The sequence below is a fragment of the Lissotriton vulgaris genome, chromosome 9 (genome assembly GCF_964263255.1).
Source record: "Lissotriton vulgaris chromosome 9, aLisVul1.2, whole genome shotgun sequence".
Taxonomy (NCBI): Eukaryota; Metazoa; Chordata; class Amphibia; order Caudata; family Salamandridae; genus Lissotriton; species Lissotriton vulgaris.
The window spans coordinates 672388983-672461071 of NC_141697.1; the positions used below are offsets into that span (position 1 = coordinate 672388983).

The following is a 72089-nucleotide window of genomic DNA, read 5'->3' on the forward strand; positions in this document are numbered from 1 at the left end:
GTGGGAGGGTGCCCTAGCATGAGCTGAGACCCTCTGCAGCTTTCGGAACGATCTCCTTAAAGCTGTTCTATGATAGAGCCATACCATATACTCTTGTGCATTATAATCCTCGCGGTTAATGCTAACTTTGGTTTGGCTTTATCAAAACATGTCGTGTACGGTGTCAAACACTTTGGAATACTACCCCCCACCAGTCCTGGTGGTGGGGGTAACATTCCACCCTTCTAGAAGGAGAAGACATGTAGTTAAACAGAGCCTCAGCATCACAAAATGGATGCTGCTGCCACAGACATGAGTCTGCCCTCCTGCTGCTGGACGAAACTCTGGCAGTGGAGGCCTGGACAATAGGTTTCCTGCCCAGGGAGGTGCTGCATTCAGTGAATGCTTTCCAGACACTGCCTGGGGCACACTAGGTGCTGCATGCATTTCCCAGTTCAAACCGGTTGTTGGGGCACTCAGCCCCAGCTCTGGCGCAAAACTGGACAAAGGGGAAAGGGATGTAACCACCCCCACCCCAGGTCCACCCATAGGAGGGACCCTAAAGTTAGTCCAACCCCTAAACTTAGTATAAGTATAGGATCCCAGTCCCTAGGACTTTAGATTACCCTGGACGAAACTCTGAAACATATCCTGGACCTTCAACATTCCATTTCGACTGGAAGATGGAAGACATCTCGCTTGTGGTCAAGGAGTGACCATCCTGTTCAAACAGGCACCAAAAGCATCTTTGCTTGTATGCATTTTTGAGGCTCCTGCCGGATCCCGAAGAATCTGTGACACAGGACTCAAACTTCCCGACATCTCTGACCCCGACCTTCGCTCACCACAAAGCTGAGACCTGTGGCGGACACGAGAGACGTGGGACCTGAACTCCAGGACATCCTTCATTTTGTTACCTGCATCAACTTTCCGAGGTATCCTGAAGTTGTGCATTAGAGGGCTTGAAGACCCAGACCTGAGCACCTTTTGCACCGAAGCTCAGAGCTCCACACTCCACGAGTGGCCCGTGGGCTTGCTTTGTGCATTTCCACTCAACTCGTCTTTGTGGTTCCTAGTCCGTTGGCTAGTAAGCCCCCAAGAAGACAATCCTTTATTACAACTTGCTTTTCTGGTTGCTCCAGGCTTGCTCTAACTTCCCTGCAAAAGAGAAGTTCCACAGACCTTGCTGGTCTGCACCGAAGTCCATCTCGACATCCTGCTTGGTTTGCATTTGCCAAAGCTTGTTGGGTCCAATCTGGATACCGACACAGCAGTCAACTAGATCTTTTGTGGAACAGCTCAAATCCAGCTCCTGGTTGTCATCGACGCTTCCTAGTCCTCGTGGCTGAAGAGACAAACTTCACCTTTTCACCTGAAATCAGCCGACATCTGGTGGTATCTTTCTATCGCCACCCTGGTCACTGGCAAGTGGCCCAGACTCTGTCCCCTCTGCTTTCAGGTTGTTCAGATCTTCGATCCACCCTTGGATCCACCCGGACACTTTTCCTCTGGTCGCCTGCAGCACTTCTTTGCAGATCTCCATTAAAATCGACGACGAAATCCTAACCTTTGGTTGTTTAGAGTAGCCCCAGCGATTCCACAGGCCCCAGGCCTGCTTTCAAATTCTCATGTGGTTCTTATACCACTATTTTAGTATATGGTTTGTGAGGCCCCTAGGGCTAAAACGTATACTGTGCAACTTATCGCATGCTACTTAAGTAACTTGTATTGTACTTTTACCTCTGACCTCATAAAGAGTGCAGAGGGGTTGTGTTTAGAATAAATACATATATATTTGATATATACCTTGTGTGGTGTGCTTTCATTTGGTACTCAAGGGATTATAATTGGTAAAACAACTAGCTTAATTTGTTCTCTGACGTCTTAGCCTGAAGACTGCTCGACATTGCTACCCCTAGGATAGCTTTCTATAAGGTTGACTTTGCAACCACCATCAATAAGGGTCGATTAGACGGGTGCAAGGTGCCCACTAGAACTAGTGGACATCATATGCCAGGCTAACTTCTCACCACACTCTCAGATGACATACTGGTGGCGACCCTGTCCGACCATTCCCCAGTGGGGATCACCTTAGCCTTCCCGCAGGCGATTCAGGGCTGCCCCCCTACACCGGCCGGACACAGTCACAAAACTACAGCGAGTGCTAAGCAATTACTTGCTACACAACGATAACTCAGATACAGTCCTCTCTACTAGGTTGGAGGCCCTCAATGCGATACTTATGGGTGAAGTAATAGCTATATCTACGGCTGACAATTTAGAGCGTAAACAGAAGAGCGAGGAACTTACCCTTAAAGTGCGAGAACTGGAGCAGATGCATCAACGCACAGGGGCTCCACAGGCTTGGAGACAATTAACCACGGCCAGGATGCAGTTGGCTGCTCTGGATCGTGACAGGGCAGAATACGCTGCAATGCGCTTGCAACATTCCTTCTATGTGGGTGGGGATAAGTGTGGGCGGCTACTTGCGCACAAGCTAAGGGAATTTTGTTAGAGAGAAGGGGTCGGGGAGATCAGAGATTGCTCAGGAATACTCTACGCGGCCGACATGGCCGTAGCCGAGACATTCCGTGAGTTTTTCCAGGCAGCTATATGATGAACAGCCCTTAGAGGCAGCGAAAATCTATATGTACCTAGCTCAAGCTCGCCTTCCCAGCTTAAGCCCGATCAGGCGGCCCACATAGAGAGAGAGATCAGGGTGGAAGACGTCATATCTGCCATAGCCCACTTGAAATTGGGCAAATCGCTTAGCCCCGATGGTTACACTGCAACCTTTTATAAGCAATTCTGCGCAGTGCTGGCCCACCTACTCACCTGACTTTTTAACTCCTTTGCCGAGTCCGGAGCGATCCCTGCACCTATGCTGGAGGCGGCAGTGGCCATTATCCCAAAGCCTGGGAAAGATAAAACATCCTGTGGATCCTACCGGCCTATTTGGCTTCTAAATATTGACCTGAAGTTATACTGTGTGATTCATGATAAGCTGTGGCATATTTTAGAGGGGCTAGGGATGGATGTTTTAATAGTTTCTTCTTTAAAACAGCTTTATTAAAAAACACAGGCAAGGGTATGCTATGGGCTGGATGGAGAATGTACCAAGCCATTTAGAGTGATGAAAGGTGTAAGACAAGGATGTATCCTTGCACCTTTCCTTTTCAGATATATAAATGGTTTAGAAACACATCTGATCCAGGAGTGTAAGGATCTGTCAACAGTAGCGAATCGTCCAGTCCCTGCTTTGTTGTACGCGGACAACGCGGTTTTAATGGCCTGTACGCCGTTAGCTCTTCAAAGGGTAGTCAATTCGTTTGCTAATTTTATGTCAAAGTTAGGACTCATCATAAATTGTTCAAAAACATTTAATATGAACTGTGGGGCTGGAAGCAATAAGAAAATGAACACTCTTTTTATAGAATAAAGGCGATCGAGCACACAAAAACTTTTTCCTATTTATGAATTTTATTTGAGCAGACGGGATCATGGGTTCAGGCAGTGAAAGCAAGAAAGCTTCTTTTTATTAAATCTTTGATGGCTCTTTCTAATTTCAGTAGGAAACTGGGAAAACGTCCCCCAGTTGAACTGCTTCAGATCTATAGAGCCAAGTGTGTAGCTATTGTCACTTATGGAGCAGGAATTTGGAGGTATGCCAATGTAGGTTCATTACTAGTGAGAGAAACGTATTTTTGGTTTCTTTTGGCAGTGCCAGATAGCACCTCATCATATGTATGCCACTTGGAATTAGGCATGCCCTATTTAGAGGACATCATTTAGATATAGCCAATCGTACTTTGACATAGAGTATGGTCTGCTGATTAAACTGTTTTTAATCGCCACATCTTGAAGGGCGCCCTGGGGTCAGATGGGGTCAAATATATAAGACGGTTAGGGTATGTAAAAAAATTTTGATTACATTTGGACATGCAGAATATTTTAAGAACCCAGATTCTATGCGAGAAGTCCCCAGGAAAGAACTTAAAGCTCGTTGTTTGCTTTTTTTGGGTGAATGCAGAACCACCATAGAAAGGTGTAAATCATCGGGTCAAACCTGTTATATTAATATGGCAACTCCAACATTGCAACCATATATTTTGCTAGCTACAGGAGACTATGATAGATTCTTGCTATCATGTTTAGACTGAATATTTTATTTAGATCGCTAAGCTTTCCGGAACAGAATGATTGGTCAAAAATGTTATGTAACTGCCCCTGTGATGATATCTCGACACAGTCAACTATACATATATTGTGTTTTTGTAAATTTTATATCATGCCTAGAAGGTAATGGATTATCCAGGTGCTGAGAAAATTGGGCTCAAGACAATGCCGACCGCGTTTTTAGCGTTACAAACTTTAGACGATGAATTTAAAGTAGCTTCTGTGACAGCTTTAAAAAAAAATATTTTTAAATATCGTAAAGCCAATATAGTGTAAATCCGAGAGTCGTATTTGTATATCAGATTAAGATTATGTACTTGCTAGACTGTGTATTGTACTTTTATGGTTAACTTTTATGTTTACAGAATAAAGTTTTCTGACTGACTGACCTGAAGTTATCTCCCGGGATCCCGGCCGCCCGACTGGGCCCTTACATGCAGGTGCTGGTAGATCCTGACCAGGCAGGATTCATACCGCAGCGACAAATGAGCGATAACACCAAACGAGTCGCACATCTGATAGAAAAGGCTTCCAGCATTCTTGGAGACTACTGGCTTTTAACAGTAGATGCGGAGAAAGCCTTCGACTGCGTCCATTGGTCATATCTTGAACAGGCACTGATACGCGCTCGTATCCGGGACAAAATGCAGACGCACATTTTTTATTGTTATCGCTCTTCTACCGCCACTGTCCACATTAATGGCCACACATCTACGCTATTCCCTATCTGTAGAGGCACTAGACAGGGGCGCCCTCTGTCGCCCCTGCTCTTTGCACTCTACATGGAGCCCTTGGCTGATAGGGTCCTGGACCATTCCCTGATTACAGGTATTCGCTTCGGAGGGGATACGCATACAGTAAGCTTCTATGCGGTCGACGTGCAGGCCACTCTCTCAAACCCCACAACCACCTACGGTCCTGAAGAAGACCCTAGTTTGATGCTTTTCATTTTCCACAATAATACAAGTGTTGACGCCCAATCAGAAGCACTAGTCCACTTTGGCCATTACAAATAAGAAGGAATACAACCTTAGGTCATCCTGAGATTAATATTATGTTTTCACGCTATGATCATATGTATCTGTTTGTCATGTAAATAATTCATGTATTTATTGTGTCGTGTTGTGATAGATGTACAATTCACTTCATTTTTCATGTCTCACTTATTCTGTGTATATGTTCTGTTTAAAATTGACATATGATTTTCTAACATATAAAGTTCATATCTGTTCTGAGTAACACAATTTGAACCAATTGTTCTTGAATATGGGTTTAGACTGATTCTTTTGTCATATTTTTTTGTGCAAACATTTAGTGTAATCCAACGGTTGAAAGGGGTTAAAGTTTAATTTTGTAAAGTGTGTTGTGGCTGAACCACTGTTCGTTTAATGATATAGTCCCCAGGTTCTGCGCGTTACTGGGTATCCCCATTGATTAATACTGACAACAGCACTTCAGCAACAACGACGCTGAAGCCTGCCCCGTGATCTGCTAGCACTGTAACGAGCACCGCCCCACTTTACATCGCAACCCTGGTCTCACCAACACCACTGGACACTGTCTTGGAGCCGCTGCCTGCACCGCGACCTGAGGGCAATGCATGCCGCACCACTGTACCTCACACCACAGCCCCTATGCCCGCCAGTGATCCCAACTTCTACTGCCGGATATCGACCTGCAACACATGTGACTTCAAGGGTCCGACGACTCTTGCACCAACCTCCAAGACCGTAGCCTGCTGATGCCGGCTCATCGGAGAAAATCACAAGGTCTCCTATGCCCTGCATTTTGAAATGTACTGTATTGGGGTCTTCCCGGTACCATAGCTGGCCTACAATGCTGCAGCCAGCCAGAACTGTTGTATTTGTTTTTTCACAATGCCATGATAGCCCAGGAAAGTGCTATTGACTTCAAGGAACTGTTTCTAAAGCCTATTTTTGCTGTATGAGTATTTTGATTAACTGTATGTTGGATTCTTATTGTTTTGGTCTTGTTTTACGCTGATAAATATTGGGCTATTTTTCCAAAACTGGTGTGGTGTTCTTTTGTAATTTCACTGTATTACTGTTAGTTATGTGCAAATGTTTGCACACTGCCTCTGAGAAAAGCCTGTCTGCTTGTGCCAAGCTACCAATGGGGTGAGCAGTGGTTATTTCAGAAGTGTAACTCCCTTATCCTCACTAGGAAGAAGGGTCTCTACTTGCACATTTTAACAACTTGCCAACCAGAATCCACCATTTCTAACAGGCGTGAAATATATCACTAACGTATTTTCTTAAATTTCCCAGCAACTACTGAAAGAGTAACACCAAATAACTGAAAGCGTGATCTGCATAACCAAATCTTCCTTTCTGCCAAATTAGGTGTAACTCCGTCCAGTGAATCAAATTGTAGCTTCGACTACCAGTATTATGAGAATTAACAAGCAAAATTTACTTTTTTTACCCCCCTTTTTCTTGTTCACCACTTCTCGGATCGCCCTGAAACTGCCCTAGAATAAATTGCCTTCTTTGAGTCGATACGAGTATGTGTGCAAGTGGCCAATATTGAAGGATCAAGTGCATGGAAGAATAGTGCAATTGCAATGCATTATGGATACTGTGGTCCACAACTCATTATGGGATACATCAGTGACAATGACTAGTTGGTCCTAAACAAGTGGTTTACTAGATTAAAGCATATATTGTTGTAAATATTTAATGATTACCATTGTATTGTCACCAATGTGTCATTAGAAAGCAATTATAAATCAGCTGTGTGAATCCATGTGAAGTCCCTCTTCAGTGTCTATGTACTTCGTGCTTAAAAGGAGAGCAGCTGACTACCATGAATTTACATATGATTAAGACCCTGAAGGGTTCAAAATGCACCATTTTTGATAATGGACTCCCTCCATCAAATAATGTCTACTCGTAACTGGATGGTGGGCTCATTTTCTCTGCAGTGTTTTTTTCTGAAATATTAACGGTGATGCCCATTGACAAGCACTGATGAACTTTGTTCCTTGATGGAGGTGCGTTGTCCCCGGCAGGACAAACAAAATTGATTATGTGCACACAGTCGCAAGATCAATACAAATAATGTATGGATGAAGCTAAGCTGCTCCAAGTAAAGTTGTAAATATCACTGCACCAGCACGGGCACTGTATGTATTCAAACATTTTAAATGGTTTTTGCACATTGCATGCTGAGCACTTTGTAGTAATTGTGAGAAGTTGGCCTGGTGTATGCTGTCCACTAGTTATAGTGGGCCCCTTGCACCAGTACAAACAACCCTCATTGATGATTAGTTAAAGACAACCTTCATTGAAATCTATCCTAGTGGTAGCTATGGAGAGCAGCCTTCAGGCTAAGTCTTGAAGGAATGTAAAGTAGCTTGGTTTACCACATTATAACCTCCTGAATGACCAAATGAAAGGAGAACCACACAAGGTATATTTATAAAATATAGGTATTTATTACTAAACACTCTCTATTAAACTCTTTATGAGATTACAGAACAAGGCACACACTATTACAGCTACAGAACAACAGTAAATAGCACAATACACAGCGGGCTCCAGGGGGAGACCGAACCATATACTAAGAAAGTGGTATAACAACCACGACTTGACTAGACACAGTGCCCAGAGCACGTAGAATCGCTGTGACCCCAAGGAACCACCCAAGGTAGTGACACAGGCGACCCACGGGGGATGTGTGCAGTGTGAGAACACAGCCGCGAGCTCTGTACAACTCTATGGGAAAGTCGCGTTTGGAATTTTAGAGATTAAGGACACTTAAGAGAGGAGTTTGAGCAAACTCTTCCACACTTAGAAGGTTCTAAGGCCAGCACCTATGTGAGCACTGGACTACTTGTGTTACCTGACCCAGGGAAGCCGGGTGCATAGGTGTCAAATTCTGTCGGGAATCTTCGTCGTTTTTAATGGCGTGATGCTGCAAATTGCTGCTGCCATGAAGAGGAAAAGTATCCGGTGTGATCCAAGCCTGGATCGGAGATGAGAAGAACCTGAAAGCAGAGGGTACAGACTCTGGATGACTTCAGGGTGACCAGGGGCTTGGTAGACGAATTTCCACCGATGTTGGGTGCTTCAGGTGAGTTGACGCTATGCTTGACTCTGCAGCCAAGGGGACGAGGAGACATCGACAATGACCAAAGTCTGGAGGTGAGCTGTCCCAAAAAGGATGTTGAGTGCTGGGGGGTCAGTGTCCGGATGGAACACCAACTAGCCTTGGCAACTTCAACCCACGCGGTTAGAGGAAATCAGCTTTGGTGAGGACCAGCAAGGTCCTGGGGACTCTCCAAGCAATGGAGAGTCAGGACACATCTGGAGAAACTAGTAAAGCCCATGGAAAGTTAAAGTTACTTTCACAGGGACCCACAGGCCAACGGACCAGGGATCGTGAAGGGACCTTGAGAGGAATCACAAAAAAACAGCTTACGGAACACTCTTGGAGTGCAGGCTGGAAATCTTCAGTAGAAACACTGCTCGGTTGGGACTACAAGTACACCAAAGCACATCCTCAGGGGTCGCCGGAAAGGATATGCTGCTGCAAAAGAGCATGGTGCACAGGGTTTCGGGTTGCACAGTCCGTACGAGGGATACAGGCCTCAGAACTGCTGAGAGAACAGATCGACCTTGGTGACCTTGTGAACACACCTCCTGTGTTGCAGAAATCTTCAGAGTCCTCAGGAGCTTTGGAGATGCAAACCGGTCAGATGCGTTTAGGTGCCTGCTTAACAGGGGAATAACTCCTTTACTCCAAGGGAGATTCTTCGGTCGTCCAGCGCCGTGCAGATCGTTGAGGTACTTGCTTTCTGTAGCAGAGTTTGGTCCAGGTAAAATCAAAAGTCCTGTAGACAGGGGTTCCTACTTTATACCCAAGGAAGGGGTGGGACAAACTCTGGGGACCCACCTATAGGAGGGTCAGGACAAAGGGGTGGCTACACCCATATCCTTTGTCCAGTTTCGCACCAGAGCAGGGGCTGATAGCCCCTGCAGCCGGTTTGAGCTGGACTATACACAGGGACACGAAATGTGCCCCCAATGCAGACATCAAAGCACTCTTGGAGTGCACCCACCCAGCCCCAATACACTAAAGCCTGCCTGGGAGGTGGTCACACCTCCCAGACCCTGTGACAGGAAACCTATTGGTTACCTTCCCCTGCTAGAGTTTCGTCCAGCAGCAGGAGGGCAGACTCGTTTCTGTGGCAGGCAGCATCCATCTTGTGATGCCAGGGTCGAGAAAGCTGGGACCGGTTGTACTGGTGTTTTCATATTTCTCCATCTAGGATGGTATATTTGTATATTTATCAAGCGCAAACAATCCCTCCGGAAGGAGCATCCTGGCGCTAGCTACAAAATGTGCAAAAGATCGGAGACAGGGAAGAAGCTATATGAAGGACATTACATAATCGTCAGAAAGAGAATAGATCCATGTTTTGAGTTGTTTTCTGAATGGGTTTTCCTGAGTTAGAGATCTGAGGTGGCTAGGAATAGAATTCCATGCTTTCCCAGATAGAAAAGACAAGGACTTGCCTCCTTTGGTCTTGAGTTTGAATTTTAATGGCTTGATCAGGTTCTGACCCGAGGATCTTAAGGACCTTACAGGATTGTAGTGAGGAAACCGTTTGATGAGATAACCTGGGCCAATGCCATTGAATGCACGGTATGCTATTATTAAGATTTTAAACAATATTCTTTTAGGGAGTGGTAACCAATAAAGGGTTTTAAGAGCGGCCGAGGCAGATGATCTCCTGGGTAGTTTGAGAACAAGTCTGGCCGCTGCGTGTTGCACACCGTGGAGTTTTCTGAGGGTATTTTTCTTTTTAACGCCTGCTATCAGACCGTTACAATAGTCAAGACGTGTGAGGATTAAGGCTACTGCCACTGCCTTTCTTGAATCTATGGGAAGGAAGTTGAATAACTTTTTCAGTGACTTAATGATATTAAAGCAGCTTCCTGCAACATTCCTGACATGTTGGTCAAAAGATAAATCGGCGTCGAATAGAACGCCAAGATTCCGCGCTGATGTAACTACTTGTGGTGGCGCAGGGATGTTCTCGGGCCACCATTTAATGGGACAGAATTGGGGATTTTTACCTATGGGCAGAATTTCCGTCTTACTGGTGTTACATTTAAGATGGTTTTGCTCCATCCAGCCGAAGACATCTTTTAAACACTTCTTAAAATTCGACTCAGCATTAGTAGAATTGTTCTCCAAGGGAACAATAAGCTGAGTGTCATCGGCATATGATGTTACTAATATGCCGTATGACTCAATTAAAGAGATGAGAGGGACCATATATATATTGAACAATAAAGGGCTCAATATTGAGCCCTGTGGGACTCCGGAATGTACCTTCTTCTCTTTAGAAAGAAAAGTGCCCAGGGAGATGGTCTGGGACCTGTCTGTCAGGAAGGAAATTATCCAGTCCAATGCAACATCCGTGATTCCTATATCGCTAAGTCTATTTATCAATATAGAATGGGAGATGGTATCGAACGCCGCCGTAAGATCTAGTAGAATTAGGACAGCGTTCTTTCCCTGATCTTGTAATAGCTTTATTGAATCAGTGTGTTCAATCAGGGCAGATTCCGTGGAATGGTGAGAACGAGGAATCATACCTCCCCCGCCAGTTACCGGCGGGGAGGTATGCTTCCAAGGTGTTTGGCACCAAACACAACATGTTTCCTTGCAGCCGTTTTAAAGGTAGCATTTACCACAAGGTTATAATGCACTTAAGAGTATATGGTTGTCTGCATCACAGAACAACCCTAGAGAACAGATTCCGAATACTGCAGAGAGGCTCTGCTCATGCATGGGCACCCTCTCACACAAAACCCAGCACCCAGCCTTCAGGATTGATAAGGCCTGCCATAGGGGTGATTGATAGGTTTATATGTGCAGTGATATAAGGTAGATATAGTGAAACTATATCTAAGTAAGGGGTGCATGCACCACCTTACACAGGCTGCTGTAGCAGACCTGTTGTGTAATTTTGAATGGTCTCCCAGGATTGGCATAATACATGCTGCAGCCCCTGGGAGGCCTCTGGTGTATGCCCTGGGCACATAGTATACCATATACTAGGGACTTAGAAGGGTACCCCAGAATCCAATCTGGAGTGTACCTAAAGTACATGCAATCAATTTAGGGAGAAAGCAGATAGACTGGGGTCCTGATTAGCAGGATCCCAGAAAACCAGCAAAACACCAGGAAAAAAGTGGGGGTAACCATGCAGTCAGATTCCACCTTCCTACAGGAATGCGCTATTGTAACATCAGGAACTCAAGAAATTGAGGAAATGGAAATGATGATTCTATGAGAGGACAACATAAACACTGGTGAGGGACTATTGAATTTTAACTTGTGAACAAGTTCCAGGTGGACCGAATTGCATTGGTAGTGGACATCGGCTAAAAAAAACAGTAGCATGGCTAGTCCGTCATCACCGCCTGTCCTTGCTAGCTCCAGCCACCACGCCTCATGGACCCCCAACCATAACCGACTAGGCAAAATCTGTAAGCACAAAATACTCAAAATTTTAGCAGACATAAAATGATGGTGGCTAAAACTGTCACAGTACTTGTTAGACCAGTTCACCTTGACGCACAGTGCACTTAAGAACTGTTGTAAGCGCAACGTCCAAATGTGAGTTTTAAACACAACGCCGTCTCCTCCTCCTGCTTCAATACCCTCCGCATGCTCCGCAAGATCTACAAATGGATCCCGACAGATACAAGAAAGACAGTCACCCAGGCCCTCGTCAGCAGCAGATTCGACTCGACTACTGAAACGCCCTCTATGCGGGAGCCCCGACCAAGCTAATCAATCGACTACGGCGCATCCAAAACGCCTCGGCACGACTGATGCTCGATGTACCACGATATGGCCACATCACCCCACCTGAGAAACCTGCACAGGCTCCCTGTCAACAAGAGGATATCCTTCAAGCTCCTCATCCACTCACACAAGGTACTCCACAGGACCGGCCCAGCCTACCTCAACAATTGGCTCTCCTTCTACACTCCCAACCGCCAGCTACGCTCCGCCGACCTCTCACTCGCCACCGTCCCGTGCATCCGAAGAACAACCCCCGATGGGAGATCCTTCTCCCACCTCGCGGCCAAGACATGGAACACCCTCCCACTGAGCCTACGACAGACCCAAGACTTGCTGACCTTCAGGAGGATACTAAAGACCTGGCTGTTCGATCAGTATCAACCCCCACCTCCCCCCCTAGCGCCTTGAGACCCTTGCGGGTATGTAGTGAGCTTAACAAATGACTGATTGATTGATGGATTGAGTGATGATCTTGTAAACGCTGCTTTTATTTATTTCATTATGATGGTACTTTACAATCCTGTGTATGCCACGATTTTAATCATGCATAATAAAATGTACTTACTTACTTAGAATTGCGTTGGGTGTTACATTTTGTATGCATGGAAAAATAAACTGAGCAGATTAACTTTTTCCCATTAGTGCGTCTCGTCTTTGTCACCAATCAGTGACAACATTGGGAAATTTATAATCCAGCATGGTCCTGCCGGGAAGAACGCACTGCCATCAAGGAACAAGTGCGCTAGAATCTACCGAGCCAAGGCGCAGAAGTGGAGACATACTAAACAGGACGGAGGCTGCCATCACTTACCTTGTGCTGAGAACGCGAAAGGAACACTGCTGTAAACAGAACGGTGGCGAGAACATGAAACGTAACCGGAAGTTAAGCACTTCCACAAACAAAACCTTGTAGGTAAGCAGCGAGGCACAGCCTATTATTGTGATTTAACCACTGCAGGCATAGAATGTTTTGTCAGATTAATAAATGCATGGAGGAAAACCTGTTGAAGCATGTTGATAAATGGATCCCCTATAAATGTGAAAGTGGTCGAAGTCAGAAAGCAATGGCCCAATTGAAGACAAATATTCGAACATCATCCGATTATTCCAACTGTTTATTTTTGTCCAAAAGTCCATAAAAATACACAAAATCCTCCAGGAAGGCCGAATGTATTGGCAAGAGGCCCAATATTAGAACCGGTTTCTAATACATAGATCACTTCCTGGCACCATTAGTGAAAGATTTGAATTCATATCTCAAAGATACAACAGGCCTATTACAGCCATTGGATGGACCACCTTGGCATCAAACGTACAAACGTATTACAATGGATCTGGTTTCGCTTTATAAAAACATTGAACGTAAGATAGGTCTACACGCATGTGAATATTTTTTGGAACAAAGGCGCATCCATTTTTATCAGCATGAAAGCATGCTCAAGGAAATGAAGGAGTTGTTCTTGTATAATAATATATTCATTTGTAACAGTGAAATATTGAAGCAAACGAAAGGAGGGAGAGCTGAAGGATATAATATTGTGGCTTGCATAGACGACTGCATTAAGAACACTGGGGATGTTGCCTTTCTGTTCTGGGGATAGAGAGGTTTGGATTTATATATTAGGATTCCTGTGGTTGTTTGTATCACATGCTTATAAGACAACTGAAGGGGAAAGGATAGCCACACAGCTGGACAGTTGCACTCTAGGGCACCCAGGAGGAATTCCGATTGCAGAAGTCAGAGGAGGGCGGGATATGTATAAAATCCAGGAATGTCCGAGGCCTTAATAATTAGACCAGATGCAACAAAGGACAGGCCTACCTAAAACACAGGGGGGTTATTATAGCACTCTAAAAGGAGACTGTGAAAAGTAGGCCTGGTATATGCTGTCCACTAATTAAAGTGGATACCTTGCACCAGTCCAAACAACCCACATGGTGATTTAAGAGGTCAAAGATAACATTAGAAAGCTATCCCAGTGGTAGCTGTGGAGAGACCAGACCACCGCACAGAGATACTCTTGGTCATAATTACCCTCAAAGTATCTCCACACTCTTTTTAACATTGTCCAGTTACTTACGAATAAAAATGTATTTTCCTAATAAGTTAAACCAGGACAATTTAAAAAATGTTTTTGCACCTAACACTCACAAACCAGCTCCACTGTACTCCAGGTGTCGTAGCACACCCTGATGGCACTCGGTCATCAGGATGGACCCCAATGATGAAGCATGTCACCACTAGGTTGGCGAGTGAGGGTTTTTTTTTACAAAAGGATGAATTCTTTCCTTTTTCAAACACACATCCCATTAAGAATCCATGATTCTCTATGGTGATACTCCTTTTGTTAATTGAATACCCTACCCAGGGGAACAGAAGTAATCTCCATTCACACTTGGTGAATGCATCCCTTACTCTCCTTTTTGTTACTCCACAAGCTGTGGGGAACAGCCTTCAGGCTTAGTCTTGAAGGAATTTTAAGCAGCTTGTTTTACCAGAATGCAACATTAAAATATTGGTTAAATGAAAGGAGAATGTGGCGGGGTTACAGGAAGGGATCGGAGGCTTGTTCTGGGTATGTAAGGTTTTATTTTAGAGAAAGTCTTTTTATAGCGTGACGTGAGTCTTTCTCTTGAGAACCCAGCAGGATCTGTGTTAGCGTGTTCCCTCAGAAAGGGGGAGAAGTCTCTGTGGCCTTGTTCTTCCTTCTTCACTCCGTTCGTCCTGGTCCTTGGCTCCTCTCACCACAGGCCATGCAGGAAAAGGAAGATATAGAAGAGGCTGTCAGGACACGAGTCTTCTATCTGAATGCCCGAGTGGAACTGGGGGAGTGTAGAGGTCGCTGCTGCAGACGTGTTTTTACACAATGGGTCTATACAGGTGACATGAGGAAAAACTGAAGTGAGGAGAGGGTGGAGAGGGAATGCGGGAAGGACGGGAAGAGGAATGGATATTTACACTATAGACACAGGGCACAAGTCGGTCGCTTGCCGTACTACGGAGAGCAGTTTCCCTTTCTCCCAACCCAGCCTGCAAACCGCTGCCGTACCTGCTTAAGCCACACTCCTCCCTCGGTAATGTGGCACGGCGCTACGCGGGGACTTTGGCCTCCTGGCTCCGCGACTCCTTCTGCTAACTCTCTTCTCCTCTCCCTGCTCCAGTAATCGTCTCCTTGCTCCAACTCTCGACCTCCATACGTCTCCTGGGTGTCGTCACACGCCGCTCTATGGTCTTCTTGGATTTTAGCTAATCCCACGGTCCTGGTATCAGTCGGGGCGTGGCTTCGTCGTCCGTGTACACCCAGTTAAAGGAGCCTTCTACCGTATCATCCTCTTGCGATGAAAACAAAGGATGCCTGTCCGTACTGTATTCGTTCTGGGGTAATTGGAGAGAGGGAGGGAAGGCAGAATCAACAACCCCCCAGTCTCTTGAGGGGTAAACCTCCTCCACCCGCTTGGTCTCCCTTTTACAGAGAACCACACAGTAGTTATAAAAATATGTATTTATTAAACGAAAGGAACAGCTATGAGCTTTTCATTTTTGCCAAAATATGCTGATCTTCTAATGAGTTGGTGGGAGCAGCAAATCGCCTGGAAAGCTGGAGAATGATAAATTAACTAAGAAAATAATAATGTGGCTATGCTGCATAGATTATCTTATTTTGATATGGCATGGTACCAATGAAGAATTTGGTGAATATTTTCAGATACTCAACAACAATCAATCCAAACTTCAACTCACATATGACATCAGTACAACAAGTGTAACCTTTCTAGACACTCTTGGGTATAATTACAAGGAAAGTGATGGAGCGCAGCGATAGCCTTCTTGGCGTAACGCTGTGCTCCGCCACTTTGGAAATGCAGGGCTGCACCGTATTTACAACACGGTGCAGCACGGCGTTTCTTGCTGCACTGGCGTGAATTACAGCTGCCTAGCGCCAAGGCAGGCACCCTTTAACCATAGTGCAAGGATGCCTGCATTGTGGAAATGATTGTTTATGTGCAGTAGGGTGTCCCTTCCTGAACATAAACACTCTTTAATGGCGAGTTGTAACTTCTATGCGTGCTGCTTTGTGCAGCACTCATAGAAGTTGCAACTCGTCACTTTTTAAATGATTGTTTATGTGCAGGAAGGGGCACCTTCCTGCACATAAACAATCATGGATGGTGTTTTGCTGTTTCTGTGTGTACTGCACAATGCAGCACAAATAGAAACAGCAAAAACGAGGAGAAATAAAGCATTTCTTTATAATACAGCAACCACACATTCTCCCCGACATCAGGGGAGCCAAACCCCACCCTGCCCGTGACGATACTAAAAATAAAATGATAACTTCTATTATTATCATTTTCTTTTTAGGTCTCGCCTGTCGATGCGCATGCGCATCGAGCAAGCGAGACTATGGGGGCTTATCCACTCTTTATCCACTGCAAGGAATCGTGGCGATTCCTTGCAGTGCCCGTGACTTTTAAGCTCAATGTGCATGCGCATTGAGCTTAAAAGCGCGTGCACGTCCGTCTTGTTTTACCCGCTCCGCCCCCTCCCCTTCCCGCCGTGTCGCATTTCTCCTCCCCCCTCCCCTCTCTTCCCTCCGTCTTGTTTGTTTATTTTACCCGCTCCGCCCCCTCCCCTGCCCGCCGTGTCGCATTTTTTTTTAAATCCCCACTTCCCCCTGACGTCACAAACAATAACTTTGCAGACTTTTTGCAGGGCCATCCTCACCTGAAACGTTCCTTTCTCCAACTTTTTTGACAGTTACATGACGCATCGCTGTGAGCTATTCCTGCAGAAGCACCCACGCTTCATCCTCTCCCTCAGCCATTCCCCAATTATTCGTTATAAGGATCCTAGGAGCTAGCTCTCGCTCCAGTTAACAGTGTGGCATCAGCAGGAATACAACACCTCGTGTATATCCGCACTTGCCACATTAGAACATCTAAAAGAGATTACAAAAGACTTTCAGGTAGGCACAGCACTGGACTTGCTCCAATAAACATGTTTTACGGAGTGAAAAGCAAACCTGCAGATAGATTTTCTTGCATTACCCCCTGGCGGCTGATCGCGGTTAAGCACAGACTAGACCGATGTTTGTCGGAACATCAAATAACCAGTCCCTGCTGTTGCTGACAGTGTATTTTGGGTTATTAAATCCCGTGAACGTTGAGCACTGCGGGGAATACACTTCACATTATGCAGTACCAGTGTCACATTCCTCAGCGTTTCTTGCTACACAGCTCCTTCTGTTGCACCTACTTTCTGCCCTGGCCCCTCACCCTCTCCTTGAGGTGAGCTCGGCATCACCCTCGCTCATAGCCTCGAATCCATCACCCTGCTTCCAGTATGCACACCCCGAGCACGTCCTCGAAACACATTCCCATTCTGTCCATTCCTATGCATCATTCATTAATCACGCAGACACCTCTCAGATCTGTTTCAAAGCCAAACTGCAACTTTCTTGCACTCTCACTCCTCCTCACTCACCCTCAACCCCTCACTCACCCTCACTCACCCTCAACCCCTCACCCTCAACATCAACCCCTCACCCTCACTCACCCTTACCCTCACTCACCCTCACCCTCACTCACCCTCACCCTCACTCACCCTCACCCTCACTCACCCTCACCCTCACTCACCCTCACCCTCACTCACCCTCACTCACCCTCACCCTCACTCACCCTCACCCTCACTCACCCTCACTCTCACCCTCACTCACCCTCACTCTCACTCACCCTCAACCCCTCACCCTCACTCACCCTCAACCCCTCACTCACCCTCACTCACCCTCACCCACCCTCACCCTCACTCACCCTCACTCACCCTCAACCCCTCACCCTCACACAGTGCAATAGGTCTCGGAGCATTTGAGTTAGAGCTTTTACAAATGTTTATGGCTTTTTTTTTTTTAATTCTTTAGCATTGGCTACAGGAAACAAAAATGCTAAAGATTTACAAAAAAACCCATAAACAATTCTAAAAGCACTAACTCTAATGCTGCGAGACCTATTGCATTTCCAATGCTTGTTTCTTTTGCAATGCCCCGTGAGCAATGAGGCGACATTCCCCTGCTAAGGCGCCAGTGGTGAGTGGCTGTATCGGTGAGTAAGTGGGTGTGTCAGTGGCTGTATTTGTGGGTGAGTGGCGGTGTGACAGGTTCTTTGGGAGGGTCAGCAGGTGTGTAGTGACTGTATTGGTGAGTGCGGGTGTCTCAATGGTTGTATAAAATCCCCCCGATAGCGATCACCTAATACATGTGGGGAAGCAGAGTGTGGGATATAGTGTCAAGGAATGTGCTCTGGTCTGTGTTAGGGACATAAATATTGACTATTGAGATGTGCCTACCCACTAGACAGCCATCTAGGATGGTCCTCCTTCCTGTTTCTGCTTTTCACCTACAACTTGAAAGGGTACCCCCGGTTTTACCCAAATGAGCATCCCCTGACAAAGGCTGAATACGTGGTATATACTATGTGTCCCCTCCAGCATCAATGCAGAGCCACCCTTTCCTGGTTATTAAAGTGGATCTCTGTAGGAAAGTAGGCTCTGATTTTGATGGTTACCCCCACTTTTTGCTAAACGTGATACTGTTTTTGACTAGTCTGACTGGGATCCTACTAATCAGGACCCCAGTCTATCTGCTTTCTCCCCAACCTGTTATGTTATGTACTTTGGTACACTCCAGCAGAGAGTACGAGGGCGGGGAGCTGACCTGAGCTGCAGCCCAGCCGGCCTGCCCGTTAATGTCCTTCCTCCAGGTCCATCTTGCCACAGTCAGCAAGCGTCCCTCCAGTATAGGCTGGGGGCTATCCAGATGATTTCCTCATTGTTTCGGGAGTGGTAGCGGCATTCCAATTGTGCCCCAAGGTGCTCCCCTCACCCCCTGTGCTGCCCTCAGAGTGGATATAAGACCCCCTCTGGCCCCCTGGCAGTGCAGTGCCCAGAAATAGGGAGACTGGCAAGGGTATTTGACAGGTCAGCCCCACAGCCTGTCCAGCAAGACCCTATACCTAGAGGTGGCGTTGGTCTCAGTCAGAGCCTGCTAGATCAGGGTAGGCCAAGTGCCCAGTCATCTCTCTCGAGGCGGCTCACCTCAGCCCAGCATAGCAGCACAAGTGTAGATCAGGCTAAAGGGGATCCCCACTCAGGCTGCCAGGAAAGGCTTTGCAGCTCACGGGGCAGGTACTGTCATGGATCCCCTCTCTCACCGGCACTAGGCTGCTCGTCCATGCGGCCAGCCAATATTCTTCTCCCCACCTGAAGCCGTTGAGGTCACCCAGGAGAACCACACACACTGCGGTGTCTCCACCTCCACAGGCTAGGCTCGTCTCTGCTGGTGGCTGTGGGCGTCGTAAGAGCTCTCACCATGTGGTCCCAGCTCTTGTCTGGTCCTGCTTAGCAAAGGCTGCTATGGAGAGTTTTTTGGCTTCCATAGGTCGGGGCACAAGCGTGTTATTGCTTGTCACTCTCACATGGTATGGGGATGCTAATAATGACAGGATGGCGCTGGATGAGAATGCTCCACTAGGAGATCCACGGTTAGCATCTTACTCCATTGATGCCAGACCCTTCCCCAAGAGGGAATAGGAGACCACCAGGGCCTTTGTTTATCAGAAAGTCTCAATACATTGCAATTGCAGAGCAGCATAACTGAAATTCTTACCTTTGATGCTCTAATAAGCTGAGAGGGGAAGAGCTCAAAGTCCAGTGAAGCTATTTTAGTTTGTGCCTGTAACATGAGACAGCGGAGTATGGCCCAAGAAGGCAGCTCTAAGAGCCTGGGCAGTGATACAGTATTTTCTCTATAGAGTCTTTAATGTAACATTTTTGTTTCTTTGAGTTGATTCATTTTTTTCTATCGTTTGGAAACAAAATTTAAGAAAACTTGCTTTTAATGTAGATTTTCCTAGTACTTATGACGGAAAGTCTTAATTTTATTAAAGACACGGAGGCGAGTATTATGCCTTCTTTTCTTGCTTTATTCCAAATAGCAGCAAGATAAGTGAAGAACAACAATACCCAGAAGGCACAGCAGAAGAACTACTGGCCAATGGGATTGAACAGAACAAACAATGAACCAATGACAGTAAGGCTAGTATATATGAACAGATCTGACCACGAGTAGCCCTCTTTTCTTGTGCGAGAAAGTCAGTGAAAATGTATAAACAGAGGAACAATTGCAAACAAGATGCAAAAAGTCACAATCCAAGCAAATAAATCCTGAAGGAAACCCAGAACGGCAGGATAATGATGGAAGAAAGTCCAGCAGAAGGGAAACAATGATCCAGCTGAAGAAAGACAGTCCACAGCCGCAGACGCAGTCTTAGGAGGAGGCTGGTGGTAAAGCCGGAGTCCCTAAGGGTGGGAAAAAACAGAGATAGTTAGTAATGTAGAGGTGGGATAATATTCGCCTCCGTGTCTTTAATAAAATTCAGACTTTCCGTCATAAGTACTAGGAAAATCTACATTTTATGGCAAGAACAGAGGCTCCTATTATGCTTGTTCAAAGCATATCAACAACCAAAGAAGAAGCAGTAACAACAGGTTTGCAATAAAATGTTTTGAAAACAGAATCGTTAGACCAATCTGCTGATTTTAGAATATCCTCCAAATGAGAGCCTGCCCAAAAGGCTTTAGAGGCCAGAGCACCCCTAGCGGAGTGAGCACCAAAGGCGGAAATGTCAATGCCCGCGAGGGACATAATCCAACGCACCCAACGGGCGAGCGTGGCAGCGGAAACAGGATGATGGGGCTTGCGAAAAGAAATGAGCAATTGCGAATGAGAGGAGGTCCTGAGATCAGCAGTTTTTTGTTCATAACTTTTCAGGCATTGACCAGCGCAGAGCTGAGGTTAGAAAGGGAAATAAGGATAAAACACAGTTTGCAAATTGGTTTTGGTACGCTTGTGAACCTGAAACAAAACACAAGAAGGTGAAAATTGTCTGAAAGACAAATCCAAAGCCCTGACATCAGAAACACGCTTGATTGTTATTAAGCACAATAACATGGTAAGTTTGGCTAAAAGCATTTTGAGAGAGAGAGCATCATTAGCAGGCCATGAAGTAAATAATTTAAATACCAAATTAACATCCCATAAAACGGAATACTTAGCCAACGAGGTTTCGAGAATCGGACTCCTTGGAGAAGACGACACACCAAAGGATGTGTACCTACCGGCTTGTTGTCAATGGGACAGTGGTTCAGAGAAATAGCGGATCTGTAAAGATTGACAGTGCGGTAAGATTTACCCGCGCTAGCTTCAGAAGCGAGAAAGTTAACCACAGAACTTAGAGGGGCTGAAAAGGGATCGACAGACCGTTCCAGACACCAGCTTGACCATGAAGTCCAAGCTGACTTGTAGGCTCTGGAAGTGCCCGGGGCCCAAGCTTGACTGATAAAGAGTGAAGCTTCCTGTGAAACGATGACGTCAGAAGAGGAAGACCGGAAATTTTCCATGCTGAGAGAACCAGGGATTGGTCCAGGATCATGGCGTGGGGAAGGCCCTAAGGGTCTAGGAGGAGATCTTCGCTGAAAGGAAGAAGAATCGGAAAGTCCACTGCCATTTTCAGGAGTGAAGGAAACCAGATTTGAGCTTGCCAGAAAGGAGCCAACAGAACCAAAGAGGTCGACTGACGTCGGACTTGAGCAAGCACCCTGTTGATCATCAGGAACGGAGGGAAAGCATAATTGAGGTGAAGGGACCAGTCCTGGAGAAAGGCATCCGTCGCTAGAGCGAGAGGATCCGGTCGCCAACTGAAGAAAGCGGGAAGTTGAGAATTGAGACGGGAAGCAAAAAGGTCAATAGAGAAAGGGCCCCATTTTCGGGAAAGAGAAAGAAAAACAGAGGGAAGAAGCCTCCAGTCGCTTGAATCTCGAAGATAACGAGAGTGCCAATCCGCAATGGCGTTGAGATTGCCTGGCAGGTACTCCGCCCGCAGGGACAGTTTGTGTTCGAGACAGAATTCCCAAAGACTCTTTTCAAGTTCTGCGAGGGGTTTGGATTTTGTGCCACCAAGATAGTTTGTGTAGCGGAACGCAGAAACATTGTCCATCCGAAGAAGAATGGAACAACTTGCTTTGTTTTTGGCCAGACTGCGAATTGCAAAGGAGCCTGCCAGCATCTCTAAACAGTTGATGTGCAATGACGACTCCTCTGGAGACCATGTACCTCCAGTCGAGATTGAACCACATCGGGCGCCCCAACCCGACAGACTGGCATCTGATTCTAAGACAAGATCTGGGGCCATCGCGAAGATCGTTCTGCCGTTCCACGCATCTAAATGGTCGATCCACCATTGAAGTTTGAGGCATGACTCTAGGTCTAGCTGAATAAGATCGGAATGCGCGAGTCCTTTGCGGAGATGCCTAATCTTTAATTGTTGAAGGGCGCGATAATGAAGGGGACCGGGAAAGATGGCTTGAATAGACGCCGAAAGAAGTCCCACTATTCTTACAAGAGAACGAAGGGACACTTCGTAGAGCTGGAGAACCTGACGAATCTCGGAGCGAATGGCTGAAACCTTGGATTGAGGAAGGTAAAGAGAGGCGGTGGAAGAATCTACCCGAAAACCCAGAAACTCTATACTTTGAGAGGGGACCAGCATGGATTTTTCTGAGTTGATCAGAAAGCCAAGGTCGGGGAGAAGAGACTGAGTAACGCTGAGGTTTGCAAGAAGAGACTGTTTGTCGGTATGCATGAGTAAGATATCGTCTAGATAAATGATTAGACGAATGCCTAGAGACCTTAGATAGGACACGACAGGTTTCATCACCTTGGTGAAACACCAAGGAGCGGAAGAAAGACCGAAAGGAAGTGAGCAAAAACGGTAGGTGACACCTATCCACTGAAATTGAAGATATTTTGTGTGAGATTCGTGAATGGGAATCGAGAGATACGCATCTTGTAAATCCAGTCTGACCATCCAATCGGATGGACGCAGTGTCCCTGAGATGGATGATGGTCTCCATCTTGAAGTGGCGATAAACCACAAATTGGTTGAACCACTTGAGATTGATGACAGGACGAACCTTTTTGTTCTTTTTCCGAACCAAAAAGAGAGAGCTTAAGAAACCGAGGGATCGAAGGGAGCTATAAGGATAGCTTGTTTGAGAAGAAGATTTTGAACATCCTGTGAGACGAGCAGAGCTACGTCTGCGGAAAAAAACAGAGGCGGAGGAAAAGTAGCCTGGAAAGGAGGAGCGTAGAATTCTATGAGATAACCTTGGACAGAATTGAGGACTCAAGAGTCCGCTGTGAGAGTGCGCCACTTGTGAAGAAAAAGAGACAGACCTCCTCCGACTGGAGGAGAGGGGCTTACCTTGGGTATTGACGTGGCTGTTGTTGTTGCGGAAGCCTTTTTGTCCACGGCCACGGAAGCCACGACCTCGTTGGGGATAGAATTGTGGCTTGTACTCCTGATAGCCGGAATTGGATGCACCTCTGGAACCTTGGTTTTGATAACCACGGCCGGAAGAGCGGTTCCTGCCTCTGCCGGCCCTGCCAAAAACCCGAGGGGCGAAAACCTTCTTAACTGAAAATTGGGCTTTGTCCAAAGAAGCAAAGGTAGAAACATAGCGGCTGAGGTCCTTGACAAGGGAATCATCAAAAAGTAGACCATCCGCCTTGACACCAGGATCCTGGGAGGCCAGGCCAGATTCGCCAACTTTGGATCGAGTTTGATTAACAGGCCCTTGCAGCGTTCATGTATAATTGCAGCGTTGGCATTGCCCAAAAGACAAAAGGATCTTTGAATCCAAAGAGAGATATCTTCAGGGTTGAGGTCAGACCCCTCAAGGCGGGCAGTCTCCGTCATGTCCAGCACCCGGGCCAAAGGACCAACAGCATCCAATAATTTGTCCTGGCAAGTGGACCAGGCTCTGTCCACGCCCTTGCGAGGATCTTTGCCAAATTTCGAAAAGAAAGTAAGGAGAGGTTGGTCAATGGAAGAAGTGACAGTTATATGAGAAGGTAAGGAAGGTTTGGGACATTCAGACTTAAGTTTAGCTCTAACAGACTTGTCCAGTGAAAGACGCAACTTGGAGGAGATATAATCACCCACATGTGGGATGGGGAACCATTCTGTAGAATTGGGGTGTCGTATAGTAGTGGGGTCAAACATAGGATTGCCCTCGGAGTCAAGCACAGGTTGGGACGCAAACGTGTCAAGTCTAGCCTTCTTGGGAGGATCATTAATCTGAAACAAGTCTGCCAAATCATCAGTGTCACCCATATCATCATCATCATCATCCGTATCAGGGATGGAGTCAATGACCAGCTTTTTAGGAACCTCTACATTCTTACTCTTGGATTTACTTTTGCCCACAGACTTAAAACCCTCCGTGGTTCGAGGCCTGGGATGGACCGAGCCCTCAGTCGAATGCGAGGACAACTCGCGACTCAGCCGTGACACATTTTTTGAAATAGTAGTGGAAGGAACCAGTTTACGTTTTCTGCTTTCCCCCGCAGAATGGGCCAACGCTTTGGTCATAAGGCTCATGAGAGAGTTCTCCATGTGTTTGGAAACACGATTCATAGAAGCTTCCACAGCTGTCTCCACAGAGGAATTAATAAAATGACTAAGATCATGTTTAAAAGCTTCACTTTCCTCATTGTCTAGTTCAGGGGAGCTGGGAACCTCCATAATAGGGCTAAAAGGCAGTGAGGCAAGGGTTAAAACTGAAAGGGTGGTAAAAAGGGGTGTGAGCGTGTGGAAACAACACTCCCTTGGGGCCGGGGACCGTGAGGAGGAAGAAACGAGAGGTCCGAAGGACAGGAGCCTCGCAGAAGAGGTCCGGCAGGAACGCAGTAAGGCTACACTGCAAAAGGAAGTGAGCAGCGGTAGAAACCAACCACCAAAGCGCGCGAGGGGGAAAAGACAGGTCCGAAAACGGGACCAGCAATTACGGAATAAACGAGCGCGAGCAGCGCTCAAAGGCAGAGAATATAAACGAGTGCAAGCGGCGCTCAAAGCACAACAATAAATGAACAATAAATGAACAAGAATGCCATAAACACATGAAACGAGTGAGAAAGAAGAAATATATTGCTTATCTGACTGCGTAGCAGCAAGGAAAGAGGGCCACTCGTGGTCAGATCTGTTCATATATACTAGCCTTACTGTGATTGGTTCATTGTTTGTTCTGTTCAAAACCATTGGCCAGTAGTTCTTCTGCTGTGCCTTCTGGGTATTGTTGTTCTTTACTTATCTTGCTGCTATTTGGAATAAAGCAAGAAAAGAAGGCATAATAGGAGCCTCCGTTCTTGCCATAAAATTATTTTTCAAGATCAAATCAATATTATTATTGGGAATGTTCTCAAATGCCCAGAAACATCTGACATTTTGTTTTGCACCCCAGGTCATTTTGAGCCACACCAAGCTTGATAAACACATGAACTGAAAGTTAAAATGAGAAGCTCTTGAAAATGCTTTAATTCCAGATCCTCGTATCACAGAGGGAGTGACAGAGCTAGCTGGCCCTGGCCTCTCTATGATGATTTATGGGAGGGAAAACATGCATTTCAAAACGAGGAACGAAAGTTTAATTTTAGGTTTAAAGTATTTTATTGAAGCAGGGTAAGGAAGGAAACAACAAAGTACATGAAAAAGAAAACCACAGGTGCCCTCATAATCAGTGCGTACGGTACATTAGATACATCAAAGCAATTCTTTCGCCACAATGGGCACCATCATGCTTGGAAACACAGCTCGCGCACCTGTGGGTGGAGACAAAAAAAAAGGGGGGGGGGGAAGGGAAGGAAAGGGAAAAAAGGAAAAAGAAAAAAGGGTGGGGAAAACAATCCTGCCCCATTTCCTACCCAGCCAACAACCCCCCAACTCCCACACCCCGTCCCCACCCCCTGTACTGTGCCATCAACCACTCGCTCTCCCCTTGCAGCAACCTATCGTTTGCCCCCGCTACCAGATGCCGGCTTAGACCAATCAAACAGGCGGGTCCGGCGGCGGTGTCAGACGCAACAATCTGAGATACCTAGGGCAGGTGATTTCTTTGAATTCAGAGCACAACAGATTATGGAAAGGCGCCCACAGCTCCTCAAAAGCATCTACGTCCCCTGCCACCACTAAGGACAGCTTCTCCATGCCAAGGACATGCCACAATCTGTGCAGCCAGCCGACAACAGTGGGGAGCGTGGTGGAGCGCCAGTGTATGAGTATGTTTTGTACAGCTGACCCCAAAGCTATCGCTATCTGTCTACCCCTTTTAGATCTGAGAGGGTACATCAATCCATTCGGCAATCCCAATAGGACGTAGGCAGGGAATCGGGGCAGCTCTATCCCAAAACATTTGTCAACCTCATTGAGGACCTCCTCCCAATAAGAAGCCAAAAGGGGACAGTCCCACAAGATATGAGTAAGCGTGCCATTCTGACCACAGTTACGCCAGCACGTCCCCGGTATTGATCTATCCATCTCATGTAGTTTCTCAGGAGTGCGATACCAATAGGTTGAAATTTTGGTGAAGGTCTCCGTGAGCCCCGTGTGATAGGCAGAGTGGCGCGCCCGGTAGGAGATATGGTCCCATTCAGTATGACTCAGCACTCGACCAAGCTCCCGCTCCCAGCGCTCCCTACCCGGGTTGTGGATATGAAATGGGGGGGGCTGCAGCATCTTGTACAAATCGGAGATGAGCTTAGCGTCCGACGTGCAAGTGATTAGCCAGCGCTCGTACACCGTGATCTCCGGGTCTGCCGTCGCGCGCACTTGAGGTTGTAGCGCCCAGTGGCGCGCCTGCATATACCGCATGCGCTCCGTCTCGGGAGGCCATAATCCCGACGTAGGTCCTGGAAGGGGACGACACCCTCTGGGCCATATAGATGATACAAGGTGTAGCAGCGGGCCGCCCGCCAGTGATCGTAGGCGCCAGGCTCCATACCCGGGCCAAAGTCCGGATTGCCAATCAGCGGCGTGAAGGGAGAGGGAAAGGTAGTGAGTTCATGCCTAGTAGCCACTGAGTCCCACACCCGAAGCGGGACCTGCGTCACAAAAGAGGCGTAAAGGTTAGGGGGCCGATGGGCCAGTCTCAGGAAAGGCACCTCCTGTAGCGTTCTGCCTGCTACCGCCTGGTCCTGAAACAGCCAGTGTTTATCCGACTCCCACCGGCTCCACTCCACCAAATAGCGCAATTGGGCGGCCTGGAAATATTTCTGCAAGTCTGGTATCCCTAGTCCTCCAGACTCAGGCGCCAGCGTAGCTATGGTCCGTTTGATCCGAGGCCTACGGCCTTGCCACACAAAACGTGCGATGGCCGATTGAGTCTCCGCGAGCCATCCTTTGGGGGGCTGTAGCGGGAGCGCCCTAAACAGGTATAGCACCTGAGGTAGAAGGGTCATCTTCACTGCGGCCACCCTGCCCAGCAGCGATAACGTGCCCTTATCCCACCGGGCCAATTCCTCTCTGATTTTCGTACTCAAAGCCGTGTAATTGGCCGTGACCATCGCGGGGAGTGAGGGTGCCAAGAGGATCCCCAGATACGGAATCCGGTCCCCCGACCAGCTCAAAGGGAAAAGCCTCTGCAGGTCAGCTCTGGTGGCGCTAGTAAGCGAGATATCGAGGGCAGCAGACTTCCCGAGGTTCACTTTGAAGCCCGCCACCGCGGCAAAGAGGTCCAGTTCCGCGATACATGCAGGCAGGGACCTCCGTGGGTCATCGAGCGTCAAAATGACGTCATCTGCGTAGAGGCTAAGCGCATGGTGAAACTCCCCCATCCTGACCCCTGTGATATCGGGGTTCTGTCGGACCCTTTGAGCAAACGGCTCCATATAAAGAGCGAAGAGCAGAGGGGACAGTGGGCATCCCTGTCGCGTACCACGTTCTATTGGAAAGTGTCGGGAGCTGCCCCCATTCACCCGGACCACCGCGGACGGAAACCGGTAGCAGTTGAAAATCAGGTGCCGGAACCTCTCGCCGACCCCAAACTTGCCCAGGACCTTCTCTAGATAGGGCCAATGCACCCTGTCAAACGCCTTTTCCGCGTCTATGGAGAGGAGCATGCGTTCCCCGGGAATCCTGGAGGCCTTCTCAAGAATATGAGTCACCCTCTTCGTGTTGTCCACTGTCTGCCTGCCTGGCACGAAGCCGGCCTGATCCGAGTCGACCATGCCCGGGAGATGAAGTGCCAGATGTGCTGCCAGTATGCTAGTGAAAACCTTCAGGTCCGTGTTCAGTAGCGAGATAGGGCGGTAGGACCCGCAGGCAGTCCGGTCCTTGCCCGGTTTCGGGATCACGGAGACCGTGGCCTGGAGAAATTCGGGGGGGATGGCACCCGGCTCCGAAAACGTATTGAAGAGGCGTGTCAGCAGAGGCGCAAGTTCCTGACAGAAGGTCTTATAGAAAAGAGGGATGAAGCCATCCGGTCCCGGGGCTTTACCCGTCTTAAGCTGGGAGATCGCCGTAACCACCTCTTCGATCCGAATCTCCCGCTCCAGATACTGGGCCTGATCCGGCGTCAACGTCGGGAGCGACACCGATTCCAGATAGTCCGCCTCCGCCCGGGCGGAGGGGGCCTCGCCAGTGTAGAGATCAGCGTAGAAGTTACGGAAAACGTCCGCAATCTGCTCGTCCTCCGTGACTGACCCTCCGGTAGGAGTAACCAGCTCTTTCACCCGGTGCTGCTGATGTTGCACCCTGAGCTTGTGCGCCAAGAGCCGGCCGCACCTGTCTCCACCGGTGTAATACTTGTGCTTCAAGCGAAGCACCGCGTATTCCGCCCGGTCAGTGTCATGAGCAGACAAGAGTTTCCTGGCGGCCTTCAGTTGCCTCCAGACTCTGGGGTCGCCCGTTCTGTGATGTACCTGTTCCAGCTCCCACACCTGCCGAGTAAGCTCGTCCCTCTTGAGCTGGCGATCCTTGTTCTCCGCAGAGGAGATAGCGATAAATTCGCCCCGGAGCACAGCCTTCAGGGCAGCTCATTGCGTCGCGCGGGAGGTGTCGTCGTTGTCGCTTACCCGCTGGAAGTCCGTTATGGCCGCGCGGATCTGTTGCACCGTCGAACGCCTGTGCAGCAGCGTGTCCCGGAGACGCCAGACCCCTCTCGGGCGAGCCACCGGGGGTTGACTGAAGGTACCCTCCACCGGCGCATGGTCAGAGAGAGAGAGGACCCCCATGTCGGCATTCGAGGCTAGTGCGAACATCGGGCCCGTCACTAGGAGATGATCCAGTCTCGCGTAGGACTTGTGTGCATGAGAGAAATAGGAATACGCGTGGGTCGCGGGGTGGAGGCGGCGCCACATGTCGTGCATATCGAGCTCCTCCAGTCGGGTACGAACCGAGCCCGAAAGCTCTCCCAACTGGTGGCGCCGTTGCACAGATCTGTCCAGAGTCGCATCAAAGACCAAATTCAAATCTCCCCCTAGCACTATGTGCCTGTCAGAGGTGGATGCCACGTCTTCCAACACCCTGTGCAAAAATTGGTCTTGGTGGTCATTGGGGCTGTATATAGAGCCTACAGTCATCACCAAGCCCCCCACCTTGATCCTATATGCCAGAAGCCTCCCCTTCTGTTCCGCTACCTTCTGCAAAACCTCCCCTCTGAACCCCCTAGAGAACAAGAGCGCCACTCCTGCCGTTTTAGAAGCACTGGAGGAAAAGAGCTGCGTGGGGAACTTGGGGGTACGCATTCTGGGACAATCCTTGGCCAGCAGATGGGTCTCCTGCAGTAGGCAGATGTCGGCCTGAGAGTTCTCCAACAGAGACAGGACGGCCCGCCTCTTAACCGGGTTATTCAGCCCCTTCACATTCAGAGTAACAACCTTAAGAGCCATCAAGGAGGGGAACCCCAGAAACGCACATGAAGGCGGGCAAGGCCCAGCGGGCGAAACACAGAGGCCACAACAAAAAACCTCAGCACACAGCGAAAGCAAACATCCCTACGGCACAGTACAGTCCCCGAACCCCAAAACCCCCCAACTAAGTGGACCCCCACCTTCCCCCGGAACTTCGCACGCCCAGCTCCACACTGCCCCCAACTCCCATCCCCCCAACAAACCCCCCAACTCGAAACATTCCCCTGCAACTCCCCTTCCCACCCCCGTTTCTCAAGCCATTCAAAAAAGTCATTGTCCCAGTCCGGTCCTTATCGGACAAGGCCGTGGAAAGTCGATTGAGTGGACGTTCAGCCACCACCACCAGCACCCCCGTCCCCCCCTACCCCCAGAACCCTCGCACCTGCAGTGATGAAAAGCTAATGTAGACTCCCCCCGGAGTAAGTTCAGGCCGTCAAGGCCACATCACTGTTCGCTGTTGCTCTGGAGGCCTCCTGGATAGCGCTCGACATGTCCGCCCGAATCGTGGGCAAGTCAGGCCGCTCCGGTGGTGGGGAGCGCCTCTCCCCGATCTGCTGCCAACCGTCTCGAGTGCTTCGCCTGCGGCGCGGCGCCGGGGTGTCTGCATCCGAAGCCGTGATTCCCAATACTGCGCAGACATCCTGGAGGGACCGGAGCTGGTGCAATGTCCCGTTCCACCGGAAGATCAAGCGGAAGGGGTGCCCCCAAGAATACTGCGTTTCATGCTCCCGAAGGAAGTCCGTGGCAATTTTAAAAGATTTCCTCTTCTGCAGCGTGACCGTGGATAAGTCTTGATAGAGAGCCACCGGGTGATCTCTGAAGCGGAAAGGCTGGTGCCTCCGTGCCTCGCGGAGAATCCGCTCCTTCAGGGGGAAGTCTGGCAGAAAGGCCAAAATGTCCGGGGGGGCGCCCGCCGCCAAGGCTCTGCGAGGGCGGCCCACCCTGTGCGCCCTGTCGATACGGACTTGAAAGTCCTCTGACTCCCCCAAGATTGCGCGGAAGAGGGCCTCCAGGTAGGCGGTCACGTCGTCACCCTCCTCGTTGGACGGGACGCCCCGGACCCTGATGCGCAGGGCACCACGTCCCAACATGTCCGGCAAAGTACGGTCGCCTCTCCTCTGACCCCTGGCATTCGACATCTTGGCGGGGCGGGAGTCCCCGATGGCCGCAGCTTGGTGAAGAGGCGCCTAAGGTCAGGGCAGCCGAGCAGCGGAAGCCGGCCGGGCACTCAGTCGTCGGTCAGGAAGCACTGCTGCGCAGAGGCCCCGATCAAGGCCGGGCGGCCGGTCCGAGGTCTCCAAAATGGCCGCCCATTACAGTCAGTGGGGCCAACGCCCAGTGAACGAGGCCTACCTCCGTCACGGATCCAAATGCGACACACACAGTCGAAGGGCAGGCCCGTAGGGCGAGAGGCAACTAGGGCCGGCTCGCCTAGATGTGCAAATACTCCGGAGGCGCGACTCTACTCCGCCATGGCCAGGGGTGGGCCGGAGCAGTCACGTGGAGCAGGCGTTCTCGAGCCCCGGTCTTGCGTAGTAGTTGTAGGCCGGCTACGCCTCCGTCGCCTTTCTCCGCTCGGCTCCGCTCCGCCGGCGAAGGCCGCCTCGGCACCCACTCGGTCGCTGCAGCGCAGGTACTCCGGTAGGCCACTCGCAGTCGCTGGATCACGCCGCCGAGACCCCAAGCCTGAAGGTCTCGCGGCTCTCGGGCTTCCCACAAGCCGATCAGCGGGCGCCGGCTCAGTCGGTATCCGGGCGGAATCACCACTGTGGCGGGACACCTGGGGCTTGCCGACTGCTCTACACCACCACGGGGGTCACCAGGTGTGGTTACCACTCGATCCGGGGGGATCAGCGGATGTAAGCGGTGCAGGGTTTCCAGGGGCTCGGGAGCTCTCGGCAAGTGCGTCCTGTCAGCCCGCCATCTTGGCCACGCCCCCAAGGTTTAATTTTAAAGTGCTTTATTTCCCTAAAAGGAGAAGATAATAAGCAAAAGCTTATATGGGTCTCTCCAGAGAGAAATGCATTATTTTTTCATTTCTGTGTTGCAGCATAGCATGCATGTGCCTGTAAATCAGAGGTCTTCGATCATTTTTGTTCTGCATCTCTTAAAGCAAAATGTTTTGAAGGTGGACCCCACCACTCCAAAATGTTGTGGCAGCATTTGTGAGAGTGGAAGGGACAGGCCTGAGTGCAAGGGTTTGGGTATATGAGATAATTTGAGTACTTTTTCTGTAGCTCATAATCCCCACTAAATGTGAGACTTGTAAAAGAAAAAAATACATCAAACAAAAACAGAAACTGAAAATACCACTCCCCGTATTTTGGATGTTTTGAGCCCCTCACACTCCTGAGACCCAATGCACCTGCCCCTGTTTCACTAATGATAGTTGCAACACTGAGTGGGAGGCTATCCGCTCCACCTAATTCAACTCTCCTGTGCCATGCCTGGCCATCACTCCTGTCTTGAAACAGACTCTCTATACCTTCCAGAAAGAAAAGGAGGGCGGGGGTCCTAATGGCCCCCCAACGCACTGCCCGCCATAAGGGCGGGGGTACCGTGGGGGCCATTAGGATGCGCCAGCCACACTAGTGGGTGTATCCCGCATATTTAACATTGCGGCTGGCGGTGCTTTCAGCACCGTCCCGCAATGCTTAAAATGCGTCATGCCTTTCAATGCACAACGTGACAGGCACCGCACGGTGCCTGCCACATTGTACATTGGTACCCCCCATGTGCACCCCCCACCCCTAAGAATCCCAGGGGGTGCCTCAACAGGCCCCAGCAAGAGATTCCTGCATGCCTTTGCTGCCACGGAAAGGCATGTGTCCGCCCCATCATAATATGGATGGCGGTGTCTAGCAGACACCATCACCATATTACACTCTTTTCCGCCCGGTCGACTTGTCGACCAGGCGGAAAAGCGGAGGACGGTCTTTCCGTCCGCTGTGGTCCCCCCGCCATAGTAATATGGCGGGGGGAAATGGCTGGCGGGCTGGGATGGATGTCGGGTGGATCGCCACCGCCATGCGGGCGGTGGCGATCCGCCCGACATCCTAATGACCCCCTAAGTTCTATTGGGTAAAAAGTAAGATTTCAGACAAATTTAGTCCATAACTCCTAGTTTTATTCTTTAGGTACTTTCAAAATCCTCCTTTGCACTTATCAGGCATACAGATGCAACCAAGGCTTTTGCCCCTAAAGCAGGGTTTCTTCAGGGCAGCAAATACATGTAAAAACAAATGTTCCAGGCCCCCAAAGCTACATGAATGGCTTCGGGGCAGGTATAAGTCCTTTTCTTTTTTTAATGCTTTATTTATATTTCCACAGAAAAAAACATACAGTACATCGTCAGTTCATATACACACATAACGAATACAATATGTGGCAACACACCATACTGGGCTGTAAAAAAGAATACACTTCAAGCACCATCCCCCTTTAACCCCACTTTTCAACAATTTTCTTCCCCTCCCTCTTGGGGGTTTTCCACCATTAGATCTGTCAGTGAGCACACAGATGTTTGCGCTAATAGGTAGGATTTATATGGCTGCCATATGTCTCATGGCCTTGCCCTTGGGGGTTGTAATTGAGAATACAAATTACTATTGGTATTCCAGTAGGTCATGCTAAATACCCAATCCTTTAATGCTGGTGAATACTTCCTCCCCCAGTGTAACGCCACTTCTCTCTTTGCCAACATCAATGCAAATGCGCAAAAGCGCCTGGAGGATTTGGGGAGGGTCTTAACATAGCCCAGTAGCACCAACAAGGGGGCAGGTGGAATGGGAGGTATTATTCCTTTTCAATGTATATTGAATTAATAAACAACTGTTGTGCTTATCTCTAAATTAGTCGAACAGCGTCACCAAGTGCCGAGCACCAGGAACTACGGGTTCAAATTAAGCACTGCAGTGGATGCTTCCCGCAGTGTATGCATAGTATGGCAAGGTGCTAGCAGGCCACAATGTGCGTGTGCGCGATCTGCCCATGGTGCACTTGTTTTGCACATTTACAGTATGGCTCACGGTGTTCACTCTCACAGAGGTGCCCAGGATAGCACCTGTTGCGAGTGACACCACCAGCCCCTGTGGTAAACAAAGACAACCATTTCCCTCCCAACTCCCCCATGTTGCACAGAGCAAAAATTTTAGGGCACCCTCTGCGCCCCATTTTTGTACTGTGTTGTGCTGTGCGCTTTGTTCTGGTGTTACAGTGCACACATTGTTCAGAGGGTCTTACAGTTTCTGTCCCCTGCCTTAGAGTGCACCCTCTACCCACGCTACTCTACAACATAGCTTTAAGACATTGGCAAAGACAAAAGCTCTGGCTAAACACTTAAAAGTTCCCAAAAGAAAGACCAATTGACTATGCCGATGCTTGTTTAAATAATGACTTGCATATTCACAGTTCTTTCTGTTACGAACTAGGGGATTCTTGGCATTATAAATACACAAGTCATTCTTTTGTACTGCGCTAACCAGATTATATTTTGTGACTCTCTGGTCTCACAGTCGTATGCAGTGATCGCATTAATAAATTGAGGTTTCAGAAGGTAAAGAAGATCATTCCCAGTGATTAGTTTAATTTGCAATTCTTTTTTATTTATGGTATGTGCAGTAGCTAAAAAGGGTTGTGGTGTATGTCACCTCACTCTAAATCGTTCCACAGCACAGGTGCTCCACTCCCGGGGTTAACTGTTCCAAAGGAAAACCCAAAACTCAAATGAACATTAAAAAGATATGGGAGAAGCACTTAGAAAAGGTTTGATTGCTGTGGTATCATTTACTGAGTGAAATCGAAATATCTCATAGAAAAGTCCAAAATGATTAGTCGAAACTCCAAAAGAGCAAGTGCCTGTGCGTAGTCAAAGTTGTGTTCTTTATTCTCATCTTGAAATACAGATTAAAAACACAGACACAGCCAACATGTTTCGTCCTAATGAATGTGGGACTTCTTCAGGTGGCATCATTGTAATCATAAAGTGTTCCCATAATTCATTGCTTTGTATTGTCCATCTTGGTAACTTCACAATTGTCCTTGTAAACTCATATAGAATGTATGCTCTTAGTATGTGTCAAATGGGATTTGGGACAAAACACGTTGGCTGTGTATGTGTTTTACATCTGTATTTCAAACAGATATTTTGATTTTGCTCCTAAAAATTTGATTACTGAGATAACGTTTACTGAGTGCTTCTCCCACATCTTCCTTTTTAATGGTACGTGCATTATTTGATATTCAGTTGACTAAAAGTAAAAAAACAAGAAAATACTGAGCCTTGCATTCATAAAGACATGCCAGTCATCTTGAGGTCAGGTGACCAACTCACTCCATGTCGAGAGCGGTGTAGCGCCAAATTTGGCAATGCTGCACTTCGACAGTTTCAAATACGATGCACCCCTGCATTTTCCCTTGTGCTGAAAAAGCTGGCTAGTGCCTGCGCAGGCACCCTTTTGCCAAGTTGCAAGGGTGCCAGCGCTCCAGGGGTGATTGTTTATATGCAGGAAAGGACACCTTCGTGCACATACGCAGTCTTGAAAGGTGATTTGCTGTTTCGATGTGTGCTGCAAAATGCAGTACACATAGAAAGAGCAAAATACGAGGGAAAATTAATAATTTCTCCTCGTATCACCATCCTAAGACCAGGTTTTACCTGGCCTTTGTTTTTGGCACTGCTTCATCCTTGTAAATGTGAGGCTGTGTCAAAAAGCAATGGGTGTTGCGCTGGAATGCCCACTGCAACACCCATTGCCCATGTCTTTGCCGCAGTGGACTGCTGTGGAAAGGGACATATATACAAGGTGGCGTTAAGCTATCCTAAGTGGCTTAACGCCACCTTGTAAATATGGGGTATGGATCAACGCCACTGAAGCATCAGAAAAAGTGATGTTCCAGTGGTGTTAGGGGCTTGTAAATATGCACCAGTGTTTTCAGTGCTGTATTTTTCATTTACAAATCATCATCAGTTGCATCAAGTGTGTTACTCTAAATACTTAAATTGAAACAAACCAAGACTTTATCACTGGGAATGTAATACATTATTACTCAATTGGCTAGGACTGGAAATAGTGTCCACGATGACCTGAAGTGAGGAGACCAGTCTCTCTTGAGGTGAAAATGCCTCTTGAGGAATCTTTTTCATCTTACATGGAATATACCTAGCCCACTTGTAAAAGACACATAGATAGAGTCTATCTGCTCTAAACTATGAGTATTGCCTATTTTTTAAAAGAATGATACAATAAAGGCCCTCATTCTGATTTTGGTCAGACCGCAACCAACGGCTTGTCGGTTGCGGTTCAGACCAGCATCTGCTGCTGTGGTCCGACCGCTGCATTACAATTAGAGCGGTCGAATGCAGCAGGCGTAGAGACCATCTAATGCTTTCCAACAGCCTGAAGGAGCCCGTCAGACCGTCGGAGGCGCAGTAATCCATACAATAGGGGCGATGCCTGCTCAGGCACCCTTGTAAGAATAGCAATGTCCCTTCCTGCTAGCCCTTTCATGTTGGTTTGCCCACTTTAAAAAGGCAGGTGGAAAGTGACTTTTGGGGGCCACTTGCAGGGCCCCCTTCCCCTCTGGCCCCCCACAATGGGGCCTGGGGGGCACCTAAACATCCCTACATCAGCTGGTAGGCACGGCAGGATGCCTGCCACAAGGTGCAGGGATGTTTATAAAGTGTATATTTTCTAGTGCAGCTTGTGAAGGTAGTCCCATTGTAATAATGGCAGCAGGACCATAGACTTCTTGTCGGCTGTCCCGTTTCCGAAACGATGGCGGTCAAACACTCGTCCAACCAGCATGGAATGATGCCCAAAGTCTTGCTTGCCCAGCAATACACCTTTATGGAGGGCCGGAAAGGCAATGCCCAGACCTCTATAAATATTGAAATATATAAATAAACAAACAAACGCAGGATCGCCAGCAAAGACCTTGGGTGCACTGCCTGAATTGAATAGCTTTAGAATTTTCTTATTTTAACACACTGCACCATGTCTAATCTGAGGGTCTCAACTATCCATAATCCAATAAGTATCGCCTGACCATTTGAGGCAGCAGATGTCCTCGTGCACAAGATGGTCCGGCTTTGGTGATGTTATAAATGTTCTGACTGATTGATTGTTATAACTTTCAATATGACAATTGCTAGTAAATGGCCTGGTCCAGGCGAGGTAAAATTGTAGGGGCTATTGCATTCTCGTAAGAGTCTCTCTGCCAACTTTGGAACTTTATGGCTTTGTGTTCATTGTGCTTCTTTGGGTAGGTGTTTAAGTGTAATATATAGTCCAACATCATTTATGTGGATTCATACCTTTCAGGCTTCAGAAATTGGATTGAGAGAAAGTTGTCTGTTTTACACCTTTTGCCTGCAGAACATGACTAAGAAGTAGTGCTGGTTATGCATTCTGCTGTGCCGACACCGTTCATGCGTGGAACTGATCTTCTTCGCAGTTCTGGAGAGCTACTCCGAATTCCCTTGTTTAGCACCAGCCAGGTCCGACGAGCTGAAATCAGTGAAGTTGTGCTAGTCTGTTCCACAAATGCCTTCATCAGTCTTGGTATGGATGTAGTGTCCTAGTCCATTTCATTCTTTACATTATTAAAAGGCTGGTGAGTTGGGATATATAGAGGTTCTATCACCATTCAATGCTCCTTTTGTAAAAGAATGAGGATTCACATTGAAAATCCATTACATATTCTTAACACTGTAAGGGACCAAGAGCCACATGCATCAAGCTAAAAACCGGTCGCAAACGGGCAGATTCTCAGGATTTGTCCCTTTGCGACCGGTATTTTTGCATTTGGGATGCATCATCCCAAATGCAAAAATCGCAATTTAAGGAATCTCTAACTTGAGATTCCTTAAATTGCGATTGCATTTAAGGAATCCCAAATTGAGATTCCTTAAATGCAATGCATCAAAGTAAAAAAATTAGCGATTTCACTAATAGGAGTAGCAAATTACCATGAAGTTGAACTTCATGGTAATTTGCAAAAACTCAGAAAAATGCACTTTTGGGCATTTTTCAAAGTTTCATGTTGCGCACACACATGCCCTTAGGGAATGTATGTGCGAAACATATGTGCACAGATCAATTTCAGGGGTGCAACAGGGTGTCAAAGGAAGAAAGAAGGTAGTGGTGTCCCCCAAAGAGGAGTATCCGCACTATCACAAAAGAATGTATGGTTGGAGACAATTAAAGGACAATAAATATTGAACTAGTATAATAATACTAGCGGAGTGCAACAAAAACCCACGTCACTCACTACCAGGGGTGACCAAAATGTTGAGAAAGACCTCCGCATATAAATATTACAGAAAAACTGGGTTAGGCGTGCACCATGGTGAATCACAATAGTCAAACTAGGGGATCTTTGTACCGCAGTGGACTTTTGTGCACACACTAATAGCAATCGTCTGGACCTCATGGACGTCTAGTTTACAGTTATGATGATTTGAAGAATAAAAAGAAATAAAGATTCTCAGACTCTGAAGGATATCGACTGATTCTTTCTGTCTTGTACCATTTACTGTTATAAAATATAATGCTTTATGGTGATTATTAGATCCCTTAGTTTGACTATTGTGATTCAGGATGGTGCACACCTAACCCAGTTTTTCTGTGCAACAGGGTGTCCTTTTGACACCCTGGCACCCTTGAAATTGTATTCTCAATTTGCGATTCTCTAATTGAAAATCGCAAATTGAGAATGTCTTCCCATTCATTCCTAAGGGCCTCTACGCCCATAGGAATGAATAGGGAGGTATTCCTTAATTGCGATTCGCAATTTGCGAGTCGCAATTAAGGAATGTTTAGAAATCGCTTATTTTTAGCAATTTATACATGCATAGGCTTTTGCGATTCCTTAATTTGCGATTCCTTAAAAATCGCAATTAAGGATTCGCAAAAGCCAACATTGATGCATGTGCTTGCAAATGTTTAATTATTTAGGTCCATAATCAGATCCTTTTAGCGTATTCTTCACACTCTTTTCGTCTTACTTTGATTGGTAATTGGGCCATGTTACAGGTACATCTCCTTTGCAGACATTTATTAATTGGCACAGATGAGTTTCTTTTTAGCTTGTATTTTCCCTAGGCCAGAAGGATTCTGGGTCAATATCTTTGCTTCTACTTAGTTCCAACATGTTTCTCAATCCTTACCGAATAAGCTGCTTTGATTGGCTCCTCTGGCAAATTATAAACAGGCTGAGCTTTACCCACACAGTGGTGTAGCTCAGGCTTTTGACACTCCGTGTGACCCCTTAGTTTACAGCACTGTGCAGGTAAGAGGGGGGAGTTGGGCAGAGGCGCAATTAGAGCCACATTTCGGGGGGGGGCTAAGAAAAAATTTCGGGGGGGGCTGAACTTTAATCAGTAGGCAGAGTAGAGCGCAGAGTCGAGCTGCAGGGGCTCTTATTATTATTATTATGTTTCTTATATAGTGTCAGAATCAACCCCCGAAGGGGTATCTCCGCGCTTGCCTTGGGAACCCGTCCTGGCTTTTTTCCCTGTGAGATAGCCCCTACAGGGCATCCCCAAGGTGAAAGCCGGGCATCCCGCCGCGGGGGGGCCATTGTGGAGATTAAGCAAGCTTAATGCCCAGAGTTGCAGAGTGTGAACCCATGATTAGGTCAGGCACCGAAGCGAGAATTATCGAGTCCAGGGACATTTGAGCTCAAGACCCTGCCGCGTCGGGAATTGAACCCTGGTCCCGGGTCTGACCTCTGCTTCAGGGTCTGCCTGCTCTAACCAGTGAGCCACACTTCTCCACACTTCTCTTACAAGGGCTGAAACAATAACAATGCCTAATTAACATTCAAATGGTCTTTAAACGACCTGTGAAACGTTCGGGTGCGGCTGTGTGTGTGCCCGGGATCTGTCTCATCCCGGGCTGCCACACACGACGGTTGGGGGGGCTGAAGCCCGGTGAGTTCAATGGGTGTTGCGCGCCTAGAGTTGGGTGCGGGCGACAGATGACAATGAGCGGGGAGGGCGTTTAGCGCATTGACGAGGGAGGATAAGGAAAAGAGAAAACGTATGTTGCACTTGCGGCACGCCGCCACCCCCAAAAAAGTGAAGCCTGGTGCGGACCATCCCGCCGCCCTCCCCAGCTACGCCACTGTGCTCACATTTCACCTTAATCAGGGCACAAGTCAGGGGTGCACGCAGGTGAAGGGCATTCACCAACTCTTTTCACAGGGTGAATGCCATCCACACTGTGAAGAAGATGGGCCCCACTGAATAATGTGTTGAACTCGTCCCTGTGTAATTTTTAAACACTGGGACACATTCAGCAGCGCCTGCATATTTTCTGTCTTCATTCTGCAACAACGTGCTGGCGGGAGAGGACTTTTAGTTCCGACTCTAGCTGAGCCCATAATAAAGGCCACATTTAGGGGTCATCAGGCCTCCTTTTGTTTGAGTCTCCTGGCTGGGAGCAGTCAGGATCCTGACACCTAGATGCAAATGCAGCAGAGGGAAAACAAAGGCTTGCACCTTCTTAGCACTTTACTCATACTTAAGAGAAGCAACTTTTCACTTTGTTCAGTCCCTGTTTATGAGATATGGATGCACTGTAAGAACTTGTCTTTCCCAGTATTTACACAAAATAAATAGCATTCATATAGCACGTACTACCCCTGTGGAGGCGTTGAAATAATTTAAGTACCACTATTTTTTTTTGTATAGCGCTTCTCATCCCAATAACACGTACATATTGCATACACAATAAATCATATAAGTTTGTACATCAATGTACAGGATGTGTTACATAAAACAGTGGAGGATTGCAAGGTGACAGAATCGCATATCTTCCATAGATCACTGTGCTATATTAGAAGGACTACAATGCAACTGCAAGTAACATAATGATTGCTGTGTTGAAAGCAGTAACCCACTTACGTATCTACATAAAATAAAATCTGAATAAGTAACCTCATAGGAAAGGTTTTGTGTAGCTTATGAGGAAAAAAAACAAATATACAAGGCAGCCTATTGCGCTGCATTGCGTTACTGTGCATCAGGAAGGTTTTACATGTGTGGTGCACTGGCGTTCCCATACATCCACCCATATATTTTGTGTGCAAATAATAAACGCAGTGTTTTAAAGGCATAACATATCATAGTAACAATTGGTTCTGTCGGATAAGAACATTTCTTTATAGTTCAAAACATTTATATAGTATCAATGACTCTTTGATAGAAGTTGGAACACATAAACAGTAACAATTTGTCTGCGGTATCAAAAACTTTTTCTTTGTCTTTTTCATCAAACAAAACAGAAATTCAAAGTACAGGCTGTCTAGTAATTCATAAAATGCAACAACGCAAGTGACATGAATTTTCAGTGAATAAATTTCCCAAGTGACAGAAGGTAACTGAGTGTTTTATATATAGAAGTGACAAAAGGATAAGTTAATAGTGCAGGGAAAAGGTTTTACAAGGAAAAAGACATTGTTCAGGTCCAAACAATATATGCTTAAAGTATCTCTAGTCCAAGCACCGATTGCCTAATAATTCATGGACAACGGGACCTACTAGTATATGGACGAGTATATCCATCGACGTTTCGACCCGGACAAATGCACAATTAAGGAAATGTCATTGCGGGTCTTCTTCAGGACAAAGGGACAGGTGATGCAACAGTCAATTCAATATGTGTTTTGAACTGTAAAGAAATGTTCTTACCCACCAGAGCCAATTGTTACTTATGATATATATGCCCAGGTTCTTAGGAATGCTGGGTTACCCCATTTCTTTCAACAATGTCTTCTAAAGGCAGACACACTAGCTTTCATTGAATCAGCTCTTGAGTTCCACTTCCCTGTAAAAGAATCAAGGTTATTCGCTATTTATGTGAGTTGGCATTTCAGCTAGGACCTGCTGGTGAGTTCAAGTCTTAGAAGTTCCATGATGGCTTTGAGAAAGTCAAAGTGTCTCTGTTCTGTAGTGTGTCAGTCAGCGCAAGTCCAGTATTGGCGGTATAGTATTCAGTCTTACACACTTTTGGCTGGAGATAATGTTTCAGAATGCCCTGTCTCGCAAGGGTCAGAGTGCCTAGTGGTGAGCAGAAGACAGGATACTACGGTAGAGGCTGAAGGCGTCCACACTCTCCTCATCCTATGTAGTAATCCTCCCTGAATCCAGCTGCAGGTCTTGGGTCCTTCTGGGTTGCTGAGTAGTTAAATCATTGCTCTTCATCTGTGAGTAATGCCTTGCTTCTCCTTCAAAGCTGCACTCTGCTCCAGGGTGACAGCCCTCTCCCTTTAACATGGCCCGTCTCTTGGCATACAGGGTTTTTGACAGCGCACACAGGAAAACGGTCCCTTCAGGTAAAAGCATTGCACAATACAATGGTCCTCTTCTCCATAGAGCATTGCACCAGGACGACAGCCCTCAATCATTACCACAGCCCTCACCTGGCATACAGAGGTCATGATTAGCACACAGGTTTTCTACATTCCCTTTATGCAAATCAGCCACTAAATGGACATCTCTTTATTTCTCCTATTTCACTTCAAAGGTCAATGGTTTGTCTCTAATTCTTGGTGCACAAGGTTATAGTGTGGCTTGCAGGCAGAAGTCACTCGAATTCCAAGTGTCAAATGCATTATATATATGGCTTAGATTCTTATTACTATATTCCAAGGAGGAGTGACTGAGAAGTGATACAGGATTTGCTCACTTTCCCAAACACCTAACCTTAGCAAAACAACAGGAACAAACCTCTATCGTGCTTAGCCTATCTCTCCATACCAGCACAAGGGGATCACCCTATGGTATTAAAAGGGCTCTCACCTACTGGAATTCTAAGTGGCATACTTCATTATAGAGTCCTCGTCCAGATAGCTAATGTATCTGGCTGAGCTCAACCTTGGTAGCTAAGGAAGCTCTTCGGTTATTGAGCGGGATCCTAGATTTAAAATGGTCTAGGGTGTCCTGAGGGTTAATTTTATATTCAAAGGGCTCCCTGGTGGAGTTAAAAATTCATCAGGACCTCACAAGGATCCCATTAACATCCTATTTGTTAAATTGGAAAACTTCCATTCACCATACTCATACATGCCATACATTCTGACGCATTTGGTCACTATGTTTGCATTTCTTTAGTAGCTTCTTATGAGGGTAAGGAGGCAGGTGGAGCTTGTAGTCAAACTTTCATCACAGGACTCATCCTGGCTGTGAACCTATTTGTTTCTCCATTTCCCCACATCCTAGTTTCTTATTATACATGGTTGCAAAATTACAGCATATTAAATCAAACACAAGAGAGCGATTTGCCTAGGATCACAGAATTTGGGCAAGCTGGGAAGTCGGGATTGATCCCAGGTTTTCTGCTTTTACATTGTTCATTTCAGCTATTAGATGGTCGTCTCTTTATTTCTCCTGTTTTACATCAAAGGTTAATGCTTTGTCTTTAATACTTGGAAAATTAGTTTGAAGTGTGGGTGGCAAGCATATGCCCCAACTGTGCCCCTTTCTCTTCATATAGGGACTGCCTTGCATAATGCTGCTTGCTCCTCCATGACCCAGATTTTTCAGTTTTATGCAGTAGTATCTAAATCTGCCAAACCACAACAAAAAATGATACCAAATATTTGAAATTGCGTGCTTAATTAGCAGTTCCAATCAATAAATGTTGAAGAGCTGTTATCCTCTAAAGGAAGTTGAGGTGTTTTTTTGTAGCTCTGGATATTCTAGTGTGCTGGATATGGCTGTGTAAGTTGTTACCCTGCTGGTATGGGTGGTTTTATTTTTTGCCCTTTTCACACCTACCTACTGCAGTGATGCGGCAAAGTTTGCAATGTACTTTAATAAAACACAATAACACAGGTTAGCTTTTTTGTTAGGATGCTCTTAGGTTTGGGAGACTGATGTAATTCAGTTATGCCATCTATGAAATGAAAGGTCATGTGTTCTTATCAAGGGCTGGCTCTTCAGGGTGAGTTTACAGTGAATAGGTGAGCCCACAGGTCAGTGTTGCTGTAAACAAGAAGGCAGTCTCTAGTGCACCAGGTTGGCAGTGTAACATGTCTAGTGTATGCAAAGGTTTTATTAGCGAGCATAGTCTAGTGTAGATTCTGATTATTGGCGATAGTTTATGATGGATGTATGACGTTACAACGCCTACCTTTACAACACATTTTTTACAACGCAACATCCATTACAATGCATTCCATTACAACGCATAACATTACATTGCCTATAAGGAAGCTTTACTCAGACAAAAGGCAACATTTTGCTATGTGTAGCTTACAAAAGGGTGAATTTTCTGCCTAAATCAGGAGGGTTTGCATGTATACGGGGACTGGGTATGAGCTTAAATATGCTCATGATAGACCTGTTAAACATATATGTGAGGGCTTAAGATCTGATGTCACTTCTTGTGATACCAATTTCTGTGATGCCAATTCTTGTGAAGCCACGTGTGGGGTCATTCGCCATGATGTCACATGCCATGATGTCACTTGCATACTACCTAACTAGGTTAGTCCCCCCCCCACTTCTTTCTTTAGGACTTGTGCTCTCACCTTAATTGTTCCAATCAGTGGTCCACCCTCTTAGAAAGAATGTTTATCTTTTTCAGTGATACCTGTTATACATCAAAGCACAATGATAATATAGCATACACTTGGGAATAAAGCAATTCTCTGACATCCATTTGATCAAAATACACCACTGAGCTTATACTGTGCATAGCGAGCCTATTTTACTAACCACAGACTACAAAGGCAACATCCCAGGTACAAACAGTTCTCAGCAGTAAAATCCTCTGCATGGCAGATAAAATATTGGACCTATTCATCAATCAGTTAAATCTGGAACCAAAATAAGAAATTCCCATGAATGAGGACCTACTTTCCATCCACTACTTAATACTATATATGTGTACATTGGTTGTCGGCAACCTTGCTTTGCACCTTTATTAATACATCAACATCAGGCTCAAAATGTATGGAAGTGCCTACTAGGCCATCATCATAACTGGTCTTTCTTGCTTTTTAAAGTATGTTATATACTTGGTGATGCATCTTCATCCCCTATCCCATAATGGGTGCTCCTTTCTCAGAATATTGCAGCTGGCTATAATCCAGCAATTAGAGGTGTGTTTCTAGCTGCTCTGAATCTACAATCATTGGTACATACTATTATTGAGCTCTATCTTAAGTCACCTTCTCAAGTTACCTGTTGTTTACCATGGGGGGATAAAGCCATGTGTAATAATGGTCTCCGCAGAGTCTGTAGCAACAGTGTTTACAATATCGGAGGGTCTGCTGGTGGTTCAGTTCCTGGACTGAGTGGGTATAAGTTTAACCACACTCACAACATTGTTTAATTTGTTCTCCTTGCGACTGCTGTCAGAACTGGCATTGGAACCCATTTATGTCAACTGAGTACCATGTGGCGGTGAAATTGCATTCTGTGACCAGAATGGATACAGTTTTCCCCCTCTATTATCCTGATGGTGCCTATTTCAACTGGATCCCTGATCTCCTCACCCCCACTAACGTCTTCCATAGAAGACTTAGGTCCTGATTTAGAGTTTGTAGAACGGGTACTCATTCAAGAACATGTCAGATATCCAGTCCTCCCTATTATAAGTGCCTTAGGATATAGTATATGGAATAAAGTAATCACTGCTGTACATCATAAGGATATTGCAAGTCACCAAAGAGTTCCATGACCATATAAAGCAGCGAGGCACAAGGTTGAGTTTTTTTATAAGCTTATGGAACCCTGGGGTGCATTGCAATATCCTTATTATGTATGGTAAGGGGGTTCCTTATTCTTTTTAATACTTGGTCATTCTATCACATTTACCACAAACAACGTAAATACTTGATGAATAGCTCTTTCATATGAAAGAGAGAGGATGTTTTCAAAGATGACAAATAAAATGGAATCTCTAGTGAAAATGTAGACACATCAAAAAAACAGTTATATATTTGTTGCAAAAGATATCAGACTCAGTTTATTATGTCAGTTTTTTTAATTTTAAAAAAGGCACAGTAATTCGGAATGTGTAGAAACATGCAGAAACGTCATACCTTTTCTATATTTACCTCAGAATTGCAAAAAATGAAAATGTTTCCATAAATATTTATTTTCTGCTTGTCACTGCACGTTTTAAATTGGTACTAGAATTATCCACTGCTGGCATGATGTCTGAACTCAACTGTAATAAGTTATAATAGTTGAGTTCTGACGTACATTCTCTATTATTGGTGACTGGGTGTGTCAAAAGTTTTATAATGGGATTTCAGAATCCTATGTATTATACAATCATAATAAGGCGAACAGGCTATGTGTCATGTTTTTGACTGAATACCTGACCGCCAACTCTAAATCAGATCCTTAGAGCTTATCCACTAGACCCAGAACTTAAACAAAACCTCATCTGAAGACTAGTATTCATTCCCTCCATCCATGTCAGAGGATCCAATCCCTACTTACAGGCCAAGTACCTGTCCACTAGCTCTAAACACACTGGGACATATTTACAAACAAAGTTACGCAGTGCATAGCAGCAAGTTACCCTGCTGCGCTGCGGAATAGGGAAAGGGCAAGAATTTGCTGTTGTAAAAGAATACAATGCGTTCCTGTCCTTGTCCCTCTGGCTGCCTAGCGCTACTGCAGGCGCAAGATGGCATTGCATTGCAGACATGATTGTTTTTGTGAAGGAAGGGACATCTTTTGGCACAAAAACAATCCAGGGAGTCCAAGTCATCTTTCTATGTGTGCTGCAAAATGCAACACACATAGAAAGAGAAAGTAATGAGAAGAGCTGAATATATTTGTCCTCATTGTGGAACCCCTGGGAAGGCGTAAGAATTGGTGGATTCACAGGTTTTGAAAATTCTTGTAAATCTTGGGATGCGTCAAAATACATGGAAGTTGCATGGGAACACCCACACACTGCCAATGAAGGGCCTACTCAGGGTAGAGTAGAGCAAAGCAGTGATTTGCACTACGTTGGTCTACTCCAGATTCATGAAGCTACTCAGAGCCACTTAAAGTGGCCTTGCATGGCTTCCTAAATCTCTCGTAGAGGTTTGTGTCATGCATGTACCACATTGCAAGGTGCAAATGCGACACAGGCCTATCCAAATTATGAACCTGTGTGTGAATTGAGCACTCTGAGTGCTATGAAGACAGTGAGTGCTATGTGTGACTGAATGGAGCAGAGAGTGTCTACCATGAGTCCACTGTATGAGAAAAAATTTAACTGGCTGGACACCACAAACTGAGGAGTGGGCAAGAGTTCAGATAATGCATTTTCTTTCCAGATATGCTGTGTGATTTGTTTCACCCTCAACTTTTTTGGGACTCCATTGAACTCTGAAGAAGTTGTAGTCAGAAGTAGAGAGGCAGGCAGACAGATAACCTCTGACAGTGCATGTTGAGATGTGCCCTGTAGCCTCCATCTTTCATCATGGGAGGCTTGAGTAGCCAGGGTTACACAAGGTGCACGATAAGAAAGACATTGTGAGCACAAATTGTGGGGGCAGAGAGAGTAATTTGAGTGCTTAGCTTGCCTATGACCCTTCACTTTGCCTTTTCACTGGTGGGAAGCACTCCGATACGATGGACTATTCTGGGGTGTAGAGTGAAGAAAGACTCTCCAAAACCCAAGCTATAAGCAACAGTCAAAGAATACATAGCACACAACACATTGTAAACCCCATACAGGACAAATGCATTACCAGACACCAAAACTGGGAATCTGTGTTAGAATTCAGGTCTAGAGCTACCATCGTGGTGGTTGGCATTCCAGAACCTCATGGTGCTATTCGGCGAAAACACCAGCCAGGTAAGCTTGATTCCAGTGGCATGGGGAGCATGGGACTCGCGTCTGGGCATACTGTAGGAGAGTAGGGTCTGCTATCTTATGGTCACCCCAATTTTTGCTTTTTGCTTCACTGGTTTTCGACTTAATGAGGCTGTGGGCCTGCTAATCAGACCCCCAGCCTGCTGTTCTCTCTCTAAATTCACATACATGTACTATAGGTACATAACCCAATTGGAACTGGACTCCTTGTCAGCCCCTGTACCATGCACTATAGGTGCTCAGGGCATAGGTGCCACCAAGCCCTACCAGGGGCTGCAGCATAGCTTTTGCCACCCCTGGCTGGTTCTTAAATTGACACAACTGGCTGATCACTCAGCTGGGGCAAGTTGGTGTAATCACCTCTTGCTTAGATATAGTATACCTATATCTAAACCTATATCTGGACACATATAAACCTGTGAGTCACTCCTATGGAAGGCCTTATCAATCCTGGAGGCAGAGTGCGTGGTTTATTGTGAGATGGAGCTCGAGCATGAGCTGAGCCTGTCTGCAGCTGTCGGGAACAACTCCCTAAGCTGTTCCGGGATAATGCCATACCATATACTATTAAGTGCATTATAATCCTTGCGGTTATATGTTAACTTTGGTTTGGCTTTATCAAAACATGTCGTGTAAGGTGTCATACGATTTGGAATACTATCCCCTCGACAGTCCTGTCGACGGGGGATAGCATTCCACCATTCTAGAGGGAGAAGACATGTTACTTTACTGAAACGCGGTTGATTTTAAAAGAGCCTCAGCATCACAAAATGGACGCTTCTGCCACAGACACGAGTCTGACCTCCTGCTGCTGACCGAAACTCAGCCGAGGAGGCCTGGACAAAGGCTTTCCTGTCGCGGGGAGGTGTCACACCGCCCCAGACAGGAGATAGTGGATTGTAGCAGGGAGGTTTGAAAGAAACCAGACACTGCCTGGGGAGCACAAGGCTTCCCCTTGCATAATCCGGTCAAACCGGTTCTGGGGCACACCAGCCCCAGTCCCAGCGCGACCCTGGACAAAGGGAAAGGGGTGTAACCACCCCTTCCTGGGTTCCACCCATAAGAGGGGACCTAGCAGGTAATCCAGCCCCCTAGATTGGTATAAGAATGGGAGCAGTGCCAATGCACTCAGATTATCCTGACTGAAACTTATGAAACAAAACTCTGGACCCTTCGACATCCTACTTGACGTAGAAGACTGAAGAATCTCCCTTGTGGTCAAGGAGTGACCACCCTGTGCAAACAGGCACCATCCAGCACCTCAACGTTTGCTTTGTTGCAGTTCCTGCCGGAACTCGCGCAACAGAGTTCAACATGACTAAGCGTGCCTGCCTTCCAACAGCCCGATCCACAGTCCCTGCAGAGCTGAGACTTGTGGAGGCGACCGGAAGCGTGGGGCCTGCCATCTTGGAAAGACCACGAGACACTGACCGTGCAGCCCACGAGTGATCCTCGAAGCTGTGCATTGGGGTTGGAGAAGCCCCAGCCCTGAGCCTCTCTTGCACCAAAGCTCACCCCTCTACACCCACCGAGTGCTGCGTGGGGCCCTTCTGCATCTTTTGGCTCAACGCGTTGGCCCGGTCACTTGCCCGTTGGCTTGTAGCCCCTGTGCTGACGAACCTTGAAAACCAACTTGTGAATCTGGTTGCTCCAGACTTGCACTCGCTCCCCTGAAAAAGAGCGCTCGCTCTGACCCTCCTGGTCCGAGTGTAACGCCATCTTTGAATCCTGCGTGGGTTGCCCTTGCCAAGTGTTGTTGGCTCCGATCTGGAAGCCGACACCGCCGACAGCGAGAGCCTGCATGGGACAGCTCGTGATCCACTCCTGGACATCCTCGGTGCCCCAGAGTCCACGTGGCAGCGGAGAGAAGCAACCTGTCAGCGACCTGAAAGCGCCCGACATCGCCTGGTTCCATCTGGTTCCGGCCTGGTCACTGCTGAGTGACCTAGACTCTGTCCCCTCTGCTTTAAGATCATCTTTAACTTCGATCCACCCTTGGATCACACCGGACACTTCTCGACTCGACGCCTGCAGCATCTTCAGCTCCAAGCACCATCAACCAGCGTGACAAAACCCGACACTACTTCGCACCTGTGCACCCGCTTCCTGTGGGTGAGGTAACTCATCAACGCCGGTGTTCCCACACTGGTACACACCTCTAGTGTATGTGTCTGAAGTTTCATATTGCTAGGTTAAGCGGAAGTCTCCATAAACTATAACTTTATAACTTTTACGCACTATTGACTTTGCATTGGTGCATGCCTTTGCTTTAAGCGCTGCACCCGAATCCCGCAGGCTTTTCCCGACTTCAGCATTGCTAGTCCTGACTGCTCCCAGCGATTCCCTAGGCCCCAGGCTTAACCACTGTTCGATTGGTATCTCTTATACCACTTTCTTAATATATGGTTTGCGTGGCCCCCCGGCCTCATCCATAATTGTGCAACTTTCATATGTTTAACTGTTCTTTTGTTTTAACGCTTGTGCCTCTGCACTCATAAAGAGTACAGAGGATTATTTTAGAAATAAATACATATATTTTTTTATATATAACTTGTGTGGTGTCCTTTCATTTGGTAATACAGGATTGTGATTGGTAAAACAGCTCGCTTAACACAACCTCTTGAGTTTAGCCTTTAAGGCTGCTTAGTCCATGCTACCACTAGGATAGCTTGTCTATAAGGTTGACTTACAACCAGACACCATAAGGGATTGTTTGGACTGATACAAGGTGGTTCCAGAATTGGAAACATCACATATCAGGCCAACTTCTCACACATACCCATCCCACTCCGGGTGACAAAACAATTGATGGACGGAATACTGAACAACATCAATCATTCACCGCCAGTACAGAAATCTGTGCCTGAATCCATCATTTTTTTTGCTCACCATTCAATTCCAGTTTAGACCAAGGAATCTGCAAATCAGTTGTGACCCTTCTTCCCATGGGAACAGTCCAGCCCAAAATGCCAGGCCAGGTCTTCCCTGTACCGGAAACAAGCATACTGGGGCAGGTTTCAGGGTATCACCCATTATCAGCCAGGCTAGCTTGACTCAATTGGCATGGAGAGCATGGGACCCATGTCGTCTGGGTATACCTGTTCCACTCACTGCGACAAATGCAGAAAGAACGACTGATGGACGGAATGCTAAACAACATCAAACATTTACTCCCCGTACAGAAGTCTGGGCCTAATTCATCGTTTTTTGTCACCAGGGTATTCCAGTTAGACTCAGTCATATACAAATCAGTCTTGACCCTGCTCCCTATGGGATCAGTCCAGCCTGAATTGCAGGGCCAGGTTCTCCATAGACCAGAAACAAGTGTCCTAGGATGGCTTTCAGGGCATCAACTCTCATCAGCCAGGCTAGCTTGACTCCAGTGGCATGGAGTGCACGGTACCCACATCTGGGCATATCTGTCCCACTCAAGATGACAAATTCAAAAAGTATAATTAATGGACGGAACGCTGAACAATGTCAAATGTTCACCTCCTGTACAGAGATCTGGGCCGAAATCCTTCATTTTTTTGCTCACAATGCCATTGCAGTTTAGACCCACCCATATGCAAATCACTGTTGACCCTGCTCCCCATGGGAACAGCCCAGCACGAATTGCCAGGCCAGGTTCTCCCTGGACCGGAAACAAGCATCCTGGGGCCGGTTTGGAGGTATCAGCCTTCATCAGCCAGGCTAGTCTGATTTCAGTTTGATTCCAGTGGCACAGAAAGCGCGGGACCCACATCTGAGCTTACTCTTCCCACTCGGGATGACAAATGCAAAAAGATCAATTGATGGACAGAATACAAAAGAATGTCATACATTCACCCCCAGTGAGAGATCTGGGCCTAAAACATTCCTTAAACCATTCCAGTTTAGACTAACCCCAGGTAAAGCTTCAGGTCCCGACGGGATACCTTTAGAAGTCTATAAAACAATGGAAACTGAAATCACTCCGCTTCTGGTAGATTTGTTTAATGGGGTTATGTGTACAGGATCAACACCCTCCTCTTGGAAAGAAACAAATATAGCAATCTTCCATAAAAAGGGGAAACCAGCGGAAAAGGCGGGGTCCTACTGACCCATTTCATTAATACATTCCGATACTAAGCTTTATTCTAAAATTTTGGCAAAGAGGTTGGGCAGGGTCATTGGCGGTCTAGTATCCCCATGACAGCATGGGTTTGTCCCCGGTCGGGGCACAACGGATCATACCTGTAGGGCAATATCTTTGTTTGATGCCCAGGCTGCCTTGGGGGGGGATGTCGCTATGATCCTGCTCGACGCAGAGGAGGCGTTTGATCGTGTGGACTGGAGCTTTCTCTGGGCTATTTTAGAGGCGAGGGAATTTGGTCCCAATATTATAGGGGCCCTTAAAGCCATGTATGTAGAACCAACAGCTAAGGTAACAGCAATGGGCGAGAAATCAGGGGTTATACATATAAAAAGAGGGACTCGGCAAGGCTGTCCCTGTTCCCCTATTTTATTTGCGCTGTATATTGACCCCCTTATACAGTGTATTCTTGACTGCCCAGAGATAGCTCCAGTGATATGCAATGGTTATTCAAGTAAAATACTGGCCTACGCTGACGATCTTGCAGTGTTAACAAATAATCCACAACAAACTCTTCCTATTCTAATTCAAATGGCTAAACTGTTTGGGGAAGAGTCAGGCTATCTTCTAAATGAAACAAAAACACAGGTTATTTGTTCTAAAAATATAGCCAAAACTGACTATAGATTTGTCGACTCTGCCTTATATTTAGGGGTTAAAATTATTGCCAATGTCGAGAAAATTGTAAGTGAGAATTATCTGCCACTTATTAAGGATATTGAGAAGGAATTAAAAAGAATAGATGTGTTACACCTCTCATTATTAGGAAGGGTAAATGCAGTTAAAATGTCTATGTTCCCTAGAGTTCTCTACTTATTTCGGGCTATCCCTTTAGCAATAGAGGACAGGATCATGAAACATCTTGAATCTATGTTTATCAGATTTGTATGGCAATATGGCAGGGTAAGGCGATCTACAAACTTAATGGCACTGCCTAGAGAAAGGGGTGGGATGGGATTGCCGAATCTAAAGTTATATCATTGGGCCTGCTTGCTAACCCAAATGACTACTCTATTTCAATCTACACCTGATATAACACCTGGGTTTGTAGATCAACAATGTCCGCCCCAGATATATAGGATGTTATTGGGTGAAAAGACTATAAATGTATTTCAGTGTGAATTGGAACGAAGCTTCTATAAAAAAACAAGATTAAAGACACTGATTGGCGCATGGAAGGTTTGGAAAGCAATTATGAAAATGTTTAATATCCCGAAAATCAATTCCTTTCTGCAACTGTATAACTCATCTCTCTTTCCTCAACTAAAAAATGATAATAATTTGCTGATGTGGAAAAGGTTGGGGCTTAGATCTTTGGGAGATATAATGGAAGAAGGTGAAATTCGGGGGTTCGAAATGCTACAGGAAAGATTTGGTATTCCAGACAGTCAATGGCTGGTTTATGGTCAAGTTACCAGGGCAATTAAGGCAGTCAGGCCACAGATTTCACATACAGCGGATTTTCCACTGATTGAGTTGTTAAATAGAGGTTGTAGGAAGATTAAGATTTTATATACTTGCTTATTGGACCAAATCCCGGATGATATTGAGAAGGTTGAGTCTAACTGGGTGACAAAATTAGGAGATTCAGATGTCGATCTGGATCTTGCTCTTGTATTGAATAAAAAAATATTCCGGGCATCAAACCTTCACGCACAACATTACAAGACTATTTTTTATAGATATTCCTGCCGAGCAATCAGAATTATTTGACGATATTTATAAACAACAAATATAATATTTTTACAAATTTCATAAGGCAAGTATGAAAGCAAGAGTCCAAAGTCTCATCCAATAAATTTCCAGACTCCCGGGTCTTGTAAAACGCTGATCAGTATTTTAATTTCAAATCTCAAAGTTCAATCCAAGTTCAAATTCATAGATCCAAAGTCACAATTCAATCCAAAATTCTAGATGCAATGTTCAAAACAATATTTGCTGAAACCCCGTGTGGTTAAAGAGAAATGTATTTTGAAATTATCTCACAAAGGAAATATTTACACAAAAGATCTGTCTGCTAAATGGAAAGGAGCTATTAATTATAAGTTCCAGCATAGTCACGTAGGGCATAATTACAGCCTGCCCAGATTCATATATAAGACTATTAAAACTGAGACGCAGAGAGGCACGATGGATCATGGTCCTTCGTGCTGTGGAAGATGGGCTCAACATCGATACAGAACTACAGTATTTTTTGGGAGATTAGCTATAATACAATTTTATTTTGATGCAGTTGATGTAAGTGATCTGGCTTTTTATCCTTTAAAATTGTTATTTTGTTACACTAGCTTGACACTTCCTAAATTGATACTTAGGGAACTTGAATGCAAATGCCACTACTCTCTCAAATGATCATGTATTGTGGTTAAATACATAGGAATGATATGAGACGCTCGATGCAATGTCACCACATATGAATGTAATACCTGCATCAATCAGAAATCAGGAATGCTAAGTTGCAATCAGAATACGAATTGAGATTATATATGAATCTGGGCAGGCTGTAATTATGCCCTACGTGACTATGCTGGAACTTATAATTAATAGCTCCTTTCCATTTAGCAGACAGATCTTTTGTGTAAATATTTCCTTTGTGAGATAATTTCAAAATACATTTCTCTTTAACCACACGGGGTTTCTCCCCCCTCCCCCCTCCCCCTCCCCGCTTTTCCAATAATGATGACCTAATAATGTGACTAGCAGCAATATTCCACCGTCAGTTATTTAATAGCAACACGAAGGTGGCAGTAGAAAGTGTATTTTTTGCGCATATAAACAACTAGCTTATCCCACAGTAACATGGCGGCCGTAAACACGCCGCGTTTCGAACAAGTGGCTCGTTATATATTTTTTAGCAAAGCCTTTATTTATTCGTTTAGACAATCTTTAATATTATTAATATCAAGATATAAGCCCTTTTCGCCAAATATTGTGGTGAATGCGTTAATATGCCTCGTGCATAGATACAACTGGTCACTCAAAGATGGCGGTGATATCGCGCACTGCAGTCCTAGGAAGTCGTAGACAATATGACCTGGTACTTAAGCAAAATGGCGACCATAGCAGACGCCGACATTCGATAGAGCCAGAAGGAGATACATGGAGTCCTAGATAGAGGGACACAGGTAAGGGGGTCTTCTCGTATTGATATCATGAAACTTTTGTAATATTACATAAGAGTAGGACGTTGAATCTTTGGTTCTTTTACTTTTAGAACCTATATTGATGATATGGTGTAGATTACGAGATTACTCAAAACGGAAGCGGATTGCAACACGTTTTTGCCGAGAAATAGGTAAGGGGAATTGGTTATTGAGTGGAGTATTATTTTGTTCCTAACAAGTTAGAGTCTAACCTTAAGGCTCTTTATTATAGTTCCTGCAAAGCGCAGAACCGATCGATGTTAAAATAAACGTGGGAAACAAAGATAAAGAGGAAACGGTAACACAGCTGTCCTTACAGGAGATGAGAATAAGCACTCGCTGTTACGTTTAGTCTGGAGATTTTTTTAAAATAAGATAGAGTAACAATTATGGACTTGTACAAGTAGTGCTTGGGGAATAGCCTGAATTTTCATGATGAAACGTGGTGACAGAACTAAGAGCCTCTCTATATCGTTCCAGATATTGTAAATTCGATTTATACATCCCCCTGGGAGGAGTTTGAAATTGATGGAAACTTTATTGTGAATTAGGTAACTTACCACCATATTTACTGAATTTGGCAATATTTCGGAATGTTTTGTTGACTTTACTCATCAGACACCGGGACTGTCACATATTGTATTTCTATTGTATTTTTAATGTGTCACATGATTAAGGGTACTATGTTTTCCTTTCACTTAGGTGGTGACCTCATTTAAAGTACTTTCTTAGCTTGATTATTGTTAGTATATTCACTACTATCTTATCATTTTGGCTTGCAGCCCTGATGAAGTTATGTGGCATGAGATTAATGCCCAACGAAACACGTGTTGGCTGCAGTGATTGTTTTTCCTTGGAAGTTTGAATATTGTTTTGAATATTGCATCTAGAATTTTGGATTGAATTGTGACTTTGGATCTATGAATTTGAACTTGGATTGAACTTTGAGATTTGAAATTAAAATACGGATCAGCGTTTTACAAGACCCGGGAGTCTGGAAATTTATTGGATGAGACTTTGGACTCTTGCTTTCATACTTGCCTTATGAAATTTGTAAAAATATTATATTTGTTGTTTATAAATATCGTCAAATAATTCTGATTGCTCGGCAGGAATATCTATAAAGTTTTATCTTGAACAAGTTCAGGATACTTAAGGGGGCTAGGTAACCTCCCTTTTCCAGCCTAGTAGCAATAAATTTAGATACATTTGAATTCTACACTATAGCCATACTCTTAGCTGTGCGCCCTATTTCCCTGTTACCTAACAAGTTTGCTCACAAGACTACTTTTAATCTTTACCATACACCCGCGAAGATATTCGCCTGGGGTCTCAGCGAGAATGATAATTGTCCCAGATGTAACGAAAGTCAAGCTGACATTATACATATGTTTTCTTCCTGCAAACAGTTGGAAAATGTTAAAAAAGAAATAATGAAATTTATGGAGGGGCTGCTAGGTCAGTCCATCGACCTATCCCCTACCTTAATTTTATTGGGTACAGACTCTAAGCTGTGTTTAAGCGAGGCTGAAAGAGATCTAATGTTTTTATCTGTTGCTGTACTTAGAATTTTAATTTCTGTGGCGTGGAAAGATACGAACCCCCCATCCTTTCAGATGTGGCTCTCGAGATTTCTAGGAATTCATAACATAGAATCCTGCCTCTATGAATATAAAGGCATGAGGCAGCGTAAGGAGGGTATTCGCCTATGGGCTCCTGTAACTAATTGGAGAATAGATAGAAATGGATAAAAATTTTGTTTGTCTCCAATTAATTTAAACTGATTTCTAACCCTATTTATCTATTTTTTTTTTCTCGTTCCCGCTAACAAGAAGTAATTAAAAATGTATGTAAATATATCAAATATTTATCAACTTCTTATCATGTATGTAATAATTGTTGAAATTTGTCCATCTATGTACCACCTTTATCAAAAATAAAAAAAAATAAAAAAAAAAAGAGAGATCTGGGCCTAAAACATTCCTTAAACCAATCCAGTTTAGACTAACCCCAGGCGTAGTGTTCGTAGCGAGGCTATGAGGAGGGCCACGGAGTTTAGAACAAACTCTGTGGAGCTGCGCTCCGCTACACCACCCGCCTCCACCCCGATTAACAATTAATTATGAATTACGTAAAAGTTTTTAAAAAAACACTTACCTGGACTGCGGCGTCCCCAGGCTGCCCTCCTCCTCTTCCTCGCCATCTCAGCAAAAACTGTGCATGCGCCCGTGCCCGCGCATTTCTCTCAAGAAATACGCGGGTGCGTGTGCATCCACAGTTTTCGCAGGGACGGCAAGGAAGAGGAGAAGGGCAGCCCGGTACGCCGCAGTCCAGGTAAGTGGTTTTCCTTTACTTTTACGTAATTAATAATTCATTGTTAATGGGGGGGGAGGCAGAGGCTGGCCAACTCCGCTCTGCCGCGGAGTGTGCAGAGATTTACCTTCTCCGCCCAGGCTTAGTTTAGACCCAATGAAAATCAGTCTTGACCCTGCTCCTCATGGGAACAGTGCAGCCCGAACTGCCAGTCCAGTTCCCCCAATGTCTGGGCATACCCTTCCCACTTAGAGCAAGAAAAGCAAAAAGAACCGATGATGGACAGAGTGCTGAAGAACGAAACATTGAACCCTAGTCACAGATTTACGTTTAATCCATAGATTTTCTGCTCCGCCCCAGTTGGACTCAGCCATATGCAAATGAGTCTTAACCCAGCTACCCCTGAGGACAGTCCAGATTTGCCAGGTAAGGTCCTCCCTGGGCCGGAAAGAAGCATCCTGGGACCAGGTATGGGGTATAACACCTCATCAGCCAGGCTAGCTTGAATCCAGTCCCAAGGTGAGCAGGGGACCCATGGATGGGTCCAAACTGGGTGGCATGTTGAGCAAACTAACAATGGATAAAACCCAGATCTTTGTGTCTGGGGGTGCATGTTTGCATTGTTCAGCATTCCATCCATCATTTGTTCTTTAGGTTTTGCCTGGCGAAAGCTGCGCTCTGCACAGCTTTTTCGTGCAGGCGAAAACCTAATGAGTATTGTAGGGGAGACAGGAACGGCCCCCGTCTTCCATTGGCTAGCTCCATAAATGGAGGCTAGCCATTGGAAGACGGGCCTGTCCGTCAATGCCGGACCAGATTCGGGGGCGTTCCCGCGAATTTTTGGCTTTTGGCTACGTCAGCTGAAAGCCTGTTCTCTGGAACGCCCCCGAATCTGGGTCTGCATTGAGCCGACACCCGCCTTCCTGCCGAAGGAAGCAGCCGTCCATCTACAGCCAGGGCCGCGCTGGGATTGGCCCAGCCGGCCGAGCCTCCGCCGTGTCATCGGGAGGAGGAGGAGTGGAGAGCAGGAAGCAGCCTGCGTCTTTGCCCGTTCTCGCTTCACTGTCCCTCGACTGTTTCACTGTCCCTTCCAAATGCAGAGGACCCAGGAATACAAACAAAGCCGGTTTGGCGGTTTATTAAGCGCTAAGAACTGTGTGCCTTTGAAGGAGCCAAAAGCACAGCCGCCACCGGCGTTCTGGGTACAGAGCCCGGTTCTAATACATGCAAAGCCCCGGGTGAATTATATAGCCTGAGCCTACGGGTTTGTAATCCGTTGTATAATTCTATTTTACAAAGGCTGATGCTCTACATTTTGTTTCTTCATATTACATATGTTATAGATATGTTTGAAGGAGGAAGGTCCATCTTAAAATTAGCGTATTGAACATTACCACTCATTTAGTAGCAGTCAGACGCCTTCTTACTTTTACTTGTTCTTGTTCCTCTTGTTGTTTGTCTGTAATATTCCACCAAACACTTTCACTCTCTTCCTAGTACCCCGCCTCCTGTGTTTCCTCCGTCTGTTTCTCTGTTGTGTGAGTCTCACCTCACCCGCCTTGCTTTGTGGGCCCCACCTCTCTGTCGACTGTTATCGCCACTTTAACAACCTACGCGGCTCCGGAGCAGGTTGTGCTGGAAGCTGTGGAGGGAAAGAGAACAGAGAGCCCGGGAGAGCAGCCCGGAGAACTCGGCAAAGGGAGCGCGGCGAGAGCCCCGGCGGGAGAAGCAGAGTCCGGCACAGGAGCACCTCCAGCCCCGGGAAGGAGAACCGAGCGTGGGGAGCCTTTGTCGCCTGCAGAGCACACCAGCGCCGGGGAAGGAACAGCGAGAGCCTGGAGTCGGCGAGGAATCTAGTACTGGGCATCGTGGAGAGGAGCACCGGTCCCGAGGAGAGAGCCGGGAGAAGCTCTGGCTGCAGGGAAGGCACCTGCCTCTCTATGACGGCGCCAGGGGGACAGCCTGTGGATTGTAGGGCGGACCTAAGAGACTGTAGGGGCAGGTGGTAATCTAGCGCTGGGTGCAGGCACTGTAGAGGGGATGGTGGCCCAGGGGTACAGATTGCGAAGTTCGCCCCTGAGTGCAGATCGTAAAACTTCCTAGGGGGTGCGAAGTGTTGAGTTGGTCTGGGGGTGCAGCCTGCTAGCGTTCACCTAATTTAGGTTGCGGTTGTTGGGTGCCCTGGGGTTATAGATTGGTACGCCTTCCTGTGGTGCCAGGTCGCCCTAAGGTTGCATGTTGTACCCTACGGGCTGGTAGTTTCCCTGTAGCACTCCAGTCTGGGTTGGTGCAAGTGAGCAGTCTCTGAGATGAGAGTCGTTTGGTTTTTTTTCGCGAGAAGGTAGTCAGACCCCCACAGCTATTGGAACATTTTTGTGCTTGTGGACAGGCTGTGTGAGAGGCAGGCCCTGCGAAGACCCATGCACCATGCTTAGGAGGGGGCCCCCAGCTAGAAAGAAACACTGTGCCCTCCTCTGACCGACCCTGGAGACCGATGGGGTCATCGGCAAGATCCCGGCTCATGACCCCGACGTGTCCGACTCCCTGGTCTACCACTTCGAGCAGGGCAACGAGCTGGACTTGGTGCTTTTAAACAACATGACCGGGGAGATCCGCTTGAGCCGGGCCCTGGACAATAACCGGCCCCTGGAAGCTGTCATGAAGGTGTCCGTCTCCGGTAAGTCCGTCATTGATGCATGCTTTAAATGTGCATGGCGCTTATGTATTCTGAGGTGCCCAGGTGAACTGTGCAGAGGATGGTTTCATCTGAGGACTGCATCCCACGCGGATCATTCATGGGGATTGACAACCAATCATATGACTTCCTTTTGTGTCATACAGAGGTGCATCAGAATCCAGGTGCCGAGTGTACTAGATGGCAATATTGTATGAGCTTTAATGTATGGTTGTGTACTTAGGAGCACCCCAGCAGGTTCAGGGTGGAATGTTGTTATTGTGCTTTCACAGTTGACTTGCAGGATTTCGAGTTGTGAGTTTTTTATATGCACTCTGACCCTTGGTGTGGTAATCACGCATGCAATCAGATCTGCACTTTGCAGTATTGGCATTTGCCGGGTGCACAATTCCCACCCCTAGAATAAGGCTGAACTCGCATTTATTGACAGGAGCACGGTGATGCATCGGAACCAAGAGCTGTGTATGATCCCAGTGGTAATGTGTTGAGAGTGCAGTCGCAGACTTGAGGCGCACCGATGCACTCGAGTGCACTGCACTACATAAACTGTGCCAAATATGTGCTGACTCCGAGCTGGCCTGGGGTAGGGGCTGCGGGAGCAGATTATCCTGTAGGCCGGATGTTTGCTAAGGCCTAGTCACATTCGCTTTCCAGGTCAGAAGGTGAAGCGTTTCCTATACACCAAAGCAGAGCTTCAGCGACTATTTTATTGGGAATTTCTGTCAGACCTAGATTTTCGAAGGTCAATTCACAATTTTTGAAATTCTAATACTTTTATGCAAATAATTTTTGGGAGTAAAAGTCGTGATTAAACTAATTGCATTAAAGAGTTAAGCTACATCTCATTAGGACGCATTTTGTCTTCTGTTTTTGTTTTATCTTCTTTAGTTAAATAATCTTTCTGAGAATGACATTTCTAAGCCCTTTGTTATAAACGCTCACTGGGTAGTTCTCAAATGTTCCCAACTAGCATCCTAGCAACAGGCAGGCGCATTCATCCCGCTACTTTCAACTCTTACTTTTTTAGGTTTTGCTTAGCCAATGCGTACGAAGTACGCATGCGCTAGGAAAAACCTAATGAGTATAGTATGGGGCTGGGAATCCGCCCCTGTCTTCCATTGGCTAGCTCCATAAATGGAGGCTAGCCATTGGAAGACACATCTGTCCGTCAATGCCGGACCAGATTCGGGGGCGTTCCCGAGATTTTTTGGCTTTTGGCTACGTCAGCCGAAAGCCTGTTCTCGGGAACGCCCCCGAATCTGTTCCGGCATTGAGCCGGCACCCGCCTTCCTGCTCTCGTGGGCGTGGTCGCCTTTCCCGCCCCCTCTCCCGCTCCTCTTCCATGCCGACCATGGGTGAGTGCTCTGCCGACCCCTGAAACTGTCGTTAGGGTCAAAAATACAACTGCAAAGGAACAGTCACTTGTTTAAAACCGTGGAGCTTCCGAATCACTGTATATTTTTATGACGGAACAATACACGTCTCCGCCTGTCATTCTAAGAATTTACAATAGCTGCAGGGATTTGTAGTCCCATCCAAGAACCATCTAACTAGAAACCCACAGAAAGAACTACAAACACCATATGTCTACGGGTAGAATGGTCAGGGTATTTAAAGAACATCGATGGGATCACCGAGGCAGCGCGGCGAGGGGTGCGGCAGCTGTCAGTGAAGAAGTTGGGGGCGGGGATGAAGGCGTGTCTTTTTTACAGCTACAATCAACCTCTGGTGGAAAATTCCACTAGTTTACCAAGCGCACTCCTATATGTTTAAAGTATAACCAATGTGAACAATTGATAACCTATAATATTTCAATGTTATCACTTGAAGAGAAAATTCAAAGAAAGAAATTCTTTTTCAAAACGTAGCTTTATATAATCTTTTGCTTGTAAATCTTGTTCATTTCAACATATTCATTTTGAAATCAATACACAATCTGAAAATTAACAAGTAAATGTCATCACATTATAAATTTGTTGTAATAACTCTGATGTTGAAAAACTTTTTGATGAAGGTGAAGACATAGTTGAGAAATAGGCCCAATGCATTTCGGGGGGTTCCCTTCTTCAGGGGCACTGTAAGAATGAGACAACGTATCAATAATCTGTGTTAACATTTCATTTGTTTACAAAGAACTTCAACTAACATCTCATTCAATAATTTGCGATGGCAGTTCATGAAAAACACTGAAACTAGATAAATGTGTTCTGGCATCTAATTTGAACAGTTGATTACATGAGTGATATAAACATCGGACTATTGATCCAGGTCAAAATATAGAAAGAGAAAAGAGGTAAAAACTAAACTGGAGAAAACTTCTCTACCGCTATCAATGTGTCTTGCGTTACAGTGTTAATTTACAAAATTCAGGGCGCAACAAGGATAAACTCGATATTGATGGTAAGTGTGCCACCATACTGCGTATGTTGCAGGGGCAAAAATAGTAACGAAGGTACTCACATCTCAACTCCTCAATGTCATTTATCAGAATTCAAGTGCTCCAACATGTAAAGTTGATAAATCTCAATCTCTCAGCTGAGAACGAAAACGACAAGATATATATGTATCACAACCTAGACATCAATTTGTTCAGAAGCCTGATGGGGAATCTATTCCTCTAAGTGTTCACTTACTTGATACTAAGTAGCTGTGACTGAAAGAAATAAGTCTAAGTGGAAAGACAATAATCACTCGTGTGTGAGCACCGAAGCCATCTGTGCTCGAGCACGTACCGGCACCTGCGGGGAATGCTTCTTGATATTTCACTATCTAAGATGCAAAAAAGCAAGGGTATATTAGAAAATTCCTGTCTTGCCAGCAAAATTGATATTCTCAAAAAATTCATGACTCAGTAAAGGACTGGAAAATTACTACACCACACGTATCAACAACAGCGTTCTTGAATACTGTTTGAACTTAACCAATACAATAACACATCTTAATTGCATGCATTAACACTAGCCACTGCCCAAAATAAACTGAGCCACCTTCTTATGCTACTAAGAGAATCTGATCTCCACATATCTCGGTGACCAATGGAACTGCTCTTCCCTCTTTGCACACTAAATCTGTCAAACTTAAACACTGGCACTGTATCGAGTGCTGGAACCCCCTTTATGTATATAAGCTCACCAAAGTTGCGTTATCCTCTCCATTAAGAATCTGGGCTTCTTAGTTACTATCTGCAAAGAAAGCAAGTCTACTAGTAAAATTCTAAGATTACACGCGCTCTATGCCTATACTAGCTCAACCAGACATAGACTCACCTCTAACTGTTCAAAATGACGCCGTTGTGCTTCCAAACTCTACCACGAACTAAACTTCTGACAGCATGTTGCGGTGTTATATACCCACATTTGTTTGGTCGACAGTGAAACAGGACTGCTAGAGTTGTATACTCGTGACCTCCCACCTTGGAGCCATGGACAGAGTAATAGGACTAGAAAACATCATCCATCCCACCTAAGAGCCATGGACAGAGTAATAGGACTGGAAAATATCATCCATCTTGGAATGGTAAAACGTCGGCTAACTTGTGCCCATAGTGGTTAAATATACATTGCAAGTAAACTATGTGCTATGATACGTTGGTTCGCGGAAACAGTATGAGGAACAGAAATTTCTCATATCAAAGTGGTGAGCATATAAATCTCATTACGTTAACCCTAAACTGTGCTCAGATCGTTTTTTGTTAGTTCCATAAGCTGAGAAGCAAGATCCAACAAGAAAGTTATGGTGAGAAATGAACAAAAAAAGAGAAAAGAAGAGAAAATTTGCTAATTACAAGAATTGTAATTGCAAAGAAAAGCTTGGTAACTATTGTTTGACCTGTGTAAGAGTCCGTTACAAAAAACTAAGTAAACAACATGCTAGGTATTGTACACACAGAACGAATGGCATTGCAAATATCATGTCAGTCATTGGCATAATTCAAGTATATTGCAGTTATAAAAAACACTGTAGTTCAATCCTGTCATTAAGACCACTCGGCACCATGGTCTGTAAATGTTTTGTCCACCAAGCTTCCCTTTGAGCTAATTGTATTGGGTGGTTTTTGTCTGGTTTCACTGTGACTATTTCTAAGATTGTAAACCTGAGCTGTGCATTGGTGTGTTGGTGTTCTAACCAATGTGTGGCAAAGAAAGATTTAGTAGATTTCGTTCTGAATGTGCTTTTGTGCTCAGAAATGCGTACCTTGATTTTTCTTGAAGTTTTGCCTACATAAAGAAGACCACATGGGCATCTGATAGTATAAATGACGTTCATACTGTTACAGTCTCCATTATATCTTAATGAAATGCTTTTCCCAGATTGTGGGTGGTGAATGACATTCCCTGTTATGACATTGTTACAATGAACACAATTGTAACACTTTCGCATTCCGTTAAATAATGGTTGATCTGCAGAAACTGTGGTGGTCAAAATTTCTTTTAGATTCTTGCTCCTTGTGTACGCAAATAAGGGCTCTTCATCATACAACCCCTTGAAATCCGGCTCTTGTTTCAGCAATTCCCATCTTGATTTAATGATATGTTGAATTGCTTGGGATTTGGATGAATATTTAGACACGAACACATGTCTATTACTTTTCTGTTTCAACTTAGTGGTGAGCAACTCCTCACGATGTTTAGCTTCAGTCTTATTCAAAGCAGTCTTCAAAACTTCCACAGGGTAGCCTCTTTGTTTGAATTTCTCTGTTTGTAGTTCTAGAGCTTCTTGTAGATCTGCTGGATTAGACATGATTCGCTTCACTCTTAGTAATTGTGAGTACGGAAGGTTGTTTTTCAATGACGGTGGGTGGAAACTTGAGTATAACAATAAATTGTTTCTGTCAGTGGGTTTTGTATACACTGATGTTTCTAATTTGTTGGCTGTGTGAGTTATCAAAACATCCAAGTAGTGAATCTGTTGTTGACTGATCTCATAGGTAAATTTGATTCTTTCATGCTTGTGGTTGAGTTCATTAATCAGCTCTTCTAATGAATCTTGGGAACTTTTCCATACAAGAAATATATCATCTATGAATCTGATATAAAAAGCCAGATTCTTAGCCCAGATCTCCTGCTTAAAGATATGTGTATCCTCGAACTGCGCCATAAAGGTATTGGCGTAAGCCGGTGCGCCAGAAAAACCCATTGAGGTTCCACTCACTTGGAGGAAGAATTTGTCTTGCCATGTCAGGTAACTATGCTGGAGGCAGAATATCAGTAGTTCCAAAATGAAAATTTTGTTAACTTCCAAGTCAGGTAGTTGTAACAGCGCCCATTCACTTGCTTCTACACCATCTTTCAAAGGGATAGATGTGTATAGTGAAGTCACATCTATTGTGCACATCAGCCAATCCTGATTGTAATTTTCTTGTACATCCTGAAACAGATTCAGAAAATGGGTAGTATCCTTCACATAACTGCGCCAAGTTTGCACAAATTTTTGTAGAAAGTGATCAATAAGTTGTCCTAGTGGTGTGAAGATGGAATCACAGCCCGAGACTATTGGTCGAAAAGGTGGATTGTTTAGGCATTTGTGCACTTTCGGTAGCATGTAGAGCTTTGGTCTTCTTGGATATTGTACTGTCAGAAACTTCCGTAATGTAGGTGTTATCCATTCCATTTCCTCAGCTTTATCCAAAATCTGACTAAGTAATGACATGAAGGTGACAGTTGGGTCTTCTTCCAGTGGTAGGTAAGTCTTTTGGTCTTCTAAATGCTCATTGACCTTCTTCACGTAAAAACTTGTATCCATTACAACAAGTGCACCACCTTTATCTGCCATTTGAAGCGTGATTTGATCATCTGCACTCAATCTTCGAAGGATGTCCAGTTCATCTTTTCTTAAGTTAGGCCGCATTTTTGGGTGCAAATTCAATTTGTTGAGATCATGGCGAATCAGGGATTCAAAAGTATCCAGAATTTTATGTGTCCCCGGGGACATAAGCGTACTTTTAGGTCTAAACTGTCTCATTTCCAAATCCTCACTTTCTTCTTCAGGTAATTGGACTTCTCCTGTTGGTACTACATTAGTGAAAAAATGTTTAAGTCTTAAGTTGCGAAGAAACCGAAAGACTGATACTTCAAGTTCTAGTTTGTTTGTGTTGTAGATTGGTACAAAAGATGTCCCTTTATTGAGTATCAGGATTGGCTGATGTGCACAATAGATGTGACTTCACTATACACATCTATCCCTTTGAAAGATGGTGTAGAAGCAAGTGAATGGGCGCTGTTACAACTACCTGACTTGGAAGTTAACAAAATTTTCATTTTGGAACTACTGATATTCTGCCTCCAGCATAGTTACCTGACATGGCAAGACAAATTCTTCCTCCAAGTGAGTGGAACCTCAATGGGTTTTTCTGGCGCACCGGCTTACGCCAATACCTTTATGGCACAGTTCGAGGATACACATATCTTTAAGCAGGAGATCTGGGCTAAGAATCTGGCTTTTTATATCAGATTCATAGATGATATATTTCTTGTATGGAAAAGTTCCCAAGATTCATTAGAAGAGCTGATTAATGAACTCAACCACAAGCATGAAAGAATCAAATTTACCTATGAGATCAGTCAACAACAGATTCACTACTTGGATGTTTTGATAACTCACAGAGCCAACAAATTAGAAACATCAGTGTATACAAAACCCACTGACAGAAACAATTTATTGTTATACTCAAGTCTCCACCCACCGTCATTGAAAAACAACCTTCCGTACTCACAATTACTAAGAGTGAAGCGAATCATGTCTAATCCAGCAGATCTACAAGAAGCTCTAGAACTACAAACAGAGAAATTCAAACAAAGAGGCTACCCTGTGGAAGTTTTGAAGACTGCTTTGAATAAGACTGAAGCTAAACATCGTGAGGAGTTGCTCACCACTAAGTTGAAACAGAAAAGTAATAGACATGTGTTTGTGTCTAAATATTCATCCAAATCCCAAGCAATTCAACATATCATTAAATCAAGATGGGAATTGCTGAAACAAGAGCCGGATTTCAAGGGGTTGTATGATGAAGAGCCCTTATTTGCGTACACAAGGAGCAAGAATCTAAAAGAAATTTTGACCACCACAGTTTCTGCAGATCAACCATTATTTAACGGAATGCGAAAGTGTTACAATTGTGTTCATTGTAACAATGTCATAACAGGGAATGTCATTCACCACCCACAATCTGGGAAAAGCATTTCATTAAGATATAATGGAGACTGTAACAGTATGAACGTCATTTATACTATCAGATGCCCATGTGGTCTTCTTTATGTAGGCAAAACTTCAAGAAAAATCAAGGTACGCATTTCTGAGCACAAAAGCACATTCAGAACAAAATCTACTAAATCTTTCTTTGCCACACATTGGTTAGAACACCAACACACCAATGCACAGCTCAGGTTTACAATCTTAGAAATAGTCACAGTGAAACCAGACAAAAACCACCCAATACAATTAGCTCAAAGGGAAGCTTGGTGGACAAAACATTTACAGACCATGGTGCCGAGTGGTCTTAATGACAGGATTGAACTACAGTGTTTTTTATAACTGCAATATACTTGAATTATGCCAATGACTGACATGATATTTGCAATGCCATTCGTTCTGTGTGTACAATACCTAGCATGTTGTTTACTTAGTTTTTTGTAACGGACTCTTACACAGGTCAAACAATAGTTACCAAGCTTTTCTTTGCAATTACAATTCTTGTAATTAGCAAATTTTCTCTTCTTTTCTCTTTTTTTGTTCATTTCTCACCATAACTTTCTTGTTGGATCTTGCTTCTCAGCTTATGGAACTAACAAAAAACGATCTGAGCTGCAGTTTAGGGTTAACGTAATGAGATTTAAACGCTCACCACTTTGATATGAGAAATTTCTGTTCCTCATACTGTTTCCGCGAACCAACGTATCATAGCACATAGTTTACTTGCAATGTATATTTAACCACTATGGGCACAAGTTAGCCGACGTTTTACCATTCCAAGATGGATGATATTTTCCAGTCCTATTACTCTGTCCATGGCTCTTAGGTGGGATGGATGATGTTTTCTAGTCCTATTACTCTGTCCATGGCTCCAAGGTGGGAGGTCACGAGTATACAAATCTAGCAGTCCTGTTTCACTGTCGACCAAACAAATGTGGGTATATAACACCGCAACATGCTGTCAGAAGTTTAGTTCGTGGTAGAGTTTGGAAGCACAACGGCGTCATTTTGAACAGTTAGAGGTGAGTCTATGTCTGGTTGAGCTAGTATAGGCATAGAGCGCGTGTAATCTTAGAATTTTACTAGTAGACTTGCTTTCTTTGCAGATAGTAACTAAGAAGCCCAGATTCTTAATGGAGAGGATAACGCAACTTTGGTGAGCTTATATACATAAAGGGGGTTACAGCACTCGATACAGTGCCAGTGTTTAAGTTTGACAGATTTAGTGTGCAAAGAGGGAAGAGCAGTTCCATTGGTCACCGAGATATGTGGAGATCAGATTCTCTTAGTAGCATAAGAAGGTGGCTCAGTTTATTTTGGGCAGTGGCTAGTGTTAATGCATGCAATTAAGATGTGTTATTGTATTGGTTAAGTTCAAACAGTATTCAAGAACGCTGTTGTTGATACGTGTGGTGTAGTAATTTTCCAGTCCTTTACTGAGTCATGAATTTTTTGAGAATATCAATTTTGCTGGCAAGACAGGAATTTTCTAATATACCCTTGCTTTTTTGCATCTTAGATAGTGAAATATCCAGAAGCATTCCCCGCAGGTGCCGGTACGTGCTCGAGCACAGATGGCTTCGGTGCTCACACACGAGTGATTATTGTCTTTCCACTTAGACTTATTTCTTTCAGTCACATCTACTTAGTATCAAGTAAGTGAACACTTAGAGGAATAGATTCCCCATCAGGCTTCTGAACAAATTGATGTCTAGGTTGTGATACATATATATCTTGTCGTTTTCGTTCTCAGCTGAGAGATTGAGATTTATCAACTTTACATGTTGGAGCACTTGAATTCTGATAAATGACATTGAGGAGTTGAGATGTGAGTACCTTCGTTACTATTTTTGCCCCTACAACATACGCAGTATGGTGGCACACTTACCATCAATATCGAGTTTATCCCTTGTTGCGCCCTGAATTTTGTAAATTAACACTGTAACGCAAGACACATTGATAGCGGTAGAGAAGTTTTCTCCAGTTTAGTTTTTACCTCTTTTCTCTTTCTATTTTTTGACCTGGATCAATAGTCCGATGTTTATATCACTCATGTAATCAACTGTTCAAATTAGATGCCAGAACACATATATCTAGTTTCAGTGTTTTTCATGAACTGCCTTCGCAAATTATTTAATGAGATGTTAGTTGAAGTTCTTTGTAAACAAATGAAATGTTAACACGGATTATTGATACGTTGTCTCATTCTTACAGTGCCCCTGAAGAAGGGAACCCCCCGAAATGCATTGGGCCTATTTCTCAACTATGTCTTCACCTTCATCAAAAAGTTTTTCAACATCAGAGTTATTACAACAAATTTATAATGTGATGACATTTACTTGTTAATTTTCAGATTGTGTATTGATTTCAAAATGAATATGTTGAAATGAACAAGATTTACAAGCAAAAGATTATATAAAGCTACGTTTTGAAAAAGAATTTCTTTCTTTGAATTTTCTCTTCAAGTGATAACATTGAAATATTATAGGTTATCAATTGTTCACATTGGTTATACTTTAAACATATAGGAGTGCGCTTGGTAAACTAGTGGAATTTTCCACCAGAGGTTGATTGTTACTTTGGGCTGGCTGCCTTACAACCAAGCAGCACACAAACAGTATACAAATATTATATGAACAGTATATTAGTATTACATTAGGGAGTGCGCAGATAAGAAAAACATTTATTCTGTTTTTTGCAGCTACATGTCCATGAGCGATTAACTAAACACGCCTCCCCCACGCGGTGTTTACTTACCTATCCCTGCTGCACAGTCTGTAGTATAGCAATGTGGAGTGTGTGAGATCAAAACCTAAATTGTGGCGTGGGATTCATGCAGTACAGATGGGCTCTCGGACTTTTATACCTATCCAAGCAGGGCACACGTGTGTTCACCTGCAACCCTAGCGCGAGGCGAGGGATGTCTGGGAGACACACGGACGGAGGATAAACTAAGAATACCCTTATCCCCTTTGCCCCGCCTGGCAGCGTCAAGAATTCATGAAATGCTAGACTCATCCGTGTTCCTCGCGCTGCCCTCTTTTGCAGGCCGAGCGCATTACCCTGCCTCAGGCCGGGGTGAGATCCCACGCCTTGCGCAGCAGCCCCGGAACCTTTGCCCACTAGGGTTTGTTTCCGGTCGGTATGGGAATCTTTCAAATCGAAACGCGGAAGCCGCGCGCTGCTGGAGATTGCTGAGCTGACGGACACTTTTGCACTGCTATCCTGGTTCTGTTGATCCAAAAAGCTGAGACCTCCGGTATATAAATGCCTGGTCTGGAGCTGGAGGCGGCAGAGGGCCGTTTCTGGGAGTAAGTACTGCAGTTTGATGCAAACTAGCTAGTGACAGACATACAGTATTTCACCCTATTATCGTTCACAATTAACTTGTGAATAATCACTATGTATACATGTATAATGTTATGAATTGTATTACCAGAGTTGATTGCAGCTCGTAATTTTGCGCTACGTCCACTCGGGCGATGTTGATGTAGTCATCAAAACAAGATAATATTTATTTTTATGAGGGCAGGATTAGCTTCGACCAGAATACACCATGAATGGTAACCACTTGTTACATATTTGAGAATTAGATATTACTTACATACATGCTGCTGTACATTTTTTGACACATGATCACTTTGCACTGCTTCACTTTTCTTTTGCAGTATTATGCACTCTACTTACGATTGCATCGAATCATGCCTTCATTTATTATGTAAAGAAATGTTGTTAAGAATCCATGATTTATTACTTTGTTCTATTATTTGAATACAATATGAAATACAGTTGTGGGATTTTTTAATCATGGAATTTTAAACATTTGTGAAGAATGAGAAATTTCCTAGCTAATGATAAGGAAAGTTTCAGTTCTATTAAGGACAAGTAGGCGTGGAATATGCATTACTTTCTTAAATCACCAGCCTTTAAAGAACATAATATAGAAAAAACAACACAGACTACATATCCCATGAACATAGGGGGGTAAGCAGGGCTTTAAGTGGGCCAGGTCTCATCGGTTCTGAGCACCAGCACCCTGTGCCCTCAGCTCTCACCCCTCTGCCCTCAACTCACACCCCTCTGCCCTCACCCGTGCCCTCCGCTCTGACACCTGTGCCCTGTGACCCTCACCGGTGACCATGGCTAGCATGGCAGGGGAGATTGTGGCCTTCCTGCTGGCCCTGTCTGGCTGGATGCTGGTCTGCTCCACGCTGCCCACCGACTACTGGAAGTGTGTGGCTCTGTGTGTGTGTGTGCCCCACCCCCGCTCTTCCTGGTTGTGCTGGTGTCCGTCCCCCCCTTCGCCCTTCCTGGTTGTGCTGGTGTCCGCCCACCCCCGCTCTTCCTGGTTGTGCTGGTGTCCGTCCCCACCCCCGCTCTTCTTCGTTGAGCAGGTGTCCGTCCCCCCCCACTCTGTATGTGTGAGGGTGGCTCTGTCTGTGTGAGGGTGGCTCTGTGTAGGTGGCTCTGTGTGTGTGAGGGTGGCTGTGTGTAGGTGGCTCTGTGTGTGTAGGTGGCTCTATGTGAATGACTGTGGGTGGCTCTGTGTGTGTGTGGCTCTGTGTGTGTGTTTGTGGTCTGTGTGTGTGTTTGTGCTCTGTGTGTGTGTGCAAATGCAATAGGTCTCACATTTGTGAGAGATTAAGCTATTAGCATTGTAAATGACAATGCCATTTATTTATCTGTTTTCAAAACCAACACATAAATACAAAATTTGTCATTTACAATGCCAATAGCTCTAACTTTTACAAAGGCGAAACCGTCGCATTGTATACAGAAAAAATTAGTTATATTTAGAGGGGTCGGAGTGGGACGCAGTGGGTGGATGGATGGATGCATGATGGATGGATGTGTGCATGATGCATGGATGTATGGGTGGATGCAAGGATGGGTTGTTGGTTGGATGGGTTGGTGGATTGCATAAATTGTTGAGTACTTGGCTGTATATATGCATCTATCCATCCACCCATCCACCTATCCACCTATCCATGCATCTAT

The 72089-nt window shown here is 45.5% G+C and overlaps 1 pseudogene; it reads right to left on the reverse strand.

Annotated features, from left to right (window-relative positions):
- Window positions 1-11668: 11668 nt before the first annotated feature.
- LOC147692085 (uncharacterized) lies at window positions 11669-24582 on the reverse strand (annotated as a pseudogene).
- Window positions 24583-72089: the final 47507 nt, after the last annotated feature.